This window comes from Pteropus medius, unplaced genomic scaffold (assembly GCF_902729225.1).
Source record: "Pteropus medius unplaced genomic scaffold, Ma_sr-lr_union100, whole genome shotgun sequence".
NCBI classification, from domain to species: domain Eukaryota; kingdom Metazoa; phylum Chordata; class Mammalia; order Chiroptera; family Pteropodidae; genus Pteropus; species Pteropus medius.
In genome coordinates this window covers 8,178,111-8,250,199 of record NW_024346062.1, presented here as the reverse complement: position 1 = coordinate 8,250,199, position 72,089 = coordinate 8,178,111, and the positions used below count along the sequence as shown (strand labels likewise).

At 37.9% G+C, this 72,089-nt stretch overlaps 1 protein-coding gene and 1 long non-coding RNA gene across 2 annotated transcripts; both read left to right on the top strand.

The window, feature by feature from the left end:
- Positions 1–13,754: 13,754 nt before the first annotated feature.
- On the top strand, positions 13,755–16,231 carry LOC120612590 (uncharacterized). Its single transcript, XM_039875185.1, has 2 exons — positions 13,755–14,028; positions 15,467–16,231. Exon 2 carries the CDS (start codon positions 15,875–15,877, stop codon positions 16,229–16,231), a length of 357 nt encoding a protein of 118 aa, XP_039731119.1. The 5' UTR covers positions 13,755–14,028; positions 15,467–15,874.
- A 2,356-nt stretch (positions 16,232–18,587) lies between these two features.
- Positions 18,588–28,232, top strand: LOC120612513 (uncharacterized). The gene is made up of 3 exons (XR_005655463.1): positions 18,588–19,699; positions 21,516–21,565; positions 25,110–28,232. It is a non-coding gene; the product is annotated as an uncharacterized LOC120612513 (long non-coding RNA).
- Positions 28,233–72,089: the final 43,857 nt, after the last annotated feature.

The following is a 72,089-nucleotide window of genomic DNA, read 5'->3' as shown; positions in this document are numbered from 1 at the left end:
TTTAAACCTTTTCCGTAGACTTTCCCTCCCTCGCCAAAAAAAAAAAACAGTGAAAACAATTTGTGTGTTGTTTTTTAAATGCGCTAAATTTAGATTTCAGATACATTGAAGAGCTAAGGCCCTTCTCGACATCACTTTCTGGGGGCCTTTCGTCCCTCCCTGTTGCTAGATTCCGAGGAAAAGCCAGGCATCCGCGCAAGCGGTTTTCTCGGCTACCGAGCTCCGCGAGCTGACTCGCCCGAGATGCAAATCCTCTGGTGTCCACTAGAGGTCACTGCCCCCTCGCCGCTCGTGGAGCGAAGGACCGGCTCAAGCTCCTTGAGCTCAAATTAGCCGCGCGTTAATTAACACCCGAGTCCATCAAAGCGTGTTCCTCGGTACAGTACTCCAGCAGGGCTTATATAGGCAACCCAAACCCAGCAAAGCAAACCTCCCCAAACCCAACACTTCCAGCATGTCCAAATGGGAGACAGGAGCCTGAGTAACCCGGGGCAAGGTATAGTGCCATCACGCTTTAACTTTTGTTTGTGGGGCTTGCTAAACTGCTGTGAAGATAACGTTCTGTGAGCGCAGGTTGCCGGGGCTGGCTCTGCGCTCCAGCTTGGGAGGCTGGGCAGCGCGCGTTCAGGCCCCTCCAGCACGCTGGTCCTCTGGGGCGGATTTCTCCAAATCCGTGGCCATCGGGAGAGGGGCCCAGGTCCACACCGTCGTAGGCGCACACGAATGTAAAAAATATATATTTATTTAGGCTGCAGAGTACCAGAAAAAAAAATGTCCAGATGTCTTTGAAATTGATAGAGGAAAGAAATTGAAACGACGACGTTTCTCATGCCTATTGATGCGGTCTGGGGAAGGGAGGGGGATGGTTAAGGACGCCGGGAAATCGACCCTAGTGATTTTTAACCCGCGAGGAAAGGAGTGCCTGAAAATGTCCAGAAATGGTCCCTGCCTCTTGCTGAGTGCGCGTGGTTTTGTTTTTGTTTTGTTTTTAAAAGAGCCACACGGAACTTGAGATGCAGCTTGCTTGCTTGCTTGCTTGCTTGCTTGCTTGCTTGCTTGCTTTCTTTCTTTCTTTCTTTTTCTTTCTTTCTTTCTTTCTTTCTTTCTTTCTTTCTTTCTTTCTTTCTTTCTTTCTCTTTCTTTCTTTTTCTTCTTTCATTTGTTTCTTTCTTTTTTTTCCAACTAAAGCCCAACAACCATTTTACACAATGGACTGGGGAGATTGAGTTATATCTCCAAGGCCTCAACTAAATCCCTAAAAAATGCATGAAATGAAGCCTGGGTTTATTCTAAAAGCTCTGTCCAAGTTCATGTTATTTGTAAACTGCCATGACAAGTTTCTTTGACATGGAGTCTTGGTAGGTGGACGGATCACCTTAGGAGCTCATAATTCTTTTGGAGAAAAATCTTGGAAACATTAATACGGGTTCTGACAGAGGAGTTTACACGATCTGAGGTCTTTCGCCTTATCCTTGAAGCAGGGAGTTTAAGGGTGGGGAAACTGAATATCCTAGCCGTTTGGAGACTGACCTTTTCCACCCAGTCATTCGTGCAGACTTCCAAATATCTGAACATTCACGTCTTTGGGAGAGCGGAATTCAGAACGTTAACCACCGTTCGCCCAAACTGCTCAGTTAAGGCAAAATATACCTGATGCGCCCTCAATGCAAGACTAAGCTTTTCTTGTGTTGGTTTAATAATGGCCGATTAATGAAGCGCTATCCATCTTCAGGAGAAAGGGGCATCCTATCAAGCCACGCCCTAGGTACCTCCGAGGTCGCCATCAATAGCACCCAGGTGGAGGGCACGGGCTGTGAGTGAGGGCTCCCGGAGGCCCCGCTACAGGTGGCTAGCCAGCCCTTAATGAGGCTAAGGGGGCGCCCCAGGAAGCCCACCCCAGCCTGATGCAGCGACCGGCGTCGGATGTTCGGTGAGAGGGTTCTGGAACCTCGAAACCGCGGCTTTGATTTTTCAGCACGCCTAACGTACTAGAAAGCCTCCCCTCCAAGATCCAGTCCCCACACCACCACCCCCACCGGATTGAAGCACCGCCCTCCAGCCCCAAATTCATTCCTCTTCCCCTTGGCCTTTTCTCCCGGGTGCTGCCGAGCCAACGTATCAGGCCCGAGCCGCCGCCAGCACCTGATCCAGCTCCAGCACCCGCACAGGTGTCAGCTTGAGCTGGCATTATGTAATGGACTTGGCAGCCCAGGCTCTCACCAAACAGAATTAAGGAGGATGGGTTTTCTCTTTTCTTTTCCTTTCCGTTTTTGTTGACTACATCTGGTGTCAGGTGTACTTGATCCGCAGCAGCAGGTGTTTTTTTTTGTTTGTTTTTTGTTTTTTGTTTTTTGTTTTTTTGTTTTTTGTTTTTTGTTTTTTCAGAAGACCAAGAGAAATGGCGGCCCAGGTCAAAGCCGTCCGGGAGAGGGGTCTTAGGCAGGCCTGCACCCTGAGACCAGCCTCCAGCGTCCCCTCCCCTGACCTGCTCACCTGATACCTGAAGTCGCCCGCAGTAGCGCATGTGGCCTGAGGTCCAGGAGCGAGGGGCGTGGAGGGGTTGCTCCAGCTCTCTATTTTCTGCCGAAGGCCCTCTGGTAGAAACTGTGGGGTTCCACTCCATGACTATTTGCCTTTTATTAGCCTACTGACTCCCCTGTGAGTGTGGGTGAGTGTGAATTAGGACACAAAATCGGGAAATTCTAGTAAATTTAGCCTACCTTCTTAGGCGACAGGGAGCCCCACCTTCATCTCGGTAGCTTTACCTGAGAGCTGCCACAGAGGCTCAGGTCTCTAAAAACCAGCCAAAGAGAGCCAGTTCAAGACCCTAAGATGCAAAACCACGGGGCTCTTCCCCAATTAGAATTAAAACGGTTTTCCAATTTTGGTAAGCTGTAGAAGGGGATTCCATATATTCTCAGCCTCCATTTTATCTGGCAGAAACGAAAGAAATTTAGGAATGGTAGGTAGCATTTCCTCCTCCAAACCTTCAGTTTACTGTGGCCAAATAGTTGCCTTCGTGGAATTCGTTGCTAAGGGCTGATTTGAACCCTTAAAGACCAGAAGGAAGTGTTTGAAACTTAAAGAGCTAAATGCTTAATTTAGGGGAGTGAGCTTCATTTTGAATGATAAAATAGGGAATAATGTTTAAGTGCCAACTTGAAAGCTAAATCTAAATCTTCATGTTTAGTCCCAAAAGGACCAATTCTTATAATTAAAGGTGAATGAAGGTTAAAAGCAAAGTCTTGAAGAGGTATGACAGTAACTGTGTAGACAGTGGCCAGGAGCTGGGCGTCTGAGTGGTTATTTACAAGAGATTTGGGCGTATACCCCAACTCCTTATTTCAGACTGATGAATTCAACCCCAAACTCACACTTACAAAGTCTTGAGTTGCAACAACACAAATAAAAATGTGTCTCTCCCTGGAGTAGCTCTCATTTACAGAGGTAAGCCTGCCACATGAAGCTGGAAGATCCTTTACACTGATAATTACATGAGCGGAAGTGTCCCTATATCTTTGTATCAATTGTGGCACACCCTAGTGATTACTACCTATCTTGTAAAAGATAAGCAGAGAGGAAACTAATATCTACAGGGGGATTTTTTGAAACAAAACTTGAACTAGCTTCATTCAGTATGTCATGGTCAAAACTGTTTAGTAGTGAATTCTTGCTTTCCTTGGTGCTGCGGAAACCACTGATTCTTATCACTGGAACTCTCAACAAAAAGAATCAGGATGCAGCGCTCTTCACCGCCTCCCCACCCCCCACACACACTTTTTTTGAAACACACATGAGTTTCTTCATGAATCCCATTTTCTGGATCTCATCTGCCAGCTGAAGATCCTGTAGTGATCTGGGTAGAGACCAGCCCTGACATGCAGCCGTCTGTTCTTGGGCGGAACTTGGAGATATAACAACGGTTTTATGCCAAGAGGACAAAATGATTTTGCCCAGAATCAGGTTTTGTTTTTTAGTTACCATTCCTGTCTAATCACATGATGATTAAAAGACTGATAAACTTAAAGCAAACTCCTCAGTGTGGTCACCACTGAACCAGTTTCGGTTTAAGGGGGTTTCTTAAGTCCTCACAAAGAGTCTCAAACCTTTAAAAGGGGCAGGCCATACATCGCTGGGGTGTCAGTAGGTACTTGTGTCTAATTCAAGCCTTTGGTGACATTTTGCTAGTAAAGAAGATGTTATCTCTGAGCATAGAGATGATTTAAAAGACAAAAAAAAATGTAATTTATAAAGTTGGCTGTTTAACATATAAGGAAAAGTTTTGCAAACCGCCAAGCTTTATTTAAATATTACCCAAAGTTTCTTTTGTCCTCCTCTATCTTTCTTTTACATTAATTGTTCTGTACGTTGTTGAGCTCCCTCCCCTTCTTTGGGAGAACCCAATCCTGAGAATTCATCAGAAGCAAACACTAGCTAATAATTTCAAAAAATATCTCAAAAATGATATTCAATAAGCAAAACAGTTAATTAAGCAATTGTTAAATAATGGAAAAATGAGTTCTATCTCCATCATGCCATTCTACTATATCCTAAATGTTGCCCTTATACAAATACCCATTTCTAAATGTGTGGCTGATCCACGGAATGTGTGGATGATCCTCTCACTTTCAGAAACCGAGTCACAAACCACGGATGCTTGAGAACTGGGGTGCCAATGTGCACAGAGTGTGCGCTCCTGGCGCGGTGACCCATGACTGCAGGCTGGGGTGGGGTCTTCGTGCTTCCTATTGCCTCTCCTATCACGGCTGTCCCCCTCCCCAAAATAAAATAAAATAAAATAAAATAAAATAAAATAAAATAAAATAAAATAAAACTACACTTTGGATTGGTAAAATATAATCCTCATGTAATAGCACACTGACTCGTTTTGCTGAAGGGAAATATTTTGATTTGCCTACAACTAACAATTTTTCAAGAACAACTTTGTTCCATTTTCCTTCAAAACTATGGTGGGCACAAACTAGCAACATTTTATCATTCTTATTCTGGAACAAAATTTGGCAGGTAATCAGGTTCTAAAACATGTCAAATGTTCCAATGTAATGTTCAGAGATTTTTTTTTAAGCCACAGAATAAGTCTATGACTCTATAACAATAATAATTCCCTAACTAAATGCATTGTTCACCAAACCATCTAGTGGTCTCACTGGAGTGAGAGGAGGGTGGTTATCGTGACATCATTGCTATTATTTAAATTAAACTGCTATGGGAGAATATAATTGTTAATAAAAAAAAAAACCTCCCCGCCCCTCAAGGTTTCCCCTCCCCCTCTAGAATTTTATGACGTGCTAGCCACGATAAATGCAAGCAGAATTATGACGATCCTGGTAGCCTACTGTATAATTGTAGTGTAGCATCCACAGGTCAGAAAGGAAATGCAGAGGAAAATTATCATATTTAAGGAATAGTTGTTTGAGAAAATATACGTATTCATTTGTTTAGGGTGCTGGTGTTCAAACTTTTTCTCTTTATAAGTGTTTGCGCGCGCGCACACACACACACACACACACACACACACAGAATTCTATAAACACTTGTGTCCACCTTCAGTAGTATCTCCGTGTTTGTACATTAAAGGCTGCCATGTAATCATTTCATGGGGCTTGCTTAATACGTTTAACAGAGAATAATGGGTCGTCTATGTCAAAAAGCATACCCCTATTTTTTAATCCCGTCATTGTAATGAATCCGTTTTGTAGCAGGCTTCCACCTTTATCCATCGTGGATACTCTTGTCCAAGAAAACCATTTCAAGTACTTTTGGTTCTTGATCATTGCTAAAATGCCTCCCCCCTTCTTTCTCGGCAACTACACTTTGGTTTTTAGTCTAGTTTCGTATTTAATAGTAAGAAATAATCCTTGCTGTACAGAAACTCAATTGAAATGATCTGATGGGCTCCCGCCTTGGTCGTTGCTGCGAACGTATCCCAAATATTGGATATGCTCAGATCTGGTCGTGGGATCCAAGCCGCAGGAGACCGAAGGTACTTTTTTGTAATTTCACCTTCTTTCTAGCCTGGAGCGTGCGCGCCGCGCGCGCGCGCGCGCACACACACACACACGCACACACACACACGCGCGCACACACACACACACACACACACACACTCCATTCCGTAAAAACAAACCGGGGCGGGGGGCAAATGTGAACAGAGACGCGGGGCTGAGGCTGAGCCTGGGTAATGCGGAAGCCACCCGAGGGAGCGGCAGCCACCCGGGGGAGCGGCAGCCACCCGGGTGAGCAGCGCCGGCAACTGGGGCTATGGTCAGGTGGGTGCCAGAAGCCAGGGTGAGGACGCGCGGGGAATACGCGGGCTTCCAGCTCTGATCTGAGACGCAGGGGAGGATGGCCAGGCGCCGGGGAAGGAAAGTTCCGTGGAGCTTGGAGTCCCTTGACAGCCACCCCTGTCCGGCAGAGGAGAGCCATCCGCGGACCTAGCTCGGGCGTGGAGAGGCCTTGGGCGCTCTGTCTGAAGGGGTGGAAGCCGGTGAAGGAGGTCCCGCGGCGCTTTTGTACTGCCCCGCCTTGGCCAGCCGCTATCTGACGCACAGGCTCCCCCGGGACGCTGGGGGCGTCGCACTGCAGCTGGGTGGGGAGCAATTTATTCTTCGCCGCCCCATCCAGCCCATCTTCGGTTACTCCACCTTACCCTTCCCATCCCCCCTTCCTCCTCCTCTTCCTCCTCCTCCTCCTTTTAATGCATGCCTTCAGACCTGATTCTCCACCTTTCTGGGATCCTCCGAGATCCTCATTTGCCTTCTCCTCCCCTTCCGCCTTCGTTTCCACTCTCCCTTCTCCTCTTGCTTTTATGCACTTAAGTCACAGGAATCCCAAGAGAGAGAGAGAGAGAGAGGGAGGGAGTGGGCGTGGAGAGAGAGAGAGAGAGAGAGAGAGAGAGAGAGAGAGAGAGAGAGAGAGAGAGAGAGAGAGAGAGAGAGGAGAGAGAGAGAGAGGAGAGAGAGAGAGAGAGAGAGAGAGAGAGAGGAGAGAGGAGAGAGAGAGAGAGAGAGAGAACTCAGGGAGAGGAGCGGCAGGCAAGAGGGAAATCTGGCACAGCCGCTGGGAGAGGAAACTTGACGCTCTGGGCCACCATTTGCCAGGGTCTCGCTCGAGGTAAGTACTCTGGGAGCAGCGGAGTTCGATTCTTGGCAGGGTCCAGCCTCCGCCCATAGCCCAGGCCCGAGCCATGAGTACCATTACCCGGGGCTACCGAAATAAGATGAAAATGGAGGGGTGGGGGCGACCGCCAGGCTCCAGCACAAGGGCCGACTCCAGGAGGATGCTGTGCACCTAGGAGGTCGGACCCCAGGATCTTGCCCTGGAGCACCCTGTGCGTCCTGCAAGGGTTCCAAGCGACTATGGGGGGCTACCAGCTACCCGATTTCCCTCCCTATGCTGCGTGTTCTCCCCTCTTTTACACACCCGCGTGCAAACGAGACCCTGCTCTATCATATAGTGACAATTTGTGCCTGCTCAAACCTTAGAAAGGGAAAGTTTGGCAAGGCGGGGGCTGTGCAGCTCTGCGGGGCCCTGGAACCTAAACTGAGAATCTGAGACTTCAGCAAGAAATCGAAGTTTTGCTTTTTTCCTTTTAAAAAAATTACCTTTAACGAAAATTTGTATGTATTCAAAAAGATTATTGGATTACTATTTCTGATCAGCTGCTGATGACCTACCAATACGCGTTTTAAACGCACACGCACATTCGCGCGCGCGCGTGTACACACACACACACACACACACACACACACACACACACACACACACACACGGGCGTGCAGTGGGGAAGGCCGTCATAAGTAACCAAGAATTTAGAGTCGTGAGGGCTTTTAAACGTATAAAAGGCTTTGTACGTGTCCTCCATGTGTGCAGAGAACAGAGGGAGGGGGCAGAGGGAGCGCGCGTTGGCTCGGCGTTTTCTCTGTGCCTGTGCGTTTCGTGTGTTGTCAGCTGGCTCAGGTTTCTAAGCGCCGAACGCTGCCAGGGGCGGGGGCCGGCATCCACCTTCCACCTCGGCACCCTAGTGGTGAAACAGGACTCATTTGTTTGGTGCAGAGCGATGACGACCTAGAAGAGACTGAAGTGTGGTTAGGTCGGCCCCCTGCCATCCATTACACCTGCGGCAGATGGCTCAAGTGGTAGAATGGTTTTGTTTGCTGGGATCAAGAAGGGAGGAGGGGGAGGCTAGAGCCTCGCTCCACTACAACGAAGTACAGTAAAGAACCAAAGACATGAAAGAAACCATATTCATTTCATCATGAGCAATAATGTTGCCTCGGTCCATAAATGAACCTGGGACATGTTAGTGACCTTGGTGCCTGACCCCAATTGATGATATGGCAGAATTTTAGGACCAATTATTTTTCTAAATGAATTTTTTATGAGGCACCTATTCCTCCCAGTACACGTGTGCGCGCGCGCGCGCGCGCGCACACACACACACACACACACACACACACACCCCTATCTCCAACTGGATGCACACAGGTGTCCTTGGAGCTCTACTCCCTGATGCCAAACGTCATTGAGCCCCTGTGGACTTCACTGCAGCCGAAAGGGAGGCCACTCCAGACGCAAGGAGCCTCTTTCCCCTTCCCAGGCGATTAATGCAATCAGCCTGTTAGCTACCACACATAAGTCTTCCCTCCCCAGATAACTATCTAGCTGGGATTTAACAGGGTTTCAAATGTACCCATCTCATTTTCAAATGCAATGATGTGCCTTTCTGATCAACATTCCCATCCTCACAACCCTTCCCTCCTTCATGTTCCTCAACAAGGAGGAAATGAAGTGCACACGCGCACGCACACACACACACACACACACACACACACCCTCCCAGGCATTCCCAGAGAAAGGGCAGGTGTGACAAAGGAACATAGTCTAGTAACAGTTTAGCCAGTCTTCATTCCTTAATTTTCTTACTAAATTAGAGGAATTAAAAGAGAAATATATTAAGGAAAACCTAAATAGAATAAGAAGCCTTATCCTCACCCTTACTTCACGAAGACATCACAATAGCAACCATGGATATATATTACATATAATATAATAATATGTACATATTCATATTTCTTGTAGAGTAAGAATCTACTTCACTGGCCTAATTTTCTGTTCTAAACCAAGACGCATTCCTGTAATTAAGGTTTAATATGCTTATGCTTTGGGATGATTATATAGAGAAATTTTCAGCATTTTTGACACTTAAATTCTATTTTTCTATTTTCTTGAATGCTAAATCAATAATTTTTAGTGAATAAAATCAAAGACTATCAAGCAACAATGAGAACTCATTCTAGCTAAGATTTTCGAGTCACAAGTAAAGCTGCATTCTAGAAACCTAGTGCTTCCTGAGAAAGAAAAAATAATTAACCCTTGCAGTTTTCAAGGTACTTTCAATACCAAAAGACACCTCTGAACTGGGTTTGGTTGATGGGTGCTTGTTGTGTGCCCAGAGTAATTTAATTTTCTGTAATCATTTTTCCTGTGAAGACTCCATTTTACAGGACAAAGTCGACTTTGATATGCAGTGGAGTACAGGTTTCATTGAGAGCAATGTCATGAGGATATAGCTGTACAGGTTTATTTGTACATCATATAAACTGCTAAGGGCCACCTCTGGGATGTGAATTCAGATATTATCAGAACACATTTGTATACACATGCAGGTAAATTAAAAAGGAAAAATACTTGTAAAATTGTGTTGAGGAGCAGATTTCTTAAGCATCTTAGAGATTTTTTAAAAAAAATTTTTAAAAAGAGAAAGAGACTTGGATAGGAGACCACCTAAGAATACCAGGTGCTGTAGGCATTTAAAAGAGAGAGAGAGAGAGAGAAAGAGACTTGATCTAACTTCTGACTTTAGGGGCACCAAAAGATTTCAGTTTTATTTAAACAAAACAGAATTACCAAAACTTTTGCAATCTTAGAGAACGGAAACAAAATTTGAGCCTTTACAAGACCATCCCTCCCTTCCTCAAAATACTTTAGACCCTAGTTCCAACCAGTATCTAAAGCTGAGGAAAATAATTTCCAAGACGAACTCAAACTTTCAATGAAAAAAATTTTAATTTGATATTTTAATGAGTAATACTTTAAATGGAAATGTCAAGGATTCGAGTTAGTTCAGATACTCTAATCTTCCTAGAAGAAGGAATATATTTTAATATTCAAGCAAGTTAACGTCCGAATCACATTCAATCGGGTTTCTTAGGCCCAGGTGAGTCTCAGAACCCAACAGGGGAAATGGAGGCATCTGGGGACAAGGAGAAGCTGAGATCCCTCCTTCCTCCACCCACTGCTGGAACCACCTATATCTTCTTTTCATGTGAAATGGTTATTTGCTTGAACAGAAAAGATTGATAAGAGAAAGTAAATCTGTAATACACGAATCGGTTTCTTTCCAACCTCATCCTTGCTAGGTCTTCGTCCGGCCTCGCCATCCCTTGGCACCCTCTCCAACCTTTATCGACCAGAGCCAACAATTGAAGCATTTACATTTACATTTAGCGGGATGTAGCTATATCCTTAGGTCTCAAAAACATCACCACGACCCCAAATTTGCCTCTACTTCCGGTGTAACTAAAACCATAATTCTTAAAGAAAAGCTACCAAATCTCAGCACCCGGCGGCGGTGAGAGCGCACTCAAAGTGCAGGATTCTGGCGAGCAGGAGGGCTCTGCCAGTCCGCGTGCCTGTCTTTAGCCCCAGCATGTGAGTCTGTGTCCTTGACTCACACATTTCTCCTCTAGGAAAATAATGAATTCTCCTTGGTTCCAAATTTGTAAACATACTATCTTTAGTCAGCACTGAAATGAGGGTGGTGGAGAAGCGTCCTGGTTCATGAACTCGAAAAGGTCGGGGCTCCAACCTCGGCCTGGGTCTGGCATAGAGCCAGAAGGCGGTGGCCAACTGCGTCTGCAGGTCCTGTGGTTTCCCAGAAGAAATAGCCTCAGGGCTGGAGAGCGTGCGTGCCCTTGCAAGTGTTCAGGCCCATCCTACAACCTCTACTGGGAGTCTAGCAGAGACTTTGCCTTTTCCGGGAGAGACGAGGCCTAAAGGGGACCCGAGCCTTGGGTGCACATTCCTGCGGCCTTCCAAGTCCATGCAGCCTGGCACCCCCAGCCTAGGGCCGCCCCGACGGCCCCGACGCGGTGTCCGTGCGGCCAGTAGGTGTCGCTGTTCCCCTGCTGGCGGGAGCCGGAGCCCCGCGCTGGCCCCCGCGCCACTCCACCTTTGGCGACCGGCGGGTTCAAAGACCCACCAGACCTTCTGAGAGAGGGCTGCTGCCCTCTGGGATCGTCCCCTCGCTCACCTGGCCAGGACCGCTGCAACACTGGCCTACCTAAGGTAGAGCCCTCGGGGAGAAAAAGACGAAAGGGGTCTGTTGGGGCGAAACGCGGGGCCCCGACGGAAACAGCTCGAAGCCACCAACTCTCCCTCCTTTCTCTTCTTGAGCTGTGGGCAGCGACTGAGCCCTGGGAGTATCCTAGTGAAATCCCGAGCCGGGGGATTCCACCCGGACTCCACGCTGTCTAAATATAAATAAGAGGTTAAAATCTCAGCTTCTTGGGAGCTAGCCACAAAAAGAATGGATTGGTTTCAATTTCTTACCTGAGAGCGAGCGAGAGAGACAGAGAGACAGAAGAGAAGAAGATGAGGGGAAGAGAGAGAGAGAGAGAGAGAGAGAGAGAGAGAACCAAAGAGAAAAGAAAAAGAGAGAAAAATGAAAAGAAAAACCTGGCCCTGGCCACATGCGTGAGCTACATACCATCTTGTATACTAGTCTACAAGCAAAAATGCCGGGTAACCATGACCGCCCACCTCCCCTGGCCCAGGAAGGAGTCAGTACTTAGATGTGGTTGTCTTCCCCGAAAGCATTGCTTGCCCAGTATTATCCCCCTACCGAAACCTAGCAGTTAGCACGTCTTTGGAATCTGTGTTGAAATTCTAGGTACTAAGAATTTTACGCCCTTCTCTGGTGTCCTATGGCTCTTTGCCTTCGGCCTCAGTGCGCCGCGTAAGAGATTATTAATCAGAAGCGTTCTTTTTGTGTGTCTCAAAAGGAGGGGGTTTGGCTTCTGAATACCAAGAGGGACATTTACAATGGGTACATCCAATAGCTGACTGGAGATTTTATTATGATTCTGGTTGTTTGTGCAAGGAAATCACTGCTCCGATTTGAAGATAAGGGGGGGGGGGCGCATTGAAAATGCTTTCAGAACCTCGAGTTATTATTGAAAGAGTTAGTATTCAAAATGGAACTGGCTATGTATTTAAACTAACGTTTAAAATTATATCTTAAGTTAAAATGTGGGGAAATTTTGTAGTACATTCTTTTTAAAACCCACACTTCATCGGTATTTTTTGGTAAACATCTTCAATTCGTGAAGAAGAAAATTGTAACAATCAAATATCAAAGAGGAGGAAAGAAAAATTCTTAAAGTCCAAAAATACTTAGAAACACTTCTTATTCTTGACTCAGGGCCTGAGTCTCCCTATCTGGGAGGACAACGCTGAGCAAGTGCCTGGGTCTTTAAGGCAAGCCTTAAATTTTTAACGTGAGGGGGCCAACATCATCTTTAAATGTCAGGTTTTGCTGTGTTTCACAAATCTGGCTCCTTTCCGTTAAATCCTATATCTGCTATACAATTCTAAGTAATTATTTCTGATTGAGACTGCAAATTAATCATTCGGTGACGTGGGAGGGGTGAGAAACACGTGTCTAATTGGAGGTTGTGAAGTTCAGTGAGGTGGTATTTTTAGCTCGGAAAGTCCAAATTCAAATATTTGGATATCTCTCTCCCCCTCCCACCGTTTCCCCACTTCCTCCCATTTTACTCTTTCACTCAACCCTTTGGGCTCCTTTTCCCCACTTTCTTCTCCTTCCCTCTGCCTCTGTCTTCCTTTCTGTCCCCTCTTCCCCCTCACTGCTCCTCTCTATTCCTTTCTCTTCTCCTCCCCACCCTCTCCCCTAAACACCCCCCCCCAGTCTCTCTGTGTGTATGTATCTCTCTCTGCCTCTCCCCACTACCATTTATTGTCTGATCCTATCAGTCAAGTTAATATAAAAGTAGCAAGTGGGAGGCCCAGCACTCTCTCTCCCAAGCGCCCTGGGCACTTTGGGGAGGTGTCGGCCGCTGCCAGGTTACTGGTCGGAGTCGTGGCCCTCAGTGCAGGGCACGTTGCTTGCGGAGGATTTGGGGTCTGAGCCGGGTTGAGGGGCTTATTCAAATGCCGCCCGCTGCTGCTGTGATTCGCAGAGACTCGGCCTCCATATGGTAATGCGGGACGGTGGGGGTGGCGGGGGAGGCGCCGAGGGGCGGGGTGGGGAGGATGGGGGTGAAGGCGGGGTGGGAGGGGGCTCCGGCACCGCGCGCTCGGCTGCCGGGCTGGGACAGAGTACCCGGACCCGCGGCGGCGGCGGCAGCGGCGCTACCCACCCTCCGGCACAACACCCACGGAACCAGCGAGCCACCGAGCCACGGGCCCCAGGGGTAAGCCACAGCGCGCACAAGGCAGTGACCGTGACGGTTCAGATGCTTCAGGTTACTACCATGCGCCAATAAGGGAGATTAGAAACAGAAAAGATTACAGAAAGATCAGATATGAGGTGTACCTCTCTGTATCCCTTGTCACACAGCGCGCGCACACACACGCGTCTGTACACACATGCATGCACAGACATCCGTACATACACACATTCTTTGCTACTACCATCTAAATATATACACCGCCACTCTATACCCTGGAACGTGGCCGTGTATTTGTCTTGATCCCTGCATAAAGGTGAGCAGGTATGTGCCAGAATCCAGGCAGGAACAAATCGCCACGCACGATTGAATTGCAGCCAAACTAGAAGAGACATTTAACCTACTGAATTGTTTCACTCAGGCAGGTGCCCCCCAGAAACCAGCAATCCTGCAACCAGTTGTGGAATCCTGCAATTATTCATAACATTTGCTGAAAATGTGCTTTAGAAAAGATAATCTTGCTATATATTGCAAGGTAAGGGCAAACCTAAAGGATGAATGTGTTTCTGTTTTTTAATGTTTTACGTGCAGCCATCTGACCACTTTTTATTGGGTGACATACCATATGAACATTTGGGTGTAGGCTTGGAAAACTACAGCCAGAGGTAAGGCTGGAAATACCATAAGAATTAAGGGTGCTAAAAATGGATGCTGGATAGTCCAGCATGAAAGATGGCATACAGCTGTAGGTTTAAAATGGGGGGAAAATACATGTGAATATTTATACATGAAAGCCATTGGGGTGGGCTGAGTCTTGCCCTGAGTATCTGTGCAGGTAAGTCATTCATAAGAAAACTAATTACCTATGCATGTACTTGGACTTGTTTAATTGAATAAGCTGCATGTGTGTATATTTGCTGTTCTTTGTGGCTATGCAATTATCGATTCAGTCTTTTTAAAAATAATAGCTTTGGAGAAATTTAAAAAGTGGACTTTATACATATATATTTTTCAAAAGCCATTGTGCTGAATAGATATACTGCCAGGAAGGAAAATCCTACTCTATAAACAAGATTAGCATTGCTTGAAATCTAACTCAAGGCCTGTGTATTTTAGGGCAAATCAACTGGCTTAATATAGTCAGCTATTTTGTTTGTTTTCATTTTAAAGTCAGGAATTAAGGATGCTTTTCAATCAAGATAACGTGCCTTGTTTCCAGCCATATTAAGATAAAAATGAAACTCAGTAAATTTTGAATTCAGCAGATAAGGTACAACATACAACATGGTTGAAAATGTCTTCCTTGCAGAAGGCTGTCGGTTGCTGTGTCTACACATTTTTAAAAAGATTTTTTTCAGCAATAACAAATGCTAGAAAGCAATAGGGCAGTGAATGCTGCACATTTCAGTTATCAGCACAAAAATTCTTTAGAAATCTTTGGAGTCACTTCCCTTTATACATACATTATCTCAAATGCACTGGCCTGAACTGTGTTTTTGTTAATCTGAAGTTAATTAGACAATCAAACTTTGAGCCTTGAGCAATGGGCATTACAGCCCATCAAGGGGGTATGTCAGGAAAGAAAAACAAAACAAAACAAAAACAAAACAAACAAACAAAAAAACCGTGTCTTCTTTTTTTTTTTTATGACCAAACCAGGAGGTTATACAGCTGGCATTACATATATGACAGATGTGCATATTTGGAGCCTTAAATAAAGAGAAGCAAAGGGACAACTGTGCATATTATCTTGCAAGAGACAGCAACAGACACTCGCCAAAAAATAAAGACATAAAAGGACAAGAGAGACAGACGTAAGGTAGAAAAAAAGAAAGAAAGAAAAAAGAAAGAAAAAGTAAAAAAGGAGGGAGATCAATAAAACGATATAACCTCAACTTTTCGCGAATTAAAAAATGCAAATATACCTTTACATATGCATCAGTATTAAAAATAATACACGCTGGAACCAACAGGAGCGGGAGCAGGAGGAGGTGGAGGAGGAGAGGTGGAGGAGGAGGAGAGGAGGAGGAGGAAAGAATGGAGGCGCCGCGGAGCCCTGATTATGCATGGGCTGGAGCTGCCTCCTCTAACCTGTTCTTTTCCGAGCCCGGCAGCCGGCGGTCCTCAGCCGCCCACAGAACAGGAGCCGAAACAACCGTTCCCGAAGGCTACAGCGTTTATTTTTCTCTTTTGGGGTTTTTGGCGGTTGTTTCATGGGCTCGCCAACTGGCCCCTTTAATTAAAAGCTTCAATAAAAGGCGATCGCGCCAGGAATGCACCGGCTCCTCTTCGCGCAGGATTTGCATATTTTTTTAATGCCCTAATTTCCTTGATGTATGTAAATGTAGCCGGACGTAGAGGGAGACAGGGAGCTGACGTCAATGGACGTGACCTCGCAGCTAAACCTTGAACGTGAAACCGGGATGGGGGAAAACACGGAGCGGCAGCCGGTGGAGCCCGCTAGTGCGGGCGGCGGCTGCGGCGATGGCCGAGCCCAGGCCCGAGGGGGCCAAGGGAACCGGTGCCAACCCCGGGAAAGGACTAGCCGCCACCTTCTTTCTCTACCAACCGGCTTCCAGCCTTGCCAGCCTTACCGCGGCACCCGCAGGCTCTTGTCCTGCACCTGCAGTCCCATCAAATACACGTTCTTTTGCTTCCCTCAGAAAAACAACATACCCCAAAACAACAAACCAAAGACACCAGATAACAAACCAAATCAAATCCCCCAAACGTTTTAGACCGATGATCGGGTAGCTTATCAGAAAGAAGACTGACAATGGAACATGATTTTTTTNGCCGCGGAGCCCTGATTATGCATGGGCTGGAGCTGCCTCCTCTAACCTGTTCTTTTCCGAGCCCGGCAGCCGGCGGTCCTCAGCCGCCCACAGAACAGGAGCCGAAACAACCGTTCCCGAAGGCTACAGCGTTTATTTTTCTCTTTTGGGGTTTTTGGCGGTTGTTTCATGGGCTCGCCAACTGGCCCCTTTAATTAAAAGCTTCAATAAAAGGCGATCGCGCCAGGAATGCACCGGCTCCTCTTCGCGCAGGATTTGCATATTTTTTTAATGCCCTAATTTCCTTGATGTATGTAAATGTAGCCGGACGTAGAGGGAGACAGGGAGCTGACGTCAATGGACGTGACCTCGCAGCTAAACCTTGAACGTGAAACCGGGATGGGGGAAAACACGGAGCGGCAGCCGGTGGAGCCCGCTAGTGCGGGCGGCGGCTGCGGCGATGGCCGAGCCCAGGCCCGAGGGGGCCAAGGGAACCGGTGCCAACCCCGGGAAAGGACTAGCCGCCACCTTCTTTCTCTACCAACCGGCTTCCAGCCTTGCCAGCCTTACCGCGGCACCCGCAGGCTCTTGTCCTGCACCTGCAGTCCCATCAAATACACGTTCTTTTGCTTCCCTCAGAAAAACAACATACCCCAAAACAACAAACCAAAGACACCAGATAACAAACCAAATCAAATCCCCCAAACGTTTTAGACCGATGATCGGGTAGCTTATCAGAAAGAAGACTGACAATGGAAATGCAGCTGAAATGGAACATGATTTTTTTTTTTTCTTGTAGCTTCTCTCCACAAGAAGAGGAGGGGGAGATCTCAGACAACAGCAAATCACTCCTAAAACACGCTAAGCTACACGTGTTTCCAGTAGGGAGAGGTAAATTGCCCAGTCTACTGGTGGGGGCTTCTCGTTTCGGTACCTGCTTACCTGTGCAATCATAATGCGCGTCGGCTTCATTAACAGCCGTGTCATTAGTGTGCGTTTTAATGTAATGGGAGTGTCTCGTGTGTGTGTCTGTGTGTGTGTTAGGGAGGTGCTTAGGCTGGTGTTCACCGAGGCAGGAGCTGTGAGCGAGATGAGATCTGTCTCTCTGCGGGGCCATCTAGGCCACAACTCCTGGGCTGGAGTTCGAGTTTCACCTATTTTAAGGGGGTGGTGAGGGTTGCGGTGGCCAGAGCAGGCTCTCTAAGAACAGCAAGGCTCTTCCGATTATATTGTCTGGGAGAGGGGACTTGAGGAGCGAGCCATTCCGTGAGCGCAGCCCTGGAGCTGCCTTGCCGGATTTAGCCGGGCGTGTTTTTCGTTTGGAGCTCAGCAGCCTCAGCGAAGAGGTAGCGGCTCTGGGCTAAGCATCAGGGCGGCCTTCAGACTCCGCATCTCCCGCCCGGCGCACCAGCGTGTGCGTGCCCGTGCACCAGGAGGGGGCTGCTGGCACTTCCCTGTGCACAACTGCCCCCGCCTCTGCTCGCCACCCTCTCCTAGGCAGCTAAGAAATGGTCCTCAGCCTCTTCTGGGCCCGTGCCGCGCGGAGCTGGGGGCGGAGGGCAGAGAAAGGGGTTGGCAAGGAAGGGGCGCCGGAGGCCGCGGTTACGGCTTCCCAGTCCTGCCCTTGGCCGCCAAGGCTGCCGTTTCTTCTTTTCACCTCGCAGCCCTAGCTTTGTTTTCCTGGCATGCTCGTGGCCACCGAGCCCCACGCCTGCATGGGAGTATGTGCGTGTGCGCGGGGGGTGAGGGGGTGGGGCGGGCGCGCGCGCGCCTTGCCTCTTTATAATGGCGGAAAACAGGACCCTCCGCCAGACACGCCACAACGTCCCGTCCGGCTGCACTTGGCGGGAAAGCTGGGGGCCGCCGGCGGGGCTGCACTTCCGCAGCTCTCATTACCGCCTCCCCTCTCCCCCCAGGCAACATTTACATACGGGCCGCTCGTCTGAATTTTTACAGCCCTCCCCTCCTTTTCGCCACCGGTCGCACGCGCGCAGGCTCGGAACAAGCGCCCGCGCGCGCAGACACCCGTGCCCAGGCTGCGGCTGGCCCGAGCGCGAACAGGCCCAGGGGTGCAATACGCCCTCGGCGAGACAGATTCTTACACCCTCCCCCTCGCGCCTACACCCCCGACAGCCTTCCGGATCGTGTTCCAGGAAGCTCACCTTCCCCTCGGGCCCCACCCTGCTCTCTCACTGCATTCCACCCGCCTCACATCTCCTGCTCTGTTTTCCTGGAACACACACACACACACACACACACACACACACACACACGCACACGCACACACACGCGCTTTTTCTTCTTCCCCCTCAAACAGATAATCCCTATGGCGCGTCCCTGGTACCCTTTGAATAGCTCTGGAGTTTCGAGAATAAAAATCCTTATAATGTATTGCTTGTCTTTAGCCAAACACATTTAACGACCACAACAAAAAGAAGAGGAGGAGTGAGGAAGGGGGACTTGAACCAAAAGACCTTTCTTTTTCTAAAAAAAGTCTGCAAGTCAAAAGGTCATTTTCCAAGTTTGTAAATAAAATTGCAAAGGGAGTCCTTTAAAAGAAAGAGGAAAAAAGGGAAGGGAGGTAGAAAAGATCCACAAGTTACATAAAATGGTGCATTGGAAAAACAGGACAGGGCTATTCTTTAAAAAAAAAAAAAAAGAGTGTCTAAAGGAATCAAGAAGAAAAAACTGGAGGAAAAAAGAAAAAGAGGGAGAAGAAAATAAAAGGTAGAAAAGGCAAAAGAAGTTTCCAAAGAAATGTGTGCTTTGCATCCTACAATGGGAAAATGTAGCCATTGCCCTTCTTCAGACGAGACATTTCTAATTTGTTCCGTCTGTCAGGAGGGGACTATGAGAGGTTTGGGTGCAAATTCATTATCTCTGGCAACGCAGAACGTAGTGTGGGGACTGAAAAAGACCGTGGCAATGGATGAACAATAGGGCTTCAGTTCATCAGTAACAAAAGCAGTGGGGAAATTGGTTGAGTTTCAGAGCACGTCCTCCTCGGCAGAGGGGGCTGGACTAGACCTTGGACAGCCCCCCCAAAAACTTGCCGAGCCTCGCACACACCACTTCACTCTCCACTCCGAGGCTCAGGGAGCAAGTGCCTGGCATGGGGGGGAAAAGTTGGCTTTTTTTCCTTCCTTCATCTTTTGCGCCCTTCTCTCTCCCCAAAAGGGAAGATATGTTGAAACTATTTTAGACCCAATCAAGCAAGAATCACCGTGTGGAATCGAGCGGCAGTTTTAAATGTGCTAAAGAGAGGGATGATCTGGGGGAAAAAAAAAAATTTTGTCTTTTTTTTGAGACGCGGAAAGGAGCCTGTTTGCGTACTGCGGCCGCCCTGTGACTCTGGATCTTGTCTTCTGGCCGGCGCCTCGATTCCTGCCCAATTGGATTCGGGGGCACCACTGCTTAGCGCAGGGAAAACAAGTGAGTATCGTGGCGGCCCGCAGGCGGCAACTCAGCCGGCGGCGCGGGGCCATCACTACCCGGCTGTAGCCCCGCGCCGGCGCTCCTCGCCTCGCCACGAGCTGGTGCCAGCAGAGCCCCGCTGCGGGCCGCTCCGAGGGCCAGTCCCGGTTTTGCTTCAGCTAATTGATCGTGTGTCTCGGATACTTAAACCTGTTGATCTCATGAGTTGTCTGAACCAGGACTGTTAATTATCCAGCGGCTGACCCCCAATTGCAGAGAGAAACCAGGAAAATTTCGTGCTCGAAAGGGGAATTTTTGTATGTAATTTTGCATTGTTGGTGATGAGACTTTTCCCTCTTAAACCTAGAGCCAAATACGGTTGTAGTTTGCATTCCTGGATTCAGGATTCGCATTTAGAATAATTCTTTTAACAACCTCAAAGTTGCAATTACCTGGCAATGATGTGAGGATACGATTGGATTCTGGTGGAAACTTATGTACAGTAGCTAACTAGACCTGGTGAATTTCCACTTCCTTTTTCTCTTTGCTTTTTGGATTCTGGAAGGCGAGAGGCCCCTTTACAGGGTTATCCCAAGTTCAGATTAATCAAAATGCAACCATCACGGTTAGTTATTAGGACTTGGAGCTTCTGGTGTCCTAGACTAGCCGGGTCTTTGTGGTTTGCTTAGAGCCTAGACCCGGCTGAGGGACGCAAGACCTTCCTTGCTTGGCCTGGAATTGTCTGAGGGAACCTGGGGCATTGGGAACCCAGGCAATGTATATGCATTAGAGTCTGCTGCGTTTTCTCTTGCAAATATACCCGTGGTGCTTGAATGGAAGACTGTTTTGGGGGGTCAGGGCAGCAGTGGAATTGTCAGAAGTTAGACCGGAGGCTCTGTCAAATCATGGCCACGGCCGGGGCTCTTTTGGTGCTGTGGCTGCTTTGGGCCCAGAATAGCGGGATCGGATCTAGTTTCCTCCCTCTCCTGATGCCCACCTCTGCTCACCACCCTCTTTCCACATCTTGGTACCAGTAATTAAGGCTCTGTCTCGAGAAACAAACTCCTATAGTAGCATAATTGAACCAGTGCAGTACTTTCATTTTGCAAAACCAATAGCCCCACCCTACTACTCCAAAATAACAATAAGCATTTAAAAAAATCATAAAATAAAAGCAACCTATTTTCAGAAGTGTAAGACTTCTTGAATATTGAGTCATGGGGGGATAGGGAAGGGAATTTAAAAATCCACCACTTTACAGCAATCAGGTTTTACATTATTCATTGATTTACTGGAGGAAATAGCCAATCAGGAGCCATAGATGCGAATGCACATCTCACCGTGCTGTGGCCTTACAGTAAACTATTTGCATCTTTCTAATGGATTAGGTATTTATCCAGGGATTCCCATTGTTTGAAAGGCCTGGAAATTCAGCCCCTCAAACGTTAGAATAAACGACTTTGTTCCAGTCTTAAAATTCTTACATGGAAGAACTCTCCCTCCTCTTTTGTATGGCATGTTAGAGTGTTCAAATTCCTAATTTTTGTTAAGTCCCTCTTCTTTCCAAGCTAAAAATAAAAGAAGAAAAAAATTAATTTTCAAACCCCTCCAGATTCTGCATATTTTGCATTCCCATTATCATGTGTGTCTCCATTTAAATGTAAATTAGCATATTTAACCCTCTAGGTGCTGAGGCCCAGGACACATTAATCTGGGTTTCCTGGAATCTCTTGGCATTTTAAAGGACCATTGTAATTGTAATATTTTTAATGAAGTCAAATCTTAACATGATTTTATATAAAATATATAAATTTGTTTTCTTACTGTTTTTCAGATGAGTCTACAAAGAAACATAAAATGAATAGACAATCGAACCAACTAAAGGTAATTTTAAAATATACATTTGATAAAATCGAAGTGATGTACAAAATCTAAATAGGATATTATTTACTGAGTGGCAGGCCTGCAGTGTATTGCCTATCTCCCAGTTCATGCAATAGATAAAATTCCAGAGAAATCTAAGTTTTCATATGTGCATTTTCCCCCATAGATAGCCTTTATATGTTATGTATCATGGATAATGTAACATAACCTGTAGCTGCCTATAAAAAATAAATTTGGGACACAGAAGAAATAATAGGATGCTTTTATCAGAAAAGTAAGCCAATCAAGTACCTCGCCTGAACTATACAAATCACAGTAAATTAAAAGGCTTTTATATAGAAAATGGTAGTCTTGACTGTATTAGTGGACTGTGGTTTACATGCATGAGAATCATACACACCCAATATTAAAAAGCATTTTGGTGATAGGCCAATTCTTTATATACTCTGCAGTAGTCTAAATAGGATTCAGAGAGGTATTCTAAATATTAGTGGCAAATCTGATGTATCTGCATTTATGGAATAGCGTAATTCTGATCCAACTATGTGGAAAATGATAACTTTTCACTTTTAACTTAAGCAGAGATTGTTTATTCCCAAGAAAACCAGAATGTTTCAATTCATGTTTCAGCCATCTGGAGACCTATAAAAAGATTAGAAAACAAGCATGACAATCACGTTCTAATCTACTGGCCATTAATGGGAATTTATTAGAGAACGAGTAGGCAAGCCATTTGAATTCAGTATATCCTTCAATATGCAGATTTCAAAAAGAGTATTCCGTAGTAGTTCAGCTAAACAGCTTTTTGAAAAGCAAAAATATCTGGAATAAGAACATGTAGGTGTTAACAGTTACTCCTAACAATGTAAGGCACACATTGGTAGGTATCTTTAGAGCACGATTGTTTCAACTTGTCTCACATCGTAGATAATAATACAGTCCTTGTATATGATAAACCATGATATGAACCTTGGCAATATTCAAAATAATCAGGTGCACAGTGGTAAACCTTGCTATATATCTTTATTTCTCCATACCTTGAAAGATGATGGAGAGATAAAATATTTAATTGACTATATAGTTAATGAACAGACTGCTCATAATCATTATGTTGGCTATTTTCACTCTTAGGGGCTTTCCTAATGAATCTACAGTATATGTGACAGGTATGGGGGCCAGTCCTGGAGTCAGTTGACAGGACTGTGGCATTGCCTTAAACGATGCTGTTTTAAGACAGTATCTTCTATAGCTTCTAATTGTAGAAGCATATCAAATGTTCAGTGTCTTGGCTTTCATGATAGTTATTTGGGTTCTAAAATGCATTTAATTGTTAAATGTGGAAATATAGCCACATTAATTTGCAAATTCACACAAATATGGGTATGATACACACATAGACATCCATGCATCCATGCATCACATCTGTCTACTTTCACCAACCCCTCCCAGACATATATAATGCAAAAAAGATTCTAAAAATATCTGGCATATCTTGGAGGTTTTGACTTAAGGAATTGAATTCATCCGATCATATGCTTGCTTTATATAGTACATGACAATTCACTAATGATTCTGCTTCTAGGTCTCAAGGCTAAAATACTCTCAATCTTCTAAGGTAGATTAGGGTTATATAATGTCATACGTGGCATGTACCTCAGTGATGTGTTCAATTCTTATCCGGTAGTTTTATGTTGTGACCTCATAGTTCAAGAAGGTACAGTAACTCTATAGCATATATTTCTCTGAATTAATTTGTATTTTGCATGAATATATATATATACACACACATATATATTCATATATAAATATATATATTCACATATATATTTTCCAGTGTAGCCATTTCTGTTTGCACTTCTATATTTAAATTCAATAAGAAAAACGGATAAATAATTTCCAGATCACAGTCTTTTATCAATAATCAGGAAAGAATGCTCACCCAAAAAGTAAATTAATAAAATATCTAGAGAAAAGTTGGCATCTGTGTTACTAAATTATCCTGTAATTGGTGTAGTATTGTTTTTACTCTTGTTGGGATCTTTTCTTAGCAATTCAAGTTTTCTTTACTTGTCAGTGTTTTCAATAGCGTTTACATATGTGTGCTCTGTGTGTAATTTGGTAAGCATATTCACACTCATGTCTTAAATGAATAAATTACTGAATCAATGAAAGAATGTATATTAATTCTGAAAGTGTTTTAGTCATTGGGGAAAATAGTTAACGTATAGAAATAAGAGTATTGTGATAAACTTGTCATGTGTGAAATGAATATGAATACTTATGACATTCGCTTGTAGCATATATTTTAAAGAATAGTAACACCATCGCACATAACTCATAATTTTGGAAAACAAACCATAAAGTTCACCCATGGCGAATATGCATCTTATGTAGGCTGCACCTTACATAGTCTGTTGAGGGGCCTTGGAGTATTAGAACTGTACATATTATAGATGCATTAGACATAGATTACTCATCATGAAGGGGAGAGAAGAAAAGAGCTCTTATAAATGATCATATTCATACTTTGAAAAGTCCTAAGGAAAAGAATGAGGCAAATTAATTAATGAAACAATATTTCCCTCTAGATTGAAGGGTGGGGGTGGGGAAGGGGAAAGTGAGGGTAGAGTAATGCTCTTAACATCCAGGTGTTTTATCTGTCTTTTTCATGAGGTACCAATATTTTTTTTTCATAATTTCATAAGAAAGACTAGTAAATTTTGACCTTCTGTATGAAAATTGATGTTTGAAACTATAGGTAAAGCCTCAGCATTTTTATTATAGCAGAGTTGTGTACAACATTAGAAACTATTGCTGCAATGTTTTCCTGTGCTTCATTCTAAGGCACACATCCTATAGAATCGTTTTTTAAACACCAGAATGAAGTCAGCTTGCTTAGAGCATTCATTTTGAACTTACAGAACAAAATATGCTGCCCTATCGCCATGGTACACAGATAGAAAACATGCCTGAGCTGTGAAGCCATTAAAAACACACTACCAGAGCAAATTGTCAATGTAATCACATATCAACTCACTGCGTAATACAGAACTGATTCCCAGCCCCAGAAAGCAAGGCCCTGCTTTAAGCAATAGCAAAGTGCCTTCTATCTGTCTGCCCATGCAATCTGCCAGAAGAGAAATTCAGGCAAAGACGTTTTCCAGATCTGAAATCCTTTTATCTGTCCTTAGAGAGAGATTTCTTCCAGTCTTTGGATATTAGAGCGATCTACACTAGCACCAAGGAGGTAAAAGGCCGCGGGTCGCTTTTCCAGGAGCAGTCGGTAATGCTAGCAGCAGAGATGTTGATTGAGAAAATAGGGTTTGTTGCAATGCAGCCGGTGCTGCTGTTGCCGATGCTCGGGCAGTAGGCGTGGGGCAGTCGACTGATCACTGATGCATATCAATAACCATGTACTTGAGATTTCTCATGACATCATCATTACCTTGGTCTCCGGCGGTCTCGAACCTTTGACCTTGCTGGGCTGGTCCGCATTTTGGCAGTGAAAGCCTCTCCAATGATGGCCCTTTTCTCCTTCTTTCAGACCGGGGGCAGCAGCACGCCAGCAAGACGGCATCTTCTTCTCCCCAGCCTAGAAGCCCTGTGAAAATCGAGGATCTTCCCCTAAAACACACACACACAAGATATGTGCAATCAAGCTGCCACCGCTTGGTTAAAAGCTCATGGTGCCTAACCCAAAAGGATCAGAAGCAGGTCCTTGAATCAGCTGTCACCTCTATAGAATGGGATGGTTTTTTTTTCTTCCTCCTTAACCTGCGCTGGAAATTGCCGTTGGCTTTATACATCTCTATAGAGAGAGGCTAAAGAGTGTTGCGTGAGAATGAAGCAATTTACAATGCAAATAGAGGCCTCCGAAGGGACGAATGCTGCTGCTCACTCTTAACCGCTGGCTGCACCTTAATAGCTGGTTTTATTTTCTGATATTAATAGATGAATTGTTGGCTAACGCTGCCGGAGATTACTTGCTGAAAGGAAAATAAAAGTTCGGAGTAAACTTTGAAAGCAACAGATCCCGTTTGGATATTTTAGCCGCACACGCAAACAGAAACCAGGTCACATTTACATAAAAGGAGGAATCTTAAGCGCGGCCAGTGTCCTAGAGGACTACTCTTCGGTACTGCCAGAAACAACGGGATCCGGATTCTGGTCAGAGGAGAACAGAGACGTGTGAGGGAAGCGAGTTGTTATCTTTGGTTATCTAGCTGTATGAGTGTATTGGTCTTCATAAAGCTAGATAACCGAAAGTAAAAACTCCTTCAAGATCGCCGGGGAGCGTGTGAGAGTGAGACTACAACCAAGAGACAGTAAAAACCAGAAAGGTCAGGAATACTTATTGAATCTAACTTTGTTTTTGTTTTTGTTTTCCTTATGATTAAAGGTGGTGTTAGAGGAAATTAAGTGACATACATATGCCAAAATACAAAGATACGAAATACTTGGAGAGGGGTTGCTACAGCTGCAAAGGAGAATTGTATACTGCTAATGAGTAAAGGGGCGTGTGAAGTTCATCTATACTCTAAGGCAAAAGTTTAAATATGAGGGTTATTTTTCTTAGAAAGCTGTTGTAGAGATGACTGGTACCTAGTTTAAAAAATGATTCCATAATATGTAGGCTTAGGCTGTTTTGAGATCCCTCCCCTGAGAAAATTTAAGATAATGCTTGGAAACTACATATATTTGGGGTGTATGTTAAATTATGTGAAATTAGACTTTCAGAAAAGTTTATACTGGAAGGTTAATAATTCGTATCTACTGAGGACATAGAGCTAGCAGGGGAAATGCAAAAACAAAACAAAACAAAAAGCAAAGGCTGATTTTTATTCTTCTATTCAAAATACAAGGACAGATGCTTCTCTGTTCCAAGAGGGTTTCCTTGAGGAAGCTACTGAAGCAGAAAGACATGATGGAGACGAGATCGCCTCCCCTCTTGTCAAAGTGTTAAAAAAATGTTCTGTCTTACTCTGCGCCTAGCATTGGAAATGAAAGTGACATTTACGCCACAACCCACGTGTGCGCCTCCTCTCTTTTTGTTTAAGGATGATCAGGTCTATCCAGGAAACAGCTCTGGCATCCCAAACTGAAATAATTAGGACGTATATAGACCTGACAAAAATGGAAAGGGGGTGGGGAATCTGAGGGTCTGTCTTGCCTAATTGATTCCGCTAAACGGAATGCAGGAGATGTGAACGGCAGGACGCTCCGATTCCCACGCTCGAGGGCAAGTGGTAAAGCGGGCCGGCAGCCTATGACAGACAGCCCTGTTGGGGGGTGGGAGTATGAAAAAAACATCAAGTGCACACACCATACTCATCTCCATCGCTTAAGAAAGTAGAGGCATTTCCCACCCACAGCCATCTGCAGCCTCCCAAATGAGAGCACCAACTGGTCTATAGCTGCTGCACACTGTCTGTTTCTGTTAATTTTATAACCGCTGTTTAATCTGGCCACAGTTAAGTTTGGCTCCCTTCTTTGGTTGCGATTTTCAGTATTTAAGGAAAGCTGCTAAAAAGCAGTTCGAAGAAAGTCCCATTACTGCCTACTCCTCATGTCAAATTCTCAGTCCATACTTTTGGCCTGTGACCACCTTTTAGCTTTTGTTTTGGGTGAGTTATAATTAAAAATGTAGATCTCTGTATAACAGTCATTACCATCACTTCATCAAGCTGTTTACCTCTTAACATAATATATCTAGGAACTTGGCCTAATTATGCTAGTAGACACACCGAAGTAAAACTCTAAATTCATCAATCTATAGAAAGTTGATTACAGTAACAATATGATAAAAGGTTTTGATATAGTCCCAGCTAGATGTGTTCTAAACAGCCATTTTTATTTAATCTAAAAGTGACTATGCTTAGCAGAAACTTTGGCTCTTTAAAGGTCCCTATAGTAAGCTTTTCATAAAAGTCCTCACATTTTCCCACGTGTCACCAAGCAAACATTTGTACAGACATTTAAACAAAGGCAAACATTGCAGTAGGAAAATGTCCAAAATGGCCTGTTACCTTCCATGAGGCCTAGATTACTGACGATCCCAAATCCTAAATACGCAGTTTTTCTACAAAAGCTTTACTTCCCTTTGTAGCTTCATCTCTTTTTAAGACTTCAGACTGGAGAAGCCTGTAAAACCACTGATAGTTTCAGTTAGAAACTCTGAGAGACTTTATTAACGTAAATCCTCAATTTGGCTGCTGAACACGTGCCAAAGTTTTACTACTGTAGTGACCGTTGAGAAGACCCTTGTTTATTTACATTTGAAGCACTGTTTGTGCAAACAACCTTTCATTGTTAAGTGCCTGTATTCCTTTCATTTACTTCATGTCCAGGGGTGCTATTTACCTAGACCCATTGTCTACTACAATTAACATTTACATTACAAAGTGTGTGGTTTTCTTTCTCAAGGAGGTTCAATTAAGGCAATAAGATGTTTGCTGGGGAAACCTATTGTTTACTGAAAGCACTCAATGGAGTCAAATTACTGAAGCTTTTGCCTACATCTTGGTCTTTTATGTAAATATGTTAAAAATAACATCTAAGGAAAATAAATAATATTATAATTATGTGTTTGCCATTGTCACATCAACTTGCTTTGTATCATACTAATGTTACATGACTTATCGATCAATAAAAATGCATTTCAATGTTATTATTTTCATTTTATTTTTTGCTGTTCCACTGCTCTTGCTGCAACATGTCCCAATTTTTCTTTTTTCTATTATTACACATCAAACTTTTGACATTTTGTTTTATTTGTGTGTGTTTAAGAGAGGTACTGTATCTGAGCATGGGTCTGAAGGGTGTCTGAGGGAATCTCTACAATGACCTTATAATTAGGTGATATTTCTTTGAAATTTGAAATATTCCAGAGGCATGTACGTTTAAGTCAAAAGAAGTGTAAATATCAGTTAAGTAGTTCTTTGAAAGCTAGTTTTAACATTGGCAGAAACCGGATCAAGTTTATTTAGCATACCACTGCATTGTAAAACAGTTGGAGTGAAGTTGCAGGTTGCGTGAGTATGCATGTTAACTAGTGGGAACCAAGCATAGTCTTTGTGAAAGGGGAGCAGCAGATTGCTTGTGCAAGGCCAATGTTAAAAAGGCAGCTGAATTTAACACCATCTGGAAGAAAAGATCCCTTCACGACTTTCTCACACCGTCAGACAAAACTAGTGTCTCTTGTTCTGAGCCCTTGTCTATGCAACCATACAATACTGAGTCATTATACTTTTGCTGAGAGAAAATTTGAGAACACAATATGGGTAACCAGTGAATGACCAAGTTTCATTGTGCCCGCTTAAGTCGATTGAAATCTACGTCTAGAGCTATGAATGGTCGTATTGTTTTCCTCACCAGGGCTGTACTAAATGTCAGCACAGTGTAAAGAAAAACTTGAAGTCTGCAAATAACTTACCAGATCTCAATTATAATATTTTCCCACACTAGAACTAATATCATTGCGAGGGGCTACATTGCAGAAAATACAAAAAGAAGCAAAAAAAAAAAAAGTTCATTTAGAAGTTATTTTATCCAAACATTTTAATTTTCTGATGGGAACTTCAATATATGCTGCAGCCTGGGTTGAGAAGTGGAATTCATTACTGGGAAGTTCAAGTTACAAAAATGCTTCTCGTGCAATTAAAATAGAATAAAACAACAACTAGTCTCACCTGAAACTCTCCCTTCTTAAATACAAAGAGACTCTACTAGGGTTTACTGCTTTAGTGCTGCTTAGAATTATTAGTATGAATCTAGCTTCAATTTTGCTTTAAAATTTGGCAGACAGAGTGCTTTCAAAGTTTGCTACTATAATTGACCTTGCAAAGAACATCATAGATATACATTTCCAAAAATATACAGCATTCTGGCATCTCGCTAGGTGAATTTTGCTGCCCTAAGGAATACACCTCTCTTTATATTACACCCCTCCCCATTTTCTAACTTTTCTTTTCTCGTGATGTGTGTGAATCAGTTATTATGCTTAGGTTTAACATTCACATAATCTATTTGACTGTAAACAGTGAGAAAAGGGAAACAAAACAGTTCAAAAAGAGTAGAAGGAGTAGGTTGTGTATGTTTTATTAGGATGTCTATTTTAAATATAATTGACTTTGCAGTTTTGTTATTGTGTCACCAAGTGTCGCATAGTTCTTAACATGTAAGTGCAAAACAATGAGTAATTGCTGTTTTGCTGAATAATACATCTGAGTTGCCAACGTCAAAGGGATTATTTTGTGTATTTCTAAACAGGAACGTTAACTGCAGGTTTTGACATCTAGAATCTTTTCATGAAATACTTAGAAATAGGCCAATAAAATGACACCTGTAAAAGTCAATATAAAAGTATAACCAACTTATTTTCCTTGTCCTACTTTAAACCAGAAAATTAACAATGAAAAGTCACTCAATAATGGAATTATAAAGGATCTAACACAAAAATAGTCATATAGAAAATTCTAAAACAACAAAAATGGAAATTGTATAGAGGTAAATTATATATATATATGTGTATATATATATATATATATATATATATATAGAGAGAGAGAGAGAGAGAGAGAGAGAGAGAGAAACTTCTGCAACATCCTTGCAGGATGTGAATAAATATATTCACCAATATCAGCCCCCTAGTGAAGTTACCATTAATATGCATAGTAATGAGATAAATGCATTATTTACTTTCAAAATGAATTCTTTTTCCAAAGTGGCTTTTCTTCACATCTTCCTACACACTCAATTTCTCCTACTAGTGCTCTGTGTTTATTTTTAAAATTAAAATGGTTTGCTTATTTGGAAAAATAGGAAATTCTAATTCGATTTTGTGTAGTTTGATGAAAATTAAGAAACCACTTAAATAGTAAAGATAAGTACATTTCAAGTTCACAAACATTTTTCCTATTTATAGACTACATATAAACAGTTCAAGACAGTTTAACATTGAAAATTTTTGACTTTTTAAAAATAGAGAGATGAAATTAAAGGTTTTATTTTCCAATGTGGCTAGAAAATGTATGAAAGAGATATAGATTGTATATCTAATTTTTTTCTATGAATCTACATTCCTAGAAATGGCATTGTGGATTAAGAATATTGATACTCTTTTCCCACTCTGTCTTTCTTTGACTTAACTTTTCCATAATTAGTTAGAATAAATAAAACACACTCCAATATGTTGCATTTGGATGGATGCTGGGGAAGTTGGTGAGTGAGACTGGCAACATGAGACAAGGTGTCCTTTAGAAGTTACTGAGAAAAAGGAGAGATATAATACTGGTCAATTATTTTAACACAAGTACTTGGGGCAGTTAAACAGGTCCTACAGCGATGGGGCATGTAAGGTAGTTCTTCAGCGTTTCCAGATTTTAATGGATGGTTTTGTTATCCTGTTTTTGTGTTCATTGGCATCATACCACAAGTTAACCTAGTACAGAAATCGGGGGGAAATCTCCATTTCCTTCTGGGAATTTTCAACTTAATTGTGGAATTAATTCTAAAGATAGTGAATGGAAATGTAAACTATAAAGTTATGATTGCTGTTAAGGAATATCTGCCTGCCTTCAATCAGGGCCTCGAAAGTTAGTGCACTTCCTTAGAAAGGTGATGACCTCTTTGAGGTGGGGGCATGTGGCTTTCTGCTTTTCAGGCAACTGTCAGACCACAGGGGATAGGACTTTAAAAAGTGAAGATAATCGACTTTATTAGGGGAGTATGGAATTTTGAGCCATATTTGTTCAAAGAGAAGCACATCACTGTGTTTGGTGGTTTGACTAGGTTTTAGCCGAGCTCTGGCACAACGCATTCTTGAGATCTAAAAATAGCCAGGCTTAACAGCCTCATTGCAAGGTGCTCGGCGTGGGCGGTGCACAGAGCAGACAGCCGACTCTGTGACTGGCTGTAGAAATGGCTGGGCTAGGCAGTGGCAGAGGCGAAGGCGGCTGGTCAGCTGCGGGGCAGCACGACACCTCCCGGCGCTGGTCAACAGCCGGAGTCCTCCTGCAGCTGCGGCTGCTCGCGGCCCTTTCCTGAAAGCCGGCATCTGATTGGTGTTTCCCGGGAGACCGGCGGCCAGAGCTGCTGGAGCTGCCGGTGTTGGTGCGCCGGCGCGCGCGCTCCCGAGGCTGGCGCGCGCTCCCGGCTGGTGCGCGGCGGGGTGGCCGGGGGCGCGCTGCGGCCAGAGTAGAGAGTTGAGAGGCCTCCCAAGTTTGCTAGAGCTCAAATTCCGGCGCCCGCGCTCCACCGCTTGGCGACTGCTGGGCGCGGGCGCCCGGGAACCCCGCGAGTGGGGCCGCCAGCCTCTCTCTGCCTGGCATGCTAAATTGCGTCCGCGAGTGCTGTTCTGTGTTTTTAATTTGTCCGCTCTTCGGCCCCTCACTAGTCCCCTCGGTCCTGCCTCTGCGCGAGCTCGGGTCTGTGGTTGCTTAGGAATCAATGAGTTAGACTTGTGAATGGGATTGGCGTCGAAATTTAGTCACGCCAGGGCGTCTGTTGGAGGCAGGCGTCTCGTGGTGGCCACCCCCTTCCCAGGGCCCCTTCCTCAAGCTAAAAGGCAATTTGTGATTAAGAGGCTTTCTTTTGCTGGCACTCAGTTTCTCTAGTTCTGCCCAGGCATCTTCTCTGAGTATGATCAATATCATTAATAAAGATTTTTGTGCCCCATCTCCATTTCTTTTTAACCTAGTGAAAAGTTGCTAGCCTAAAAGACCCCACCCCCTCCACCCCCCCTTTCCTGGGAGAGCAAGTTTTGTGAATCTGGAGCCGGGGTTGGTGAGCGTACTCTGCTCTGGATCCTTTGCTGAATCATCTAACACCTCTACCCCTATTGCCCATTAGGGACTCAGGGCGCATCTTCCGCCTATCAGATTTGTTGGAAATATTAATCTCTTTGTTGGGTGGATACAGTAGAACTTGTTCAGAGATTACTTTAAAAAGAGATCTAGGTCTTAAGCACTTACTAAAGCCAGTTAATAACATCATGCATGGACATTTAAACTTGTTGTAAGTTGCAGAGAGGATTAGTGGGAAGTCACGCTGTGCGCAGCTAATGATACCATCTTAACTCTAACCGGTCTAAATCCACTTCGCCCGGAGCAGGTCGGGCTCTGCGGCCCTTGAGTGAGGCTGGGTAAGGAGGAGGGTCTTGGAGCAGCAGCGCTAGGAGCTCGGAAACAGGAGGAGCCGCCCCGATGCTCCCTTTGGGTGATGGTCACTCATTCCTGGAGGCTACGGACGGTCTTGCTGCTGGGTGGGCACCAGCACCAGGACAAGTGCCCCAGTACACCAGCCTGCCACAGCTCACGAGCTGTGCTTTAGTGACACTGAAGGGTACTTACCTACATGTTAAAACAGGTTTGATTTCATTAACCAAAGGGTGGTACACCAAAGTCTGTTACAAATTCTGGTAAACTGTGTGGTGCTTTTTGCTACTGATCGGTCTGCATAACAAAGGCCGTTCTTTCACAAAAGTAGTCCAGCTCCGTATTTCACAGGTAAATATCGAAGCATATTATTAACAGCTTCCTGTCATAGGCTTGCTCAACTGGCTTCAAACTGATTACTGTTTTAAGGCAGTTTGCGACTACTTTATGACAGGGCCAATTAGAAATAATCTTGGGAAAATGCTTCGAAAATGCTACGTTATTAAAACACTCACCTAACAATATTCATTTGGTTCTGTCACTAATTAGCTGTCTGAGGGGATTCTTGTGTTGTCTGGATTTCCTTTAATAGTCACTGGCTCTGGGAAAACAAGCTATGAGGAGAATTTTAACTGCAACCTGGTTCTTGGAGTTAAGTTTTAAATTTAAACTTGGTAGGGTTAAAGTGTTTATCTTTCATATCATTAATTGCTAGTGGGAGTTTGGAAATAACTATAGATATAATCACTTTAATAATTGGTGAAAACCTATAAATGAGCCACTTCAGAAAAGGAATGGGTACAAAAAATAAATAAGTAAATAAACACTTTCTCAGAATCAGTCCACAAAAAAGGGATTCACAGATTACTACTCAGATGTTTTGTAAATCTTTGTCTTTTAGGGGAAAAAAAATCTATATACATATATATTCATATACACATATATAAATATGAGTGAAATTTACAGGAATGGAAGAATTTCTAACAAGTATTAAATTAAGAAATATTTTTACTGAATAAATCTCTCAGATATAATTAGTTTATGTATTTATCAACCTTGGTTAATGAAAAAAAACTTTCTATAATTTACTTGGAAGTAATGCCTTTAAGAAGACAATAATAGATTTAATATCATCGAAATTCAGAATCCATGGACTTACTTCCTGTCAGTGCTAGAGCTCTTGTATAGTAATAATAGAAGTGTACTTAGTCCTTATTTTTAATTCAGTGAGAATTATGAAGGTACCTGAAACTACTGCATGAATTTAACTGTCTTTGAGAGGAACTCAAATATGGATTTTAGGCCATATTTTCAGAAAGCACATAGTTTACACATAGTAGCTGCTCAATATATATTATTTTAGTGTATTAAATTATCTTTGAAATATGTGATCTACGTACAAAATTAAATTAGCATTAGCTGATGGGAATCTGAAGTTGAGGATATTGTACAGTCTGTGGAATTGCTTGAAACTGTTTAGGAGCTTAAATATGAAGTTATTACCATGACCAAGTCATGGCAAGTGAGTTGGAAAAGAATGAAAGAAAAATAATTTAATAGGTCTTTATCTTTAGAATTTCTAGTAAATGACAGACATTTGAGTGATTCTAGCAGTAAAAATTCCCAGACAGCAAAGAAATAGAAATTAATTGATGAATTTATATTTTCATTGTTTTATAAAATAACTCTTATGAAAATTTATAGGTACTTAGATTAACATAAAAATTAGAAAGTTTAGCTGTCCTCAAATAAAGTTAGAAATTGCTGAATAGCTTAGATTTTCACGCTGAAGACTCACACTCAATCATAGTCTAAAATCTGAGTTTGCAGATATGACATGGGATTCCAGTGTTTCAAACAGCACAGTACAAATACTGCATATATTTCTGCCAAATTTGTCTCAGATGGGTTGCTGCTAAGGAAGAATCCATAGCATGACTGAGTTAACAGAAAGTATGTTACCTTTCTAATAGATAATTCCTCCATTTGCATGCTGTGCTCACTGACAAGAGAGAGGACTTGAATTTTTGTCATTTTTCTGGACTTTAGCCTTAAGGTCTATATTGTCAATTCAACATATATGAAGTGAACAATATTTTGTGTTAACCAATTATTTTTATTAAGACAAAATTATTTTCTTAGCCAATGGAAATAAAAAATTGGCTTTATTTAACTAGCTCTATTTTATTATAGATTTTCTAATTCAATTTTTATTTTTCAAATTGCATTTTATATTATAAAGAGCACTGTATAAAACGAAGTTTGAAAAGGGAAAATATTTATGCTTTTATCATTTTAAGTGATCAAATATTGCAGTGCTAGATTTTCAAATATCATGTGCATCAATACATTATTAACTTAATCTAATGCTCAGAGTCATTACCACATTCATGGATGTCTTTCTGATATCTCTCCAGTCCACTGGATTTTGAAGTGTGATTATGTAAATTTTCTAGTGATAAATAAATGACTATAATTGTACTTGAAATACCACTCAAATTCTTAAGACCATGGCATCTAAATAATATATTATGCATTCTTTAATTATTTATCAAGACTAATTCAAAATAACTGTAGGGTAAAGCATACATTTATTTTTAAATAGCCATTCCCTTTCCCAATTTTTCCTGTACCAGGTTAAAAAATATTCCAGATGGTGAAAATATGGAAAGATGTGAAAAAGGTTGATGAGTAGAGTGGATAAGCAGCAAGTTTAGCCTTCAAGGAAACATCTCTGGCTTGCCCAATAATAAATGTAATAAATACTATTGCTTTGATGTAATTTTTATGGCATGTGATCTTAATGTCAATTTAGTAAGGGTATTTTGGTGACAGAGAAAACCATGTTTAAATGTTAAACATTAGTGTAGAAAATTCCTCACCATTATTTGACAAGGAAAAAAGGAAAGTTAGCAAACAAAAATATTTCACCATGTTTTTCTAAAAGTTAGTTTATAACCTTAGTAGGGAAATTGTAATCTTGAATTATAAAATTTGAGTAAGGGTTGTATAATCAAGTGGTGCTAAATTTAAAGAATGACTTTTCTTCATTATAGCTATAGAAAAATCACAATAATTGAAACATGCCTTTTCATTGTTTAACATTGCAAGGCTGTATTCAGAACTCTTGTTGCACTGTGCCTTTAAAGGAGGCGCGTATGTATTTTACCTACATAAATTCTAATTGCAGAATCCACTCTAATCAGCATGTAGAAATCATCTGAAGCCTCATAAGTTCATGAGATACACACTTTTCTTTTTATTCTGCAGACCACACCTTATCTGGTTGCTAATGAAATACAGGAGATTGATTGCAGAAAATGTTCAAGGGAATATTTGCTGTACCACATATAGTAAGCTCCATTTGGTGCATTAGCATTTAGCCATTTTATGCAAATTTAGAGAAAATGACTCATGTATATGATTTAATATGCATCAGCGATAACTCATACCACCCTTATAAGAAAAAAGAAATTAAAAATTCATTAGAAAACTAGACTACTGTCACTACATGGTTAAAACATTATTAAAGCATATTTCAATGTTTTGCTTACACTAGTGTTCTCATCATGGTGCCACCATTTCATGACAAAGGCCGTAGAGGAGAAAACATTCAACTTAAAATGTCTGCTGGCACACATCGCTGGATTTGTGTGTCACTAAACAATGAGCGAGCATAGCCTTGAATACCAACTATTTAATTAGCACTTTTGGAAGCCATGCATAGAAAATAGCTCATTTACATGCATCTGCTTAGCGATTAGTCCCATAAAAAGCTACCATTTTTTTGTTGTTGTTTAACATAGCAAGCATTTTACCATTCGACCATGAGAAAAATCAAAACATATGTTATTATTTTCAAGTTCTTAAATTTGGAGATATAATTAATACAGCAAAAGTCTTCATATTCCTCTTCAAGGTATATTTAAATTATTTCATTTAACTTTAAGTGTACCATAAAAGGCTGGATACAAGTAATAATTAAGAACTTCAAAGGGCAACGGAAACCCTCTAACAGTCCTTGGTTTAATTAAAGGCTATTATTAGATCGCTCTCAAATATACAGTTACATTTAATGACAAGTGATGACTAGTAAAAGCAGTATTTGAAAGTTATGAGTATCTTATTCTAAATACAATTGATAGTCTCTAGAAAGTACTGCTACCATTCCATTTTGAAAATAAATGACATGTATTCCTTGAAAAATCAAATTGATAACATTTAAAAACCTGTTAGTTTAAGAAGCTTTGCTTTTCATTAATTCTCTAGTCTACACATACCTGTCATGATCACAAATTAATTATATGCTACTTAAAAAGAGTTTCTGCCAATTTAAATGTCTTCGAAGGGTATATTTTTCTAACACAGTGGCATATTTATGAAGCCATGTATACAAATGTGTATGGATGCATTAACAATAAAAGTGGGCTTCACTAGTACATTTTGAAATATAATGTTCATTTTTGGAATGCGAATTGATATTTAATATGACAGTAATAAATTATTTTTTTGAAGTTTATATTATCTACCACTTTTGTGTGAGTAGATAATTGGTCAAAAAAAAGGTGATTCTAAATACATTTTAGAATGTGTATGTATCATATAGAAAACAGAAATTGGCCACTTATGTAAAATTTGCTGTTTATTATAAATAATTATACTCATAGGACTGTTTTCCTTTATATGTATTTCTTTATACAGGGAATTTATTTGGAATTTGCATAGATAAAATTCAGGGCAAATGAGTGAGCAGAGTATATATGTATTCTCAGGTGAAGTTGAATAAATATTTTAAAATTTCATTTAGAACATTTTACTAATTCTGTTTCTTAGTTATCTTTAGTAATTGGCTTATAAAGCATCTGTAATAAAAAGTACCTGTGTATTACATTTTATTTATAAGTAATACATTATTTTGAAAATGTGATACTATTTCCTTTGTTTACTGTGGGCTAGTGAATAGCATGGGATGTTTGGTCTTTGATTGTGTGGATTAAATATATAGATATGAATCTATATCTGTAGCTTATCTATCTATCTATCTATCTATCTATCTATCTATCTATCTATCTATCTATCATCTATCTATCTATTATCATCTATCTATCATCTACCTACCTATCTATATGTCGGTCTGCCTGTCTGCCTGTCTGTCTGTCTGTCTATCCATCCATCCATCCATCTAGTCAAATAATGTAGTATATGTACGTAGTCCACTGTGTAAGGAAAGTGTGCTCCTGATGTGCCTTTTGTTATGACATGTTCTTTCATTTGAAAATTTTTTTATTTCAATTTTTTATTTTATACTCCTTAAAACCAGTATTATTTTTTATTTGTTTATTATGCCTACCCCATCTTCCCTTGCACAGACATTCAGAATGTAAGTTTTGTAGAGTAGGGAACTTACCTGCCTTGTTCACTGCTGAACATAGTTCACCTAGAACAGTGTTAAACACATAGTAGATACTCAATGATTATTTGTTGGTGAAAGAATGAATAAATTTAAATATGAGATTGATCTTTCTGAGATAGATTTTTCCCTGTTGATCTAAGGGATTGATTCACATAATAGACTGGTTTCTCCAACATGGGAGCCCTATTGAAGCTGCCCAGGTATGTTGAGGAGATTTCTTCCTAGAGAGAGTAAATAGAGTAAGACTATTGTTTGGTTGGGGGGTGAGTGATGACTGCAAGCAACTTCTAAGCTAGATTTCAAAGTCCATTTTTAGGAGGACTGTATATGTATTTGAGATCCTATATTTGATATAGGAAACAGTCATTGGTTCATGGAACAGGGCCAAGTTAACTGGACACATGGGAACTGAATCATAGAACATAGTGTTATTATCGGCAAATTCCAAGCAAAAATATTTTGCAAGTAATTTTAATATTTTTATTTTACTATGATTAAAATATCCAATTCATAACAGCATTATCTTGTAAATGACCTGAAATTCTTACAATTTTAACTAATGATAGAAAAAATAAATGTGAGTCAAAGTCTTCTTAGGGCCTAACCTTTTTTTTCTTGATTAAATCAGGACCATTTTTGAAAGCTCTATTAGTTTCCTTAGAATATAAGGGAATTATGAGTAAAAATACAGTTTATGTTACTAAAAAGTACTCCTTTGACTTAAAAATTAACCTCTCAAAGTGTCTAACCTGCAATCCAATAATTGCATGAGAATTTAAGTCACCGATCATATTTCTGAGTAGAAATTAGAAATTGTTTATACTATTTGGTATAAACAGTAAAAATTTGTCTTTTTACATTTTCACACAACATGGGTCAAAATAACAAATATAAGATGGAAAAGTCAAATCAATGAAATATATGTTGGGCTCTTATTATGTTCCCACTAATAAGGTTCTAAAGATTTTAGAAAATTACCAGAGTAGGTTGTCTAGTTCATGAGCAACGAGCAAATGTATTCACAAGACCAGGTAGCAAAGTGAGTCATCAAAAAATGCAGCCCTTTCTTATTTGTGTGCCATCGAGAAAGAACATTGTTATTTTAGAACTTGGGTTAAGCATTTGATTAACCCTATTAACTCTTTCAGATTTTTAAGTTACTATTTTAGTCTAAGGTACTATTTTTGGAAGCTGCAGTAGATTTTGTATTGATGCAAAAAGGCAACAAATGATACCTTGGGAGATATAATAGCTTTCTAAGTCATCTACCTGAATATCTTGACTGACTCCTGAATCTGGTAAAATCTGGATCCAAACTAATATTTTCAACAGACCCTATCATAAAGCAAAGTAGAACATTCAAATTATGTTTTTTATCTGGGTCACTTTTATGCTTTTGACTTTTAATTGAAAAGAAGTCTCCACTATATTAGTAGCCATATTATTTACTACATTAAAGATAGAGCTAAATATAGGAAATCAATTAAATATGTATGGGCCAATAGAAAATCTATTAGCCAGCAATACCTTATAAAGTATTGTTTATTGAATACCTTATAAGAATATACAGAGCTAGGGGCTATTTATATGTTTGGCAGTGGAAGCTTGGGAGATGTAGAGATGGGAAGCTTTGGGAGAGAACTTAGAAAAAGCATAGGAAATGATGCTAAAAAAAAAGTGTAAGAAATGGTGCTACCTTCAAGGACCCTAAGATCTGATTGAGAAGATTAGATTAGTAACTATAAAAATTCATGAGTAATGTAAGATAATATTGAATTGTGGGATATTTATTAATAATATTATAGGAATATTCAGTAAAGATAAATCAGTATGAACAGCCAATGAAGGATTAGTAGAGAAAGTTATATTTGCAACTTTGACTTTGAGCTTTGAAAGAGTTGTGGAATTAAGACATAGAAAGGAGAGCATTCTGAGCTGGAAAAACAAAATAATCATTGGTGACCTGGAAGCATGAATGAACAGAGCATGTTTTTGAGAGAGAGAGAGGAGAAGACCTTCATATTCGGCGATGGTGATTAATATCCGTGGATAGGTGGGATAAGGCTAGATTATATTCTTAAAAACTGGCCATTAGAGATAGACATAATGATGTAAATTATGGGTAGTTACTCTGAGTTTCTTCTTTGATATATTCAATAAATATATATTGAACATCTACTATGTGCAAAGTACTGTGCCAAGCACTGGGAGAACAGTGGTGAATCAAATCCAGTTTTTGCCCAACCTCATGAAATTGTATTCTAGTAGGAAAGCTGGACTTTAAACAATTAATTGCACAATTGACTATTGAATTGTGATTAGTTCTGCAAAGGGAAGTACAGGGTATCACGAGAGAGTATAACTGGTCTGGGACAGGGAGCGGTGTTAGGGAAGCTTGGTTTTAAGAAGTAATGTTTGAGTTGAACTAGAGGAGGAGTAGAGATGACTGAGCAAGGGGGAAGGGACATAGACAGAACTTTATAGTCAGAGTTGGTCTTATCAATTTTACTTTCAATTGTGGAATCTACATTTTTATGAGGAGATAGTCAATAAACAAGTAAATAAAATATCAGCTAGCTACTAGTGCTATGATAAACAAAACAGGGTAATGGGGCCTACTTTAGGTGGTCGGGCAAGGTTTACTTGAGGAAGTGATGTTTAAAATGACACCTTAATACATAAAAACATAATACTTAGACTATTTAAGTCTATAAAAAGGTACATAGACTTCTCTGTCCATTTATGTAAGATTAATGAATCTACTTTGGTTTAATAGCAACAAAATCCTTGGCTTGATCTCTTTTGATTCTCTGTTCAGGACCACAAAAAGAGAGGGGTAGAGAGCAAAAACACTGTATATGAATATGACTCCTCAACTGCATGCTTCACTTCCATAATTATGTATCTAAATTCAAAAAAAGCTAAAAGAAATAGTTTCCTTTCCTGAATATTTTGCCTATGAACTTCAGAGTTCATTTTTAAAAAGGGCTGTTAAAAATCAACATGATATTTTGGTGAAGATTCTTGAGCTGCTTAGTGGTAAAATCGTTTAATCAAACCATGCTAACAATAACATCAGTTATGTGTATAGAAATTTATATTTGCGAATGCAGTCACATGTATTGACTGGGGAATAGAGTTATTCAACAATAGCGATTGGAGCTGGGGCTAAGAAATTTTAGGTTGACCATTAGGACAGTAGTAAAAATGTGAGGGTTTGAGTCATTTCAATTCATTGTTCTAATTTCTTATTATAATTATAATTTCTTTTTAGAGATTGACTAGGATAATTCTTTTCCACATCTAATGTTTCTATTTCAATGCATTATAACATTTTTATCATGTTAAAGTTTTTAAGTAAAATTTTTCTTTTCAAGACATTTCTTAATAGTTTTGAGAAATATTGGTGTTTTCAAATCATATGTGCTGAATGTAATTTTGGGAATTAACGTTCAGACTTGAGTGTATTATTTAACAATTTTTATTAATCAATTTTTATTTTTTATTATTTTTTTATCAATTTTTAAAAATAGGCACACATGCACATGTTTTAAAAGTTGCACAGAGATATACGGTAAAAAGTAGGCTCCTGGGCCCCTGAGTTTCACTCCCCAGAGGCAACTAGCAGTTTCTTAAGGTTTGGAAACTATTTTAAAATTAAAATTGAAATTACTTTGCTTATATGAAAGTACCTCAAATTATAATTATATTGGACTTGGGTATATTTTTCTACTATTTCACAATTTGCTCTAATGTACAATGTCAAATGTATGCAAACACTGGATTTAAACATAAATCATTAAGTATCTCAAAATTGTTAGGGTTTTCTTTGGTGAAAGTTAGGCTTCAGTGAATTCATACTATTTATTCTTTTTGAAATTCATATTTCAGAGACTTAAAGGAAAGTCATGGGCACTGTCCCTCCAAAAATCATATATTTATGCCTCGAGGGATTTCATGAAGATTGTTGTGAACACAGGGAGTTTGTACAATTATGATTGAGTTTATAAACTCTTTCTCTCACAACCCCATGTAGCTGACCAACTTTCCAAATGCCAAGTGCTCACTTCAAATTAGCTAATTTCTAAATTTTAACTTATACCATCATCAGTACCCTCCTTGTTAACTTGCAATCACTTGTGAATCAGATAAAAATGTCAGGACAGAGTGTTCTCATGGAATCAGAAGAAGATGCTACTGGATCCCTAACCTCTGTGGCCTCTTGCAACCACAAGAAGAGCTGCAGCAGTGGCCTAATGTCTGTCAGTTCTTCCATTTGTAGACACATTACACATCGATGTGTCTACTCTGCTGAAATCCCCTTAAATCTTAGTCTGTCCTTCTATCAGAGTTTTAAGTTAAATTCAGACATTCTGTGAAGCTGCCAAGTTCTCTCTAGTTCCGAGGCTAGTTCTTCAGTTCAGATAATCTGTTTTGGAGCAACTAGGGCTGCCAAAGGGAGATTTCAAAGCAATGCTACCACGAAGCTTCCCCTGGAAGGTGGAGATGGAGCATTACGCAGTTCGGTGAGTAAATAAATGTCTCTGGTTTTTTAAATAGCATATTATAAAGAAAACTTTGAAATCAAATATATCGTTAACCAGTGCCTAAACTGGGGAACATACCGAAAATGTGAACAAATATATCTTTCTCACCCATTACAATTACTCTGAACTGACAAAGAAAAGAAAGGTAAGAAGAAATCTTATTGTATAAGACACTGTGGTGGATGCATTACATATATAGTCTCATTTAGTTCTCCACAACACTCAATGTTAGCTTCATTGTTCGGAGCCAGAAACTGAGAATTGGGGAGGTTACTTAAAGAAAGTAAAGAAAGGAAGAGACAAATGGAGGAATGTATAGATATCATAGAATCAGGATCAGGATAGGTTTATATTTAAACAAACAAAAACTGATTAGGGAGTATTATGATTTATTTGTCTATCTCAATAGCTAAGAAAAGCCTAAAGTCAGTGAAATCTTAGCATTCTGAATTCATCAATTATCAAAATATCTCGTCATTTAAGGGAAAAAAATCCCTAATGTCTGCAAAATTAATTAAATATTTTATTTTTATTTTCAATTGCTACCGTATCATGTAGGTATCATTTATGAACACACACTTGCTTCAAATTTTTCATATTTAGAAATTTATAGTGGTTTCAGTAGTTGAATTTCTTAAAAATATCTAATTTTATTTGTGAAAAAAATTTTCCAGCTTTATTGAGATACAATTGACAAATAAAAATTGTACATATTTAATGTGTACAACATTGATGGTTTGATATACATATACACAGTGAAATAATTATTACAGTCAAGTTAATTGACACATCCATAACCTCACATAGTTACCTTTTGTGTGTGTGTGTGTGCACACGTGCATGCAGTGAGTACTCTTAAGTTCTACACTCTTAGCAAACTTCAAGTATACAACATAGTGTTGTTAACTTTAGTAACTATGCAGTACATTAGATTCTCAGAACTTATTCATCTTATAACTAAAAGTTAGTACTTTTGACCAATATCTCCCAATTTCCCCCACTCTCAAGCCCCTGGCAACCACTATTCTACTCTCTGGTTCTATGAGTTTGATATTTTAAAACTCCATATATAAATGAGGTTATATAACATTTGTCTTTCTGTAGTTGGCTTATTTCACTTGCATAATATCCTCAAGGTTCATCCATGTTGTTACAATTGTCAGGATTTCCTTCTTTTATTTTTATGCTGAATAATATTCCATTGAATATACATACCACAGTTTCTTTATCCATTCATTTGTCAAGAGATAATTAGGTTGTTTCTATATCATAGCTGTTGTGAATAATGCTGAAATGAACATGAGAGCACAGATATCTCTTTGAGATCCTGATTTCCCTTCCTTTGAATATATACCGAGAGGTTTGATTGCTGGATTATATGGTAGTTATATTTTTAAACTTTTGAAGAAACTCCATATTGTTTTCTATAATATTTGTACCAATTCACATTTCCACCAGCAGTGTACAAGTGTTCCAATTTCTCCACACCCTCACCAACACTTGTTATTTCTTGTCTTTTTTTATAATAGTCATCCTAAGAGGTAAGAGGTGATATCTCCTTGTGGTTTTGATTTGCATTTCCCTGATGATTGGTACTATTGAGCACCTTTTCATGTACTTGTTGGTCATTTGTATATCTTTGAAAAATGTCTATCCAGGTCCTTTGCCCATTTTTTAATTGAGTCGTTAGTTTTTTGCTGCTGAGTTGTACGAATTCCTTATATAGTTTGAATGTTAACCTCTTACCAGATATAGGGTTTATGAATATTTTCTCCGATTCCATATGTTGCCTTTCTTTTAGTTTGCTTTTTAGTTTGATATAGTCCCACTTGTTTATTTTTACATTTACTTTCTTGTATTTATTTTTTATCTTTAATTTCATGGAAGGAAAATATGCATTGGAATTATATTTACTATATATGATATGATGACTGTACAAACATATTAACTCTAATATTAAATAAGTGACAATTTTGCTTTGCCTTATGTCTAAGTGTGTGATGAGAGGTGTCTTTTATGATCAAAAGAAAGTTAAATTAACATAATTCACATTTGGCACTTAAACTTTGCTTCAATCAAAGGTATACTATCATTTTTTTCCCTTTAAGTCTCTGAATTTAAATCGTGGATGAATTTGTGGTTCTGCGTGTTCTGCAAGATCGAGTGGGCTATGTTGCTGCAGTTCTACATGGCCTAAATGCACAGAAGGCAAGTTGACATTGGGGACGTTCTTGTAACATGTATGTTAGTAACAGATCCTCTTCATTCTGAGCCTTCTACCTTAACAGTTTTTTTCTTCCCACACTCTTATTCCTTCATGAGGATATCTAATTCTTTCTTGTTTTCTCTGATTTCACCCTATTAATTTTTGCTCTGGGGACAGGATTGGAAGAAACTAATTTCTGAGGTGAAAATGATTGATATGGTTTAACATCTTATTTCTTAAAACACAGTGTAGGTCAAAGGAATGAAATTGTTTTATTGAACAAACATTCACTAACCGTTCTGTGAGAATTAAATGCTGACTCAATAATTCATTAGATAGGTTTTTAATTGTGGAATTTCAGATAATCAGTAGAGAAAATCTGGGAAAGAAATTGATCTTTTTATCTCTGTAATCTTTTCATAAAATAAAATCTTATTTGTATGGCTAGCCCCATTTGTTACTTCTATGATAATGAGCCAAGACAAGTCAAGCACAAAATCTTACGGTCAGTCTGGTTCCCTGTGGAGCAGTGATGATAGAGCCAATGATAAGATTCAATTAGACCCTCACAACAGGGGTTTTATCTAGTCATACTACAAGTAGAAATGTTTGTATCTAAGTTTAAATAAAGTTTAAAATGAACCCCTCACAACAGGGGTTTTTTGTATTCATACTACAAATAGAAATGTTTATATGTAAGTTTAAATAAAGTTTTACAGAGATTTTTCTAATTCTTGAATTTTTACTATTGTTATAATTGAAATGTAAGTTTTTAAAATGAATAATGTCACAAAAATTTTATATCTAGTATTTTCATATGTTAAAAGTTTATTTTTTGACTTTTGGAATATTCTGGTATGATTCCAATTTTAAAATGTCTTATCCATAAAATATTATTTCTTTCAGTTTTTTAAAAACACACATCTTCTTAGAGAAGCCCTTCTTCATATGAATGATCATGAATTTTATTTATTCTTTGCAACAGTGCTATAGAGGTATCAATACATTTTAAGGATATCATAAGTTGTTTTTTATTTTAGTTATTTAACCCTGTTTAATGTGTGACTATATTGAAATGTGAAATACATTGTCATTTTAACTACTGAATAATAACACTATCAGGAATCTCTAAAAACCCCTTCTCAGTATATAAAAGAATTAAATGCTTATATTTCACGATACCCATTTTAATTGAATTTTTACCTAGCTTTTTAGAACATATGGTAGAATCACTAAGAAAATTTATATAAACAGTGAAAGTGACAAAGAAGAAAAAGTAATAACAAGAGTATATTGATTTTAATTGGGAAATTTCAAATTTCAATTTTAATTAAAATCATTTTTAAGTTTCTCAAATCTCATACAATAAATTGACTGATAGGGAATTTGCTCTGAAACTTATTATTATATAATAATTCCAATTGTCAATTTAATTCCTCAACTGATAATTTCTCAAATAAATCTTTGAAGAAATAGTACAACTTTTTGATTAAAGGTAAATACAGACAGGCCTATAACAGTAATTCTCAACCAATACTATAGTGACGGTAGAATTATCAGATCAAAAAAATACACAACTCAATTATCACTACTTATTTAAATAGCTAAGTTATATTCTATGCAATAGTTTGTTGATACTGTGACATTTATAACTCTTAGGCAACTAGATCGACCCAATTTATGGGTCCCAGGACAAACTCTATACATTGTTAAGAATTCGACCTTCTTCATAAAATTGTTTAAATTCAATAAAGCATTTATTTGTTTTGTAACCTCACTTTGTGTTCAAGAGATGTAGTTCTGGAACTATTTTTTGCTGTATTAATGCTTGACAACTTACTATTTAATAAAAATTGAATCGTAGATATTTTCCTCTCTTTCCCCAGCTACTCTGAGGAATTATGGAGAAGGAAAATAAAAACAGAAACTTGTTGCTATGGAAAAGATTATAGGCCTTTTAGTTTTCTATCAAACAGCTATAAATTTAGAGAATTCAAAAAGAATTAATGCAAAATCAAAGATGAAATGAAAACTCTTTTTTTTTTGGCTAGGGAATTTAGTTTAGTATCTATAATCTGCCCTTACTACATCTAAAATCAGAAATGAGTCAATTTGTAGCTTAGCTATATACAAATTCCTTTAGAGGCATCATATAATTGTTGGTCTGAAATAAGCATTACATTTATTACCTAAATGCTCTTAATCACTATAATAGATTTACTATCATGTAAGGAAGACTTTTTTTAGTAATTCACAAGAGAGTTTATCATTTCAAAATATTTTTGCAATTTATTATTGGTCATCCTTTCCTACACAATTATTAGTACTAATCACATTTTACAGATTAGGAAATAATTTGGATATATACTAAAGTCTAAATAAAGTAGAATAGTTATGAGGATATTTTATAAAGATGGGATTTAGGAACTAGTTTACAAAGATGGGATTTGGGCATGTCCTTGGACTTGAATGAAATGCTGAGCTCTGTGTCAATAAAATGCGAACAGCTAGTAATCCATGGCATGCAACGGTATCACAGTCCAATTATCACCTATAATTTATGGTGATGAAATACCTTTGGAAAGAAGTACCTTGGGAGCCTAAGTGTTACCGCATTTGACCATTATGACTGTGTTAATGACTAAAAGAAGTTTGGTGTGGAATGGATTCTTCTGAATGAACTGGAACTTTTACAGAAGAAAATTGAGCACAGATTTTCAACTTTTAGTTGAATACATGGTCAGAGAACCTGAGACTTTCTATAGTAGCTTTAAAATAATCTCTTTTTTCTTGTAGCAACAGTACCATCATTATTGGAAATTAAACACAAAATTTAATTGTGAACATTAAAAAATTATAACATAAGTCGAATTCACAATGGCAAATCATGAAATTTGGGGCATTGACTGGAAGATACAGGACTCTCAGGCTTAGAGTGGAGGCACTGTCAGTAACAGCAGCTTGCATGTGAGAAGACTAGTCTTTCTCTGCTTGCAACTCTATTAGTTTGCTAAGGTTGTCATAACAAAGTACCACAGATTGCGTGGCTTTAACAACAAAAATGTATTTTCTTAGCATTCTGGAGGCTAGAGTCCAAGATCAAGGCTTCAGCAAGGTTTTACTTATTTTTTTTTCCTAAGGCCATTCTCTTTGCCTTGTAAATGGCCATCTTCCCCCTGTGACTTCACGTGTTTTTTCCTCTGTGCATGTCTGTGTCCTAATCTCTTCAATGCCAGTTGATTTTGCTTCCCAAGGAAGGAATGTTTTCATCTGGGGAGCCACATGGTTCCATTGAATTAGAATTTCACTTGGATATTTTGGCTTCTCATTCCACTGAACTGCTAGAATGATTAATCTCAAATTACCAAAGGGTACAATTACTTTTTGTGAGTGTGTACAGACCAAGCAAGGAAGAAAATGTACAGAGTTGATTCTGTCTTAATTTCTGTAACTGGTCACAATATCATAGTTGATATTTATAAATTCCTTCTTCCATGACCCATTCCCTGTTTCTTTTGCCTTCCCTTCACCAGGACCTCAACTTGTCAAAATCCTTTACCTGGCTGGGTCATCCATATTTTTATTTGCAGTGGGACTGAATCCTACCTTTTTTTGGTTGTTGGAGTTTTTCATTTAATTTTACTATCGGACATGAAAGTCCTAAGAAGTGCCCAGCCAGAGAACCCCTTAAATTGCAGACATGATCTCTTTGCCTTGTTGGATCATGTCAACACAATCACAATCAAGAAATTGAACACGTTCTATACCCCAGTATCCTCATATCTCTCTATAATTTCTCCCTCCCAGCCCTCTCTGTCTCCCCCTATGCTTACAGACCTAGGTAAACTCTGAATTTTATATAAAGTTGATCATACAGTATATACTTTTTTGGGGGGGGGTGGGGAGCTGGCTTTTACTCAGCATAGTCATCTTACAATGTTGTTGAGTACATCAATGGTTCAGTCTTTTTTATTCCTAAGTAGTATTATAGTACACAGATATATAAAAATTTGTTTATCCATTCATGTATTGTTAAATATTTTCATTATTAACAGTTTTCAACAATTAAAATAGCCACTATGAACATTTATATCAACACTTTGTGCTTTGTGTGGACATATGCTTTTTTTTTCTCTTAGGTAAATACCTAAGAATGCAATAAGACTGGTTGTATGGTAGCTGTATGTCTAAATTTTAAGAAACTGCCAAACATTTAAAAACGTACTAATATTCATTCCCACCACAAGTGTATGAGAGTTCTAGGTCCACATCCTCAGCATCACTTAGTATGACCAGTCTTTTTATATTTTTATTTTTAGTTAAATTTATTAGAGTGACATTGGTTAATAAAATTATGTAGGTTTCAAGTATATGATTCAATAATACGTCATATGTATATTGCATTGTGAGTTCACCACCCAAAGTTAAATTTCCTTTTGTCACCATGCATTTGACCTCCTTTACCCTTATTTACCTTCTCCCTTACCCTCTTCCTTCTGGTAATCACTAAACTGTTCTCTGTCCATTAGTCTCTGTTTGTTATGACCAGTCTTTTTAATTTTAGACATTGTGGTAGGTATGTGGAAATATCATTGTGGTTTTCATTTGCATTTACCTAATGATTAGCTAAATCATCATAGTCAAGATAATAAACATATCTATCACCTTAGAGAATTTCCTTTGCATGTGCTTGTCTGCTATTCATATATCTTCTTTGATAAAGGTGATTATTCAAATTTTTTGCCCATTTTTTTAAATTGGATTATTGATTTTTATTATTAATGAATTTTGCTTTTTGATTTGTATGTTCTGGATATAAGTCCTTTATCGGATATATAATTTGCAAATATTTTCTCTTAGTTTGTGGCTTTTATTTTCATTTTCATAATAGTATCTTTCGAAGAGTAGACGTCTTTAACTTTGATAAAGTCCAGTTTATCAGTTTTTTTCTTTTATGGACTATATTTTTATATCTAAGGAATCTTTGCCTAATCCAATGTCATAAGTATTTTTTCCTATGTTTTCTTCCAGAATCTTTATTATTTTAAGCTTTATGTTTTGGTTTATGATTCATTTTGTTTTAATACAATTATGTATATGTGGCATAAGGCATGAATCAAAGTTTATTTTTTGTATGTAGATATCAAAAAGTTCTAGGACTATTTGTTGGTAGATAACAGTTCTTTGTATTAAATTTTCTCTTTTCATATAACTTGTGGAGTTTTTGTTTCCTGACTGGACTTTGACTGACAAAACCTGGCTATCTCTTGAATTGTGATCTGGATTTCTAAAATATTTTAAATAATATTTTTATCCTGATTGTCACAGCCAACTGCATAAATAGTGTTCAAATGGGATCCTCAAAACAAATACATATGTAATAATATTCATCTTATTGTAAATAAATTAAAAAGTTCTGGTTACTCAATGCATGGAGATAAAATATTTTAGGAGAAAATGAGTGATTTCTCAGCTAGTGCTCCTGCATGTTAAACAATTGATTCTGAGCATATCCAAAGTTTTGGATTTGGATGGGTATTATATTAAATGTTAATTCAATACTTAAGTCAAATTTTAAAAATAAATGACTATCAATTAGTTTTTTAAAAATGTATCTCTGGGTTTTTGGGCTGAATGGATGAGTAATTTGGGTTAGATAAAATCAATCAACCAATCAACCAACAAATAAACAAATCCATATTATCAAAACAATGAAATCAGTGAAGTAAAGCATGTCCAAAATGAAGTGTTTTGTACCTTCATGGCAACTTAATTACTCATTCTATTATTTTTTTCTATTCAACTGTTTTTAGGCCATAATATAGATAGAATGGTGATAATAGTCAAGACATAACAATTTGAAACCCCTTGAGGGTCTTAAGTTCCTTGTCATTAGAATCTTGACCCTTGAACCAGAGTTTGGTTTGGATCCTGGTAGGAAACAGAATGTCTGGATTATAAAGCATAAACTTTGTACTTTTAAACCAGCTGTAGCCTGTGCATCCTCTTTTACAACAATCCCAGGTTTAGAGCATGTTGTGAATTAATGAGTATCTATATCGTTATGACCAGGTTTATTATTTAAAGAGAAAGACTACTTTTTTTTTAAGGTAATGGTTTGAAAATACACATACCCTAAAAGTGATTCTTAAGTTTCAAATCCATATAAAATAAGCAATTGTACTGTTTCTTCTGTACCTTGTCTAAGCATTCATTTGCTGTTGTGCAATGAGGAAGAAAAAAAGGCTAGTAATATTGAGAGACTTTCTAATGAGGTCCAAAAGAGCCAGAATACATTTAAAATACTGAGAGAGAATTCTATACCCGTTTTTAGACCAAAGAATAAAGGAGGGGTTGGTTGATAAACTACTCAGAAATAGAAACCATGTTAAAGGTGATGTTTTGACTGTTAGGCTTTCTTCAGGCCTTAATACATTAAACTAACTTTTTTTAAAAAAAAATTCTTCTTCTGCCCAAGGAAACCCTCAAAGACAGAATGCTGCCTTTAACCTTATTCTATATTCCACGGAGTGTTTTAAAGACTAGAAAAATATTGCTGGGGTAAAAATGATTGGGGCTCTGAAAGATCAGAAGAAATCTATCATTATTTTTTTTTAATAAGCAGACACTGAGAACTTTATCCACAAAGTTATTCTGAATTCAGTGTTCTAGCCAGGGACTTTGTAGTAAATAAATAAGACTGACCTACAGTTCACTGTATTTTTGGATCTGAGTGTTACTTTCATTTAGATTGGTTTACCTGAAACTTTACCTCTCTTTCTATCATAATAATATTTATATTTTAGTTTTAGGTCAAATACTGAATTCAAAAATGATTTTAATTTGATAACTGAATTGATCAATATATTTACTTATGCATGCTCTTATAACAACTTAAAATATTAAATTATATGAAGATATTTTCTCAAAGTTATTAAAATCACTTTTGTTGTTTTCCTTATTGAATTTTGTGTATAGAGCTTTTTAAAAACGAGTTAACAGTTTAGAAAAAGTAAAAATGACAAATCAAAACATTAATTCCAAAAATTACCAGCAAGTTGGCCTTTATGACTTTTTATTTGTCTGGTGAGCAAACACACATATTCTGGAAAAAAAAAAAGTTTATCTTAATAGATATAGCCAGATGTATGCAAGGATGTGACATACACTGAGGACTACAGGACTGTGTTCTAAAAGTCTAGGTAGCTGCCCAAATCACCAACTGTGTGGGCCCATTGTGAATATTTAAAAAAAAAAAAAAGGAACAAATATCTATATAGTGTAAGGAAAGAGAATTACAAAAGGGAGAGGCACTATTGATTATTATAAGCCAACTCTGAAACAAATGTTTTGCATAGATTATCTCATTTAATGATTACAATAACCTCATTAGGGATAAAGCAATTTACTTATTATCATACAGCTAGAAAGTGTCACATCCAGCACTGATGTGTTGCCTCTCAAAGCATGCTTTCTCTCCACTATACAGAGCTACCTCTTAAATATATATCAGGTAATATTCATTCATTAATTTGGTGGAAAGCAACAACTTTATAACCAAATAGTATTCCATCTAATATTATGAAATATATTAAATGCCCGTGAAAAGTTACATATTTTTAGTATTAAGTTTTATATATTTTATAAAAAATGTAGATTTTATACTATGTTTTTTAAAAGTTAGTAGTAGATATATTTTAAAAATTCAAATTTCTAAGCCTAATTTTGGCTTCATTTTTATAATTTTCATTGCTGATATTTTATAATATTGATGAACTTCAATTTAGCTTATATTTTTTTTTCTGGGAGAAAGTAGATTAATGTAGCCCAAATAATTAAGTAAAATAAGTTCTTACACAATAAAGAAATTATTCAGAAACTGGATAGTTTGTTAAAACTTGCATATTATGATGGCAGTTATAGTCTCTTGTTAATTAACTTTTTATTTTCTTGAGTATTTAGTGAAGTTCTTTTTGAAAATGCCAAAGGAAATTATCATAATTTATGTTTTATTCACTAATAATAATAAACTAAGTCACAGTGGATGGATTCAAAGTCAAGTAAGATTTTCAAATGATTTTTAGTGATTCTAAAGACTGGAAATCTTGTGCTATTTTTCACTTCCATAGTTTCTAAAGAGCAGCACAAAGTTCACATCTAGGATGTATGTCTTAGGAGTTCACTCTTTATGTCATCTATAGGAGATTTACTGATCAAATCTACCAAAAAATGGCAAATAGCTCTTACTACTTGGGTTTAGAGTACTTGCTAAGATTCATTATTTCAGCTCAGTTTCAGGACCTTCTATTAAGAATTTGTGGTCTACAAAAAACCTTCTGTAATCTCTCTGAGAACGTTCTTGCAATGAACATCTTGGAAGATAGATTAGTCTACTTGAACTGAATCTTCATGATGGGACCAAGGTGGAGAGGCATTTTTGTTTTCAGTGAAGTGTGATGATCAGATCATTAGATGTATTTTCAACTCTTCGAGTCAGAGCTAAATGACCAACACAAATGATTAATTAACATTCAAAACTTATCATCTGTCTGGTTTGACATACTACAAGTAATACTTGGAATAATTGTACTCAAATCTCTTCAGAGTTACAGCATTCTATCTTTGTGGTCATAGTCCATGGCTAAATGTGCTGTATATATATGTATGTGTATATGTGTGTTTATACACACACACACACACACACACACACACACACACACACACACACACATATTTTACTTAAAGTGAACTGAAGTTTTGCTTGGAAAGTGTAAGAAATTTTCATAATGCCATCTAACTTCGGGACATTTTATTTTATTTTATTTTTTAACTTTGGAACATTTTAAAGAATTAAAAAAATAAATAAAAGATCGGAATAAGTGACTTAGAACTACACTGATAATAAAAATTATAATGAATTGTTTCTAAATGATAAGTTCTGAGTATGATGATCCTGTTTCTATTCGTGATTCAATATACCATAAGACTGTAAATAATTACTGGAACATGATAATAAAGCTAACTTTATAAACCCCTTTTTTAAATGTTCTTTCTCGTGATAATGCTAGGGCAACTGTAATAGTATTTGCAGGAGAAGACAAAAATGTTTCTGTTAGTATGCTTAAATACTTTTTTAATTAGAAGAAAAATTCTTTTATTAAATTGATATTATTTAAAAAAAACTTCTGTACTGAATTTAGTATTGCCTCTATGAAATTAGTTTTTTGAAAAATGCAAATTTTCAATCATTTCTTCGACTACTGATATTTTTATAACTTGGTAAAAAAAGAGAAATATAATATGTAGCATGTACTAAATCACTTTATTTCCGAAATATTTATTTTCCTCCTTAGAAAATACTTTTGTTCATAATTATTAAACAAATATTGAATAGTTAACTAATAAATGTAGACTACTAGAGTTAAATTGGATTATTACCTGGATTGACCTCACGATTTAGTTCAAATAAGTTTCTGATTTTACAACCTATACTTGTTTTCTTTCCTGAAGAAACAATCTTAGCTCTTCATATTCCTATTGACATTTTCAATGCATTTTTTAAAATTGAGAATTCCCATTTTTCTTTATGCCGTTGAGCAAAACAAGATTCATAATTAAAATTAAAGCCAAATATGGCTTGACCAAAAAAAGTACTTGTTTTCCAAAACAAAAACAAAAACAAACAAAACCTCAGTTTAGTAACTAACTACAATAATAAGACATTGTGACAAATGTCTGTTCCTCAAGACATGCTGCCTGTCCCCCTATCCCAGTTTTCAGTGACTGCATAAACTTGTGGAGGCCAGGTAGGAGTGAGATCGAGCATATTTTATTTAAGAGCAAATTAAGAAGGTCTAAACACTGAAGCAATGCTCTGAAGAATTGGCGAAGGCTTTTTGCATGAAGAAGCAGCAAGAAAAAAAAATGAAAAGCATAAAACTCTGCACAGCAGTTTTAGAGCTTTGATAGAATATAAAATGTCTTTAACCCCTTTGCTGTTCTTGCGAACGCCTGCAATTCAAGAATTTTATTATTCTGGGGCTAACGTATTTTAAACCTCAATAACTGAATGTTTCCTTTGGGATACCTTCAGGCAAACTATATATTGATTTTCTCAGAATGCACTGTATTTTTCATTAGTACCAAGGTTTGGTGGATATCTAGTCATTTGTTCACCAAATTCCTCTGAAAATTAAAATGGACTACTCCATTTTGGCTGTGGTGTCTTCAAAGCATAAGCATTAATTTTTTTCTTTTAGACAGTACCAGCATGCACTACTTTGACATTCGTCTTTTCCATGGCATCTAATACTAAATTATTTCTTTGACTTGGTATACCATTTTTCTCTAAATACCGTTTTATAGTTGCCACTTGGGTTTGATGACACATTTGATATCACTAAGATCAAAATGTTTTTCTGATTTATATTTTTCAGCTATAAAGTTACAGATTTGCCTACTTCATGCAAATAAAATAAGATCTTATCTGATTATTCTTTCATTTGAATTACCCATGAAATTTAGTTATTTTATAAGGCAAATCATATTGACTTTGCTCAATATTTGTCGTTTTATTTGTTGGTACGAAATTCGTCTGTGACATAGGTAATGTGATTTTCACAGTTGGAAACAGAATTACTCAAGTAATTTTGGTGTACTTTCCAGTCTCCTCCTTTATGAACCACTTCTGTTTTCCTAAGTGAGGAGATCCCCAGCTTTTCTTCAAGCCAACACTGCTCACCAAGCCAGGGGTGTACACCAGAGGTCATGTGTTAAAGAAAGCTTATTACTTATTTTGTCTTATACTTCCTGATACCCAGCAAAATGTGATTGTACTAGTCACCCTCAAAGATATGTAGTTGGAAGTAGTAGGTGGTACCTTTGGCGGGGTGGTCATACATTTAAATCACATGGTTTGCCAGCGAGTGAGAATACTGAGCCCCCTGAATCTATATGTCACCATGGATTTGCGGTTCTTATTTAATTTTCATGACAACCTTCTGTAATAGGTGTGTATTACCTATTACAGTATACCAGTTTTACAAATTAGGAAATTGATGAAATTGTATGCTATGGTCTAATTGTTAATTCAGTGGTTCTAGTGGAACTGAGGTGTATCCTTTGGAGAAGTCAAGCATATACTCTGATAGGAATAATTCGAGGAACTGAGGGAGGGCTCAATGTAGACATGGCTGCTTCATGTTTACTGTATGCATCCTCATTTTTCAATTTTTGAGTTCAAAATTTTGAAATTTTGAATGACCTCTGTGAGTAGGGCATTATCCCAGGCATGGAGGATTCTACCTACGAAAGGCTCTTGCTTTTATAGAATTTACATCCAATCAAGAAGAAGGTGAGAGAGTCAATACAAAAGGAAACAAATAGATGAACAAGGTAATGGATAAAGGCTTTGAAAATACTAAGGCAGGATGATGTAAAAAGAAGGACTGCACTTACAATGGAATATTATGAGATTTTGGACCAAATGACCTTTTAAAAGAACTCATGTTGAGAAGAAGATATAAAATTCAACTTAAAATAACAGGAAAAAAATCTAGTTAATGAAATATTGAGCATTTCTGTGTATTAGACTCAGAGCTAGGTAGAGGCAGGTGTATGAATAAGACATGATCCTGACATTAGGGAGGTCCCTGTGAGGTAAAATGCAGGTTAAGACTATTATCTATCAGTCAGATGTGTAAAAAATCAACCAGACACGAAAGTTATCCTCATGTCTGAAATTGCACTTAAATACATTCTCAATTACAAGTAGACTTCCCTGTCTAGTGTCCATTGTGTTTGATTGAAATCAAGTTTAAATTTAACCAAGTAAATGATACATAATGGATGTTTATTAACTATTGATTCATTTATTATTAGTTTTATTAACAACACCAGAATGACTCAATATATGCAATTTATATCAATGATTACCTGTGCTGTAATCATAATAGAATATGGTAATAATGCAAAATTTTGAATTCATATCTTCAAACTATTTCCACATATCCTGTTAGTTGCAATGGTATATATTTATATTTTCTGAATCTGTTTATTTTATTCTAAATTTTTATCTGAATTTTTAGAACTAATTAGTTTTAGGAAAATGTGGGTTGGCAAATTACCAGAGCCCCTTATTCCCCCCACTTTTTATTATTTAAAAATCAAAATAAATTTTATTATAAAGAAAATATAAATATTAGAGATTTATAGAATTAAAAGTAAAAAATCCTGATATGCTGCTCCTCCCTCTGTCCAAACCGAGAGGCAGTCACAAAATATACATAATTTGGTGTATATCCTGCAGATCTTTTTTCTATATCTCCCAACCCTATTATATATAGAGGGTTTGCTTAATTTTCGTTTATGTGAATAAATCATACTATACTGTGCCTTGCTTATCAGCCTATCATTAATACATTTTCAAATTAATACACATAGATTTACATTGTTCTCTTAGGATGGCAAGGAATTCCATAAAATCAATTTATCATGATGTACTATTTTTTGCTTTTTAAGGTTGTCTCTATTATAAAATATTCAACATTTGGACAAAAGTAGAGAATAAAATGATATAAACAATAAACACCTGTGTCTATAGCACACAGCTACATCATACATCTAACAAGATCACTATTGTTAGGAATATGTTATTACTAAATATTTGGTGTTATGAACAATGTTGCAATGAGTAACATCTTTGCACACATCATTATGCCCATGTGAAAGCTAGTTATGAAAGATCAATGTCTAGAAGGAGAATGGTTGGAACAAAGGGCATGTGCATTTGAAAATTTTAGAGACCTGGCAAAACTATTTCACAATGTGATTGTGCTTACATTCCCATCAACAATGGATGCAAGTGAGGTTCCTTAATTTGAACATGGTACACTTATAACGAAGAATGAAAAACAATAGGATTTTAACATGAAAGAGCAATTTTTAGAAAAATCAAATTAAACTCTTAAAATTATATTTTCAATCTCAGAACTACTAAATTTTTTTTTAACTTCATTATCTGTCAGTGCCTCAGGCTGGTGTCTGCTTGCTTATATGTTCAGATACACACACACACACACACACACACACACACACACACACACACAGATAGAAGTATTTCTGCAAAAATGAAAAAAACTTGATTCCAAAGTTTTACTACCTATAGTTTGTATTTGCATACTATGTTTGCACCTATTATTGTGTTTCCACTGTCTGAAATATTTTTATGTGGTATTACCAGTCAATATAATAGATCAATCAGATCCTTTCTTGATCTATTATAATTGGAATAATTCCAATACTGCCTTTTCACTTACACAAACTGGGTGAAAAAAATTTTCCTTGGTCATAATTCCTTTTCCAAGAATTCTACTTTTAATTTCATTTACCAAATCACTTAGAAATGTTGATTTTTAAAAAATTTAGTTTCAAGTATATAGTACATTGGTTAGACATCTATATAGTTCATAAATGATCCCCCAATTACACCCTCCCTCCCCTGACCCTCTACGTAGCCAACATATTAATGCTAACTTCATTCCCTATGCCATGCTCCCCATCCCTGTGACCATCTATCAGCTACTAATTTGTACTTCTTTAGCCCTTCTCCCCATTCTTCTATCCACCCAAACCCACCTCCCTTCTGTCCGACATCAAACTGTCCACTATATTTGTGGGTCTGTTTTTGATCAGTTTGTTCTTTTTATTCCTTAGATTTCACACATAACTGAAATCATGTAGTGCTTATCTTTCTCTATCTGACTTAAATACTTCTAGGTCCATCAAAGCAATATCTTTTTCCAACCCCTTCCTTTTCATATGTAGGGCTTTTGCTTTCTTATCCTTTCAGCCACTCTATCTTTTGGTTGGAGCACTTAATTCTTTTCCATTTAAGGTACTTACTAATAGGAATGTAGTTGTTACCATTCTTTATTCCTAGTTTTTGATACATGTTTTTTCTTCTTCAAGAAGTCTCTCCAACATTTCCTTTAATACTGGCTTGGTGGTAATAAATTCCTTTAGCTTATTTTTGTCTTAAAAGCTCTTTATCTGTCCTTCAGCTCTAAATGATAGCTTTGCTGGATAAAATATTCTCGGTTGTATATCTTGAGTCTTCATCCTGTCGAATATTTTTTGCCAAGCCCTTCTGTCCTGCATAGTTTCTTTTGAGAAATCAGCTGCTAGTCTTATGGGTGTTCCCTTATAAGTAATTATTTATTTTTCTCTTGCTGCTTTTAATATTCTTTCTTTGTATTTAACCTTTGACATTTTAATTATGATGTGTCTTGGTGTGAGCCTCTTTGGATCCCTGATTTTTGGAATTCTCTGAGCTTCCTGGAATTTTATGTCCATTTCCTTCACCAGGTTGGGGAAGTTTTCCGTCATTATTTCTTCAAAAAGCTGTTCAACATCTTGATTTTCTTTTGTTATGCAAATCAGACAAATATTTGGAGCCTTAATAGTGTCCCATATCCTCCTTAAATTATTTTTATAGTCTTGGCATCTTTTTTCTTGCGATTCTGATTGAGTGTTCTGATTGGCTTTCCTGTCCTCTAGATAGGGATCCTCTTCTTTATTCACTTTGTTTATTCCATTTAACATAATTCTTATCTCAGATACTGTGTTCTTCATTTCAGACTGGTTCCCTTTCATAATTTCCATTTTCATTTTTATGTTTTTTTATCTCTTTGTTGAAGTTCTCTACACTTCCCAAAAGTTCATTGAGCATCTTTATAACCAGTGTTTTGAACTCCGCATCTGTTAGATTACTTGACTCCATTCTATCTGGATCTCTGTTCTCTTCTCTTATATTGTTTCTGCTTCTTTGTCTTTCCATTTTGGCTGCCTTTCTGTGTCTGTTTCTTTGAACTAAGCAGAGCAACTAAGTCTCCTGGTCTTAATATTATGGATTTGTGAAGTAGGTGTCCAGTGGTACAGTCACGAGAGGGGTTCAGCTGCAGGCCAAACTTAGCTCAAGCCTCTACCCCTCTGGGGCCACCTGTTAAGATTCAACAAGCAATCCATAGATGCTGTGCTATGGTTGCCTCAAAAGGCCACACCAGAAACCAAGGCCAACTGCCTCCAGTGTGAGTCTAGGCACTGCTCAGCAAGGAGCACTAGACTTGCTGAGGCTATACTAGGATGTGGTTTGGGTGGAGCCGTGAGTTGGGGGAGGCGGGGTTTCAGGGAATCCTCTGGGTGGAGTGATCTCTGTTATCCAGTTTGATGACTTCATAGCTATGGCGGTGCTGTGTCCATGCACTGGGAGGGGGAAGGGCTCAACGGGGAACTATGGATACCACTGGCACTTCTGTATAGAGCGAGTCTTTCTTCTGCCCTCACTCCGACAATGTCTCCCTGTAAGTCCCTGGTGCCCCCTGCACACAGCCAAATCGGCACTGGTGCTCAGAGCGAGCAGGTCTGTCACTGCGAAAATCTGCTCCTGAACGCGGCCCCTTTAAGAGGTGTCTGCCGCTGCTGCTGCCACAGCCTCCATCTCACTCAGCAGCTCGGGATTAGGAAGCTCCCCATCCTCACTCCATCCTACCTTCTGTTGTTGCAGGGTGCTTTCTTGGACTTCTTAGTTGTATGGCTTGTTCTTCTAGATCCTAGGCAATTTTTTCTTGCTGCTGCTCCTTGTTTCCATCACAATTTTGATTTGGTCTCCAGAGGGATGAACAGAACCTCTATCATCTACGTCAATTTTTTTCTACCCTAGAATTCTTGAATTTAATCAGAGTTACAAATCTGTATTTCACACTCAGAAAATTAGATTAAAATTTCAATTAATTTTAAGATGAATTTTGCTTACTGAGGAATACACTGAAAATTAAGTACATATCACTCTTGTGTTATGTTAAGAAAAACATAAGACGGAACTAATTTTTTTACAAATTTTAGATAAAACCTTAGGAAACTTTTAAAATTAGTGGGGCCCTATTTATAGAGAACTTAATTTAAGACTCTTTTTGAATTATTTTCAAGAAAAATAAAAAGAATAAGAATTTATTAAATGGATTTCTGAGCTCAAATCAACAAACATTTACGAAGCTCTGCTGTGTGCATGGTGCTATGTTAGGTACTGTTGAATTTATCAATAGTTGAAACACTGTTCCCCACAATTCAAGAAGCTTACGCTTTAGTCAAAAGATAGACTTTGGCCTCTATACTAGGTTGATAATAGTTATACATTCTCTGTATTTTCCTAATAAGATAAAAAGTCATAAAGTTGATTGAATCGATGATTAATAATAGATGAAAATAATCTACTTATGTCTCCAGTCTCATACTTTATTTCCAGTGGAGAAGATGAAAAAATGAAATGATTATAAGTAGGCAGCTTTTTTTCAGGTAGTCAGAGGTCCAGGCTGAGATAAGTTGTTCACTAAATAACTCCCTAATGGATTTTAATACTTATGACTATGAAGAGAATGTGTTCAATGCTGAGGAAAAGCGTGGAAATGGAGATTATACGTATACTGGTGAGTTATCAGATAGATGATTGAATGAATCGTTATGAAATTTGGAATTTAAATTTGGAATTTATGATTTATAGTCTTTCATTGTTAAAGCAGGTGTATTCATCTTCACCTATTTACAGAAGTTGTGTGAGGATTAGTTTCAAAATAAAAACAGAAACAAAACAGGTCTTCAAAACCAGTGTTCTTTAGATAAACTTAAGTCCTTCAACTTCTGCAGTTGTAAATAGATTCAGTGATCTCAAGTTAGAGAATAAGCATTTATGAATTAAACATACTTTAATTTATAAAAGCTTTATTTTTGTGAATTAAACGTTCCAAATACTGTTTGTAATAATATTAATATTTGCTAAAAGCATATAAAAAGAACAAAGAGAAACAGTCCAAGAGTAACTAAAACTTTCTCTAGAAACAGTTTGCCTGTACAATTCTGTTCTCTGAGTACTACATTCAATAAGAATGCACACACAGACATACTCGAATCATCTTTTTCTCATCCTGACTTTATGCCCTAAAATTAAACCATTAAGTCATTAGAATTAAACTATTCAAGAAATAAATATTTGTTTGGTCACAATGAAAGAATGGATGAATTCAAGTCAAATTCGTTGTTTAATTTCATTGTATTGACACTTGAACTAAATATTTTAAGGCTATGTGTCAGATCTAGTAAAAATTACTTTTTCTTTGTTGAAGTGGTTTAGTTCCGTTGTAAACTTGATGTAAAATGCCCTCAGTTATCTCTGTGAGCTTAAATTAACCCCAAATTAACCTTTATTATTATTTTAAATTATTTTTTTATGCTCACAAAATTACAGAAGGTGTTTGGCGATTTATCTTTCCTAGGACACTGAATTACATTCTGATCATCTGAGATAGTTACATGTTTGCTGTAAACAAGCATTTTTTTTTCCTAGACAGATTATCACAACTCACTGTAGCAGCAGTTCTCCAGTATTTTATGTAAATATCTCCTGGGGAGCTTGTTAAGAATTCAGATTGCCAGGCCTCTTCTGTGTTTCTGATTCAGTAGGTCAGGGGTGAAGTTCAGAAATCTTTATTTTTCTCAGCCACCTCTTTCCATTCTGGTGCAAGAGATCATTCCAAGACTTGTACTCTAAGAATACTGTTAGAGGCCAAAATCTAAAATAGATTTAGCGCAAGATTTAGAATAAAACAAATACTTTCTTTCCTGCTGTCTTTCATTACTTTTCACTACTCCAAACTTCCTATACAGGTTTCCCTAGCAACCTGTTTGCCTTCAAATCCACAATTAAACAATAAATTTGGTTTCTTCATAACAGTCTTTGTTTTTCCCATGGAAATATTACTTTATTCATTTTATGTTTCTCTAGTAAAACCTTTTCAGATGCATTGGTAGTTTTTATTGACTAGACCTAGGGCATTGCAGATTGAACTTCGCTTTCACATATCTTCTTAGCTTTTCTATCTTTGTAAGAAACAGATGAGGAATTCCTAACGCTATTAATAACCATACTTTATAGAGAGACAGTTTTCAAAATGATTGTGGTTTTGAAGTGCGATGATATTGTTACCATGATAAGGGCTCTGGTTTGGTGGACATACCATTTTGGCTCTTCCCTTCTGAGTGTCTTTGTTTGGAGAGTGTAGTTGTCCATTCCTTCTTTAGTTTGAGGATGACTTTGAAAATTAAACATTCACTGTTCACTGCACAAATACTAATTCAATGTCCACTACATGAAAAGCATTTTCCTAGGCTCTAGGGACACAGCTGTGAGCACAATAGAACTGGCCCTTGTCCTCATGAAACTTTCAGTCTAAATTATGGCCTGAAGTAATTGGTAGCTTTATGAGGTTACTTGGTTGCTAAAGTGAACTTGAAGTCGAAAGGAACATTAGTGATATATGGTTGCTAAAGATTTTTAAAACTGGAAGAGACCTTAAAGATGATATATTTTAGTCTTACTTTAAAGCTGACAAAATTGAGATTAAGAGATGACTCCTCATTTTAAAATTCAGAATATTGACTTGGTCCCAACCTGCTCAACATTTCATATTCTTAGTTGGACTCTGTTTTCTATTCTATGTCTATATTTTTATTTCTCATATTTTTGTAACCCAAGGGAGGCGGCTTCCTTTGACCCAAGGCAATCCCTTACAGAGCATCACTTTGTGAGCTAGAATAGTCAGCACACCAGACAGTTGAAGTTCTGTGCACAGTTGACCAGTAGTGGTGAGTGGGGCTAGTCAAATTGACTTCAGAGTATTTACAATTAAGAGCTTCAATGTTTTAATAAGACTTTTTTTGCTCCAATAACTACTGATGTTTTGTTTTATTTTTAACTTAATTTCTTTTATACACAGACAATTTGAATAGTGATGACTTTGTCAGCAAGTTCTCTGAAGTTTGTTCTCACAAATGGTGACACTAGATACCATGTAAGCATCTATCTTCCTTAGAGAAATTAGCAGTTATTGAGCTCTTATTGTTAAAAAGTTGTAAAGACTAAATAGACAGTATGTACAAGCAGCAAATAATAATAAAGATAATTAAGTCACTGGATTGGAAAAAGAAGAGAATCAGAAAATTTTGACAAGAATGTAGTAGAATTTTGTGCAAATAGAATAAGGACAGTAAGAAAAGCATTTAAAAAAGAAAGGAATCAAGGTAAGTGGAATTGCTAATGTTTAATTGTGTAAGGAGCAACATAACACTTAGGAGCTACTATAAATGCAATACAAATTCTTAAACATTGACAATATCCATTCATATCATAAATCTAAAGGTCAGTTAAGATATTAGCTACCAGAGAGTGATAGCTGCAAGACAGATAAAAATATTTAAAAGATGCTTCCCAAAACATCCTCAATAAGTCTCAGAATACTAGAGTAAGGACTAGCAAAATTCATTAGCTCCTTTCTATCACCAAGCACCATTTTGTGCCAACAGAGAAGGATGGCTATAAGTTAACTAACACTTGTAAAATATAATAAAATAAAAGAAACTATAACTAAAACTAGAAGTATCAAAAGCATTATTTTATTTTATAATAAAATAAAAGAAACTATAACTAAAACTAGAAGTATCAAAAGCATGATAAACTCTGATGAAATAAATAAAACCGTAGCATTTAGATTTATGCATTTTAGAATGTTAGAACTGGATATGGTCCCAGAGGTCAATTAGTTCAACTGTTTGTTTTTTATTTGAAGAGAGGGAGAAAGCAGGTCCAGAGATGTTGGATGACTTATTTTAGATTACTCGGCTAGTGATAAAGACTAGACTAAAAAGCTGATCAAAATATATCTAGTGTAAGCTCAGTGCTTGTCACTGTGAGCTATTAAAAAAGCAAATGTTTATGTCACCTTTCCTGACCTCATGGAGTCTGAAATCAAGCTTGACTTTTGTCAGGGCGAACATATGTGTTCATCTCAAGGTGACAATTCATGCCTCGAAAATTGAGGAAAAGGCAAACTGGGAGTGAGTGAAGTATGAAATTAACTATAGCCTCTAAATGTAAAAAGTATTCTTTACAAAGTCAATTCTCTTTGAACTGTGTATAGGAATAGAATTGAGTAACCAAAAGTGATGGAGATTGATGGATATATTTGGAATTTTGAATGTTTAAACTTCTTTTTTTTTTTAATTCCTTATGGATTTTGGAACACAGAATCTACCCTAAACCAGTCACCCATACTGAAAATTTCAACTTAGCTCTTGGCTGAGAAATATAGTGACTTAGAGATGTCTTAATGCTGGTTCAAGGTCAGTGAATTTTTAAAGTGAGAATATGGGAGGAGAGAATATCTAACAATATACCTGAGGAAAGAGAAGAGACCTTTGGTTTTTGAAAGGAAAAGTCAGTAATTTACATGAAATTCTTCTGTATGAGAAAATTTTAAATGCTTTAAAAAATCTAGATTGGGAGGGGATTCATTTATTCATTTACAAATATTAATTAAGTCTAGGCATTTTTCTAGATGTCAAGAATACAGTAATGAACCAAAGAGACATAAATATCTTCCCTCAGTAAGCTTATATTTCAGTTGTGTTGAGAGACACAATGAACAAATAAAGAAGTTAAATATATAATATGCCAGATGGTAACAAGTGCTATGGAGTGTAGCAGATCAGGGCTTTGGGGTGGGATTCCTATTTTAAATAGTACATGAGGGAAGGCCTCACTGAGAAGATGTCATTTAAGGAAAATAAAAGGAGACGAGGAGGCAAGCTTCATAGCTCTTTGGGAAAACAGCATATCTGGAGGAGGAATGTTCCCAGGCAAAGGAAATGACAGGTGCAGAGAACCTGAAGTGGAAGCATGCTTAAAGTGTTTGAGGAGCAGGATACTTGAGGGGAGAGTAGAAGAAAATAACATCAGAGGAAAAATGAAGAATCACATCATGTAGTGCCTTGAGAGTTATTCGAGGACTTTGGTTTTTATTTGGATTGAGATGAGAAATCATTGAAGGGATTTGAGCAAGAGAGTGATGTGGTTTGGCCTGTACTTTAAAAAGAACACTTATAGGTGGTATGTTGAGAAGATCCTCTATTCTCTGATGGGTCAGAGATGGGAGACCAGTTAGGAGGCTGTTGCAATAACTTAAAAGGTGATGTGTCTTGAATCAAACTGATAGTGATTAAAATGGTGAGAAGAAGTCAGAGATTCTGTAAGTAGAGCTGAACCAATTTGTTAATGGATTAATAGAGAAAAGTGAGAAAAATAGAGATGCCCAGAATGACTTTTATGACTTTTACTCTAAACAGTTGTAAGGTTGGAGTTGCCATTTGCTGAAATGAGGGCATTGGGAGGAGTAGTTTGGGGAGGTGAAAGACTAGAAATTTGATTCCGAGCATGGTTAACTGCTTTTTGCTCATATAGTGATTTGTGATGTGCTGTGTGTGGCTATGTAAAAAAATCAGCAATCTTAGGAACTTGAAATAAATTAACTTCATATCAGTTTCAGCCAAAATACCCATCAGAAGCTTTTATTTTCTGATCTAGAATATGTAACAAAAGGTTTGGTAAACATTTCTTTACAATATTTAGTATTTACGTGTAAATTGAGAGATTTGTAGTTTATGTAAATCCAGATCATCTTTTTTTACCCAGAATGCCAAGAACAATTTTAAAATATACAGTTGTTAATGATAAGATAGGAATAACTGAATCAATTAAATATTAATGTGTTTAATGGCATTCATTTTTATTGTATGACTTTAAAGCAAATCCCAGATAACATCTTTTCACTCATAAATACTTCTGTAAAAATGTTTCTCTCTGAAAAATATATTTTATCCATTTACTTATCTAGCTAGAGCTTTCAATTCCAATTATAATTGCAATATGCATATACTACCACATCAAGGCCTTATCTGTCTACTTGTAGGTGTAAGATCCTTAAAGCAACTCTTAAGAATTGCTCTAAACAAAGTGACACTAGCAAAGTTAAATAAAAATTCTTCAGTGAGATTATACTACACATATTAAAATAAAACATTTTGTTTTCCTCACGTAATCTTGTGTGAAATGTTTGATTTTTCTAGGAATATTTGTGTAAACATACACTACATACCTCTTTGGGAAAGTATAGCTACTGCGCATCTGCCTAAAATAATGCTTAGCCTATGTCTGCAAATGAATTAAACTAAAAATTTTCTAGAGAGATTAAATATATTTTGATGTTCTATTTAAGAAAGCAAGAGATTTTAAATGATCCAAAGAAAGTTTCTAAATCAGCGATATTTTGAAAATATTTAAGTGGAATGAACTTTTAGCCATTATGTAACTTTAGCACCTAAGAAATATTTTGCACAATAGATTGATTAATAAATATCTGTCTCTCAACTGACCCCAAATTCAATTGCACAGATATCACATTTATAAAGCCTATAGTTGAAATTTATTTTAGCCAAGAATATTCCAAAAGATATTAAAAAGAGGGCATAGATTTCAGCTATTCTTCAAACTGATCTTTGTGGTACATCAAGGGTTTATTTTGGAAAGGACATCATAGGTGTACAGGTCTGGAAGTGCCCATAGTGTCCATCTGGTTCATCATGTCAGCCTAAGGATTATTAAAATTTCTAGATGCGAAACTAGTTATAATAGGCTGGTTTTCCAACCTGCGAACTCTGGAGAACCCTCCTAAAGGCAGAATCTCCTTTTCAAAGATATTGAAAATAAGGTTCCTTCTCATTTCACTTCTGTAGAGTCCCCAACAGTGGTGGTGTATTTTAAAGAGTCTCCTCACAATACTTTAAACCCTTAAAAGAGTTTAGAACTTAAACTTCAAATAATCTTCTCTTTGTCAAGGTCCTTTGGTGTTCTTCAAATAATAGTTCTTTGTTTAAAGAAAATCTGACTTAAACTTATGTATTAAGTGATTAAAGTAAAGGCTCATTATTATGTTTTCCCTGTTACTTCACCTCTGATCTTTCAACTATAACCTCTGCTTTTGATCCATTTCCAAAGTATTAAAATATAACCACTATAAAGAACTAGCCTTTTTAATAGCACAATCACCAACATGGCCCTTGGCTATTTCCGATTATTCGGGCCTTGTTCTTCAGTTTGGAGACTACCTAGCATTTTTTTTTGGTTCACTTCATGTAAGTAGTTACCCAATTTTCTCTTTTAAGGGACTCTTTCAGCATCCATCTTATTACATTGGATATTGAAATTATTAAAATATTTTAAAATTCTATTTTTTGCAACTATGCTTATAAAAGGAAATAAACAAAAAAATGAAAAAAAAAACTATGTTAAGGTAGACGATGATAGTTGATTATTTTCAGAATATTCTTGAATATCATTGCTATGTCAATGGTAACTAATACATACATATATGTGTAAATTACTACAACAGATTAAAAATATCAAATATCTTAAAACCTCTGACTTAATAATGATATTTTAAAAGCATACTTCATTGGTAATCTTGGGAACCAAATCATTATTCTGAAAACCAATCAATAAAGGTAAAGAGCCGAAAAAGAAACATTCTAGTTTTTAAATCTCAGAAATTAAAAATCTTTTATCATTTCCTATCAAATATTTAGAAAGTTCCCTTTCCACCATCCTCAGCATTCCAGATTCATTTTATATCTGCCAAGATTGTAATATCACCTATGCTGTGCTTCTAGGGTTTTACAAGATCAATTTGGAACATTTAGGGACTTATTAAGTAATATTCTTTTCAGTGATGTACTTCAATAAAAAATTAGTGGTACTATTTTTAAATGAAAGAATAAAATGATTTTCTTTAAAAGCTATGCATTAGTGGTTTAAAACGGGAGGGCCAAATGTGGGAGAGTGAGGATTTTACTTGTTTTCTGCCAGTGCCCACTAGACTCCCTAAAGGCCTTTTTCAGGGAGAAGCTTCGTGCCATCCCCTCCAAAAATCTCAAGAACTCCTTAGCTTCTAATGGAGCAATGCATTTTAGCTTAAGTTTATAACAATGCTGAGACATTAAATTAGTAGTTTTGGGTTCCACAATTCCTTGCCTCCAAGTAATTGCTCTGTATTTTTTTTACTTTTGTAGATGTGTGATAGTGAACACCTCCTTTCTCAGGGTCAAATTCACTTCATGATGAATCCTGATCCAGAACATTTCTCTGCCTTAATTTACTCAACTGCTGTACTTCTTCCTTATTGTTCTCTTTGCAGGCTTTGGCTCTTATCTCAACAAGAATTCTATGGCAAACTTTTTCCAGGGCACATGTCTTCTTCTAAAAGGAAAACACAAGCTCCTACTCTGCCTTTCTCCTGTCCTTGACTGTAAACACGTTCACTCACATTCACCAGGCATATTCACTTAAAATAGTCACTTCCGCAAACTTCCAGATGCAGCTAAAATGTTCCTGGCTTTAGGAAGTTTTCCTCAAACTCCTCAGATGGAATTGATGGCTTCATTCTCTTGTACAGTCATGGAACATGGTTTATAACTTTATTGTAGCATTTACTGTGTTCTCTAGTCACTTATTCACTTAATGGTGTAGATCTCACTAGATGTGAGCTTTTCAGTAGCAGAGGCCATGACTAAATTATCTTTTCCTCTAGCATAGTCCCAATCCTTGATAAATATTTAATAAACATTTGTTGAAAGACTAAAAGAATTGGTGAATGGATAAACAAAATGAATGGTGTTGTGTACTTTTGTTGTCTCTCTACCAATTTCTTCTTGTGCTTATGGCATTTTTCATCTCTTTGCTTTCATGATTACTATGTTTTCACATTTGTTAAGTGGATATGTGGTCTTCAATTTAAATAAGTAACACTACTTCTTAATTTCTTCTTAAATTCAACTTGAATAATCCATTCATTTTATGTTTGTCTATGCTGGAAAATCTCAACTGAATTGCTACAAAAACAAAAATTAGGGTTGGTCAAGAGAATGACCAAATCATTTGATATATTTTATTAGAACTTATCATTAACATAGGCATTCGATTTCTAATTTACTTGTAATCGATTTTCTTCCTTCTTAGTAGACATTGGTAATCAGAAGGAAAGCAGCAACCTCGTAAGTAAGATAAATTTGAAAATGTTTTCCACCAACTTGATAGTAAGGAAGTCTGGAGCCAAATGATATTTGTATTTTGGCAATTTCATCTTTACTCTGTTTCTCTCTGCCTACTGCTCTGGCCATGCTTTACCTAGCTCTCCTTTTCTCTTTCTTCTCACTTAACCCATTTCCCGTTTAGAAAAAAAATGTAGCTCGCTGTCAGCGTTAATTTAATTTTACATAAACATGCTCTTTGAGGCTGAAGCAAATCTGACTGGTTTTCAATGTGAAAATAAAATATAAAAACTGTTCTTAGAGTTATTTCTAAACAAAACTTGTCTCTAAGCCTAATATAACAGAAATGTATACGTAAATCACATTCGTTCAATGAATCTTTGGCTATCAACTATTCAAGAATGATGTTAACATTATGCATAGAGGAATGCTATGTTTTCTAGGATTTACATTCCAGCAATTGCGAATTACCATATTTTGTAATGGAAATACCACTAGTAAAAACAGAATGTTGTAAATAGAATGATGTCATTTTTTTCCTCCAAAGACTATTAATATACTAGAGCGATGAGAAAATAATAATAAAAGCGAAATATTTCATGACAAACTTTGGAGGTAAGGTTAGGACTGTAATCCACGAGTTATCTCGAGGTAAACATTGCAGCCACAAGCACAGCTGGCTAGTGTTCACTGGCAAACGGGAAATGAGTTAAAAGAGTTTTAGCTTAGAGGATAGTGTGGGTTAGAAGGTCTCCTCAATTATGTGGGTCATAGTATCCTCACCTTTAAAGAGGAGTAGTAGATATAGATGTTTATGAAGATCAAATGCGTAATGCATACAAAAATTCTCTGTGAACTCTAAGCAGTTATATAAACATGAGGATTATTATTTTTCATTTATTAGAGACATCACTTGTAGCACTGTAATTCAGGACTTCTGGTGTCTGTGTCTTTCAAGATGACAAATAAGTAATGCATTAATCCAATCTTGTTATAATTGGGATGTGCTTTGGGGCATTTTAGCAACAGCCATTTGAAGAGGATAGCTCTGTCTCTGTTGTCTAATCCTGAAGTGCCATGCTCACAGCTGGGCTTGGTGGGCAGGGAAGGACTAGCAGTGAGGGCACAGGGAGAGATCAGGCAGGAAGCTACATAACACTTCTCTACCTGGAAGTTGTCCTATGATCAAAGGACTGAGAAGGTAATTAGTTTTCTTTTTAAAATATTAATATACACAGATTAAAAAGAAGATTTATGTTATAAACTGAGTTATTTAAAAACATAAACCATCAGATTAGGAAAACATCCAAATTAACAGAAGGGTGCTTTTACCTTTACATGGCATTAATAGTATTCCAAAACAGTACATCTGAAGAAAGATATATATTACCTTTCAAGACTGTTCATGAAAAGTCAAGACTGAAATCTAATATACTAAGTGGTTTGTCTACTAGAGTGTACACTGTGCTGTCTTCACTCACAGAGGAGAAAGTATATGATTAAAAAAAGATATTAGAGACCTATGATGCACACACAGATACACATATACACACACACATATATAATGTGTCTGTTAAATAATATGAAGATGAATGGAATTTTATGTTACTTAACTTTCTCTTCTATGGTCTTCCAGATGATCATAAGTATTTATGTGCTGTAAAGTCCATAATGCTTTCAATGTTAATTTTTAAAACAAATATTTTGGAAATGGCTAATTTGAGGAGATTACAGCATATCATGAAAAAAACCCACATTCATTAAATCTCAGTATACTAATTAGTTCCAGAGAAGTGAAATAGCAAGATGTTATGGGCGATAAGTACAAATAGAGAATCAGGGAACCCTGATTCTCAGACTCTGCTATTTTCTCAAGTAATAGTTTTCTTTCTCTTTCTTCCTTCCTTTCTTCCTTCCTTTCTTCCTTCCTTCCTTCCTTCCTTCCTTCCTTCCTTCCTTCCCTTCCTTCCTTCCTTCCTTCCTTCCTTCCTTCCTTCCTTCCTTCCTTCCTTCTTTCTCTCTCTCTCTCTCTCTTTCTTCCTTTCTTTCTTTCTAACTACAGAAATGTCCTCCTAGCTAGTTCATGAATACTGTGTCAGGTTTTCCAATACGTTTATTTTAGCTTTGTCCTCCTCAAAAAATGAGTATGGTTTGGAAAAATTAAAAGAAAGTGGAAAAGTTGGATGAATCACTTGAATACACTTCCTATCTCCTAAATGAG

Coding starts and splice junctions, on each gene's coding strand:
- LOC120612590 (XM_039875185.1), top strand. CDS start 15,875: ATGGACGTGACCTCGCAGCTAAACCTTGAACGTGAAACCGGGATGGGG.